Here is a 72089-nt window from a genome sequence, read left to right as displayed (position 1 = left end):
ACGTTCATCCCCAATACAATTTGAAACGACACTATGTTTCCATTCATAAGTTGTACAATGTTGGTGTTGACGGACCCAGGAGAGGTGTAAGACTTTGTGTTGTGCAGTCAGCGAGGGTACACAGGTGGGCCTTCGACTCCGAAAGCCCATATCGATGATGTTTCGTTGACTGGTTCGCACGCTGACACATATTGATAACCCGGCACTGAAACCTGCAGCAATTTGCGGAAAGGTTTCACTTGTGTTACGTTGAACGATTCTCATCAGTCATCGTTAGTCCCGTTCTTGCAAGATCTTTCTCCGACCGCAGCGATGTCGGAGATTTGTTGTTTTACCGAATTTCTTATATTCACGATACACTCATGAAATGTTCGTACGGGAAAATCCCACTTCATCGCTACCTCTGAGACCCCCGTTCGTGCGCCGACTATAACACCACGTTCAAACTCACTTAAATCTTGATAACCTGCCATTGTAGCAGCAATAAACGATCTAACAACTGCGCCAGACACTTTCCCTCAGGGAACCAACTACTGGTGACGTCCATTAGGACTTTCGCTAGGAGGGCACTGAGTATTTCTCTCAGTACTCCTCTTCGTAACTGACCAGAAATATAATAACTTTTTGCTTCATAGACATTGTCCAGAATTATCATACCTATGTTTCCTTCAACAAAAAGGTTACTTAACCTGTGCAGAATGGCTGTAATTGTTGTTTCAAACTAACTGATGATGTGTCCTGCCCATTAGGTAGGTCATCACTGTAAGTTCAGAATTCTATAGTTTTCCAGTTTTGCGCCACCCTTTCGTAGCTGTGTATGATGCACTTAACTTGATGTCATCTGTTGGCTGCCAGTTTCTTCTTCCTCTGGTCCTCTTCCCTGTCACGATTTTTTTTAGCACATCCTTTATTATGCAGTATTCTCATTCAGTGTCCTAGCCAATTTTTTCTTTTTCTTGTTTCCAGCATTCATCTATTCTTATTCACTATGTGTAACACAACAACATTTGTTAGTAATTTCTTGCATTCCACACCTTCCATTATTCTTCATATCCACATCTAAAATGTCTCTAAGAATTTCTACTCTCTCCACCACAGTCCATGTCTTGGCATATAGGATAACATTCTACATAAAACGCTTCAATAATATTTTCTTTGATTGTTTATTTAATTGACCACAAACGTATTTTCCTTCTGTAAAAGTATTTCTTTTGCACCAGCTACCTTTGTTTTTATTTTCTGATGACGTGTAACGTTACTGATCTTTTGCGTCCTAGGTATCTAAAGTTTAAACTTGCTCACCAACCTAACACAGATTTACACTTTTATCTTTCTTGATTGCCTTGTAAAAACTTCTGCCTTAATCTTCTTCTGATTTATACAGGGTGAAAAGTATTTAAACCGATAAACTCTGGGAGATTGTAGGGGACATCAAAACAAATATTTTTCCCTAATGCCATTTTTTCCTATGAGGCGTATTTAAACCGGTAGAGGAAGATTTCTCTGGAGGCAAATTAATTAAACTAACAAACACTTTTCCATTTTTTTATGACCAAGAGACAACACATTAACACAACCCAATTTCAATTACAGTAGATTTTCAAAAATGTCTCCATTGACACGTTAACAAAGGTTACACTGTCGGATCATGTTCTGTCTGACAGGGGCAAAAACATCAGGAGTGTCCTGAATTGTTCCCCTCACAATAAAGTGGGGATAGAGCGGGCCATGGTACAGGACCACCTCTGTCAAATCACGTGTCTGGGAACAGTCGGTCCAGGAATCGACGCACGCGCCGACTGAAATGTGCCGGCGCCCCGTCATGCTGCAACCACTTGCGTTGTCTTGTAGGGAGCGGCACGTTTTCCAGTAATTCTGGCAATGCTCTAGCGAGAAAATTCTAATAGTGCCTGCCATTTAATGGCCTAGGTAGCAGATACAGCCCATTAAACAGCTCCCAACAACACCGACCCGCACATTAACGAAGAACCACCCCTGATGAGCGCTAGTAACTGTGGCATGTGGGTTATCCTCACTACAAACATGCGAATTGTGCATGTTGAAGATTCCATCACGCCCGAACGTTGCTTCGTCGGTAAACAGCAAAGAGGATGGAAATGTAGGATGCCTTTCACACTGTTCCAGGTACCACTGCGAAAACTGTGCTCTGGATGGATAATCAACTGGTTCCAGGTTGTGGACACGCTGTAAGTGAAATGGACGCAACAATTGCTCTCGAAGGACTGTTCTTACACTCGTCTGATTCGTCCCCATTTTACGTGCAATTGCGCGAGTGCTGATTGAAGGATCCCGCTCCACATGCTGCAAGACAGCTTCCTCAAATTGCAGCGTTCTTACTGTACGACGGCGTCCCTGTTCAGGTAATCTGCTAAATGATCCAGTCTCACGCAGACATTGGTACACAGCAGCAAAGGTCGTATGATGCGGGATACAGCGATTAGGATATTGTTGCTGATAAACCCGCTGTACAGATCGTCCGTTGTGGTGCGCTACGTAGTACGCACTAACCACATCAGTGTACTCACTGCAAGTGTATCGCTCCATTAGTAAACAGAGACAATACACTACTACACTGGTGGACAGCAGTTTCCTACAACTGAAGATCGTAATACGGCCTCTACAACTGAAGAGCGTAATACGGCCTCCACCGGTTTAAATAATCCTCACAGGAAAAAATGATATTAGGGAAAAATATTTTTTTTCCCCTACTACCTCCCAAAGTTTGTCGGTTTAAATACTTTTCACCCTGTGGCTCTGAGCACAATGGGACTTAACTGCTGAGGTCATCAGTCCCCTAGAACTTAGAACTACTTAAACCTAACTAACCTAAGGACGTCACACACATCCATGCCCGAGGCAGGATTCGAACCTGTGCCGTAGCGGTCGCGCGGTTCCAGACTGTAGCGCCTAGAACCGCTCGGCAACCCCGGCCGGCTTTCACCCTGTGTTCATTCCATATTCCTCAAGCTCGTGTTCAGTTCTTTTAACTTATAAATAACTGCATATTCATTTTCACTGAGTATAGATTCATTTATCCTTCCTCCTATTGTCACACCACACTTTTATTGGAAGCAGTGTTCAACTAAATTATCTACATAGCTGTTAAACATGAAAGGTGAACGACAACAGCCTTGTCTAACCCTTCTCTCAGTTTTAAATCCTTTTACTCTTTGTGTTCTATATAAATTAATTATGAGTCCCCTTTCTTTCCAGTTATCCCGATCTTGTTTAAGACACTTCGAAGTTTAGTCCATCGAACTCTACCAAAGGTTTTTTTCCAAGTCAAGGAAAATTGCTCAACGTAACTGATCTAGGTAGAATTAATACCTGTACGCTTTTGGCATTTTAATTCCTTTCTGAAATTGTGCATGAACAGACTGTCACATTTGTCAATAAATGAAGATTACATTGCACCATCCACAGCCCTTTAGCACTGAGCAGCTAACTGGTGCCATAAACGTACAGTGTGTGCAGTACGTATAAGATAGAAGCATACCCAGAGAAGGATTTTCATCGTGTCAATCAGTTGTTGTATTTTCGATACATCTGGAATTTGTAAACATAGAATATTCATTTGTTACTTGTTTATGTGCTACTGACTCTAACTGTTGTAGAACACTGTTTTGTGATTAATTCACATATCTTCAAGTTTTCACGATGTTTTAGCGTTATTTAGCAAACATAATGCCCCGTAGACAGCGAATTTATCCTTTTTTTATGGAGTATTTCACGGTAGTATTCACAATATTGTCAGTCAAAATACATTTAAATTTACCATTCTTTTTTTGTTCTTAGTGAAAAGCTGGAAATAATATCATCCGCTGCTTATTTCTTTCGCTGTTAGGAATACATGTCGTTATGCAATATTTGGCTCATAAAGTTCTGTTATTATTTACTCCTGTACTTTCTGTTAAATGATTATTGATTCTATTAAGAGGAGTTAGAAGGGAAATTTTTTCGATATTTTCTGATTTTCCTCTTATTATTATAAAATTTGCAATTTTCCGAATAAAATGATACATATGTCACTTATAAACTCACACGGGAAGTATTTTATTTTATTTTTTAAATATAATCTACACCATGTTAAAATTTTTTCGTGCATTACTTCAAGATCTAATACAATCGGTAATTTTTTATATAGGAGGATGTGGTTTGTTGTGTTATAAAGGTTATGTCCAGAAGAGGATGGGCACCAGGTTGAGGAACTTGAAACAAAGTTTGAGAGACAAGAAACTTTCTTATGGTAAAACCAAAAGAGGCAGACTCACAGACAAAATAATTGATGAACTACAGCAGTATTATGTGATCGCCATTAGAAATAATACTGAGGATTTGTTGAAAATGAAGCGGGCAGTGTGGGCTACCTTCTTCCACAGACTATCACCTAATGAAAAACCAGTACACCACCTTTGCCCTTCTGGACATGATTCATGGTGCAATTAACGCAATGCCTAACACTCAAACAGTTCATACAGCTATAAACATTCCATTACATCAGCAGTTACAGATATCATAAAACCTATTTACAGGGACCTGAATTACTGAAGAAGTGCCGCATGGTCAGACTCAAAATCCCAGTGAGTCGTTCAATAAACTTATATGGACTCGCTTATCAAAAAATGTTTTTGTTGGAATTAAGACACTAAAGTAGGGGGGGGGGGGCAGTGACGCTGTTATTGCTTTTAATGATGGCAACATTGGTAGAGTGAAAGTGCTACATCATGTGGGAATTAACCCTGGAGCAAACTGCATCAGAGAACTTCGCATTTATAAAGCAGAGTATGGAGCATACCTGATCACTAAGAAGTCCAGAAAGAACAAAAGAATAAAAAACTTGGAAAGAGATCAAGAGGATGATATACAGTATGGAACAGGGTGCTTCTGAGTTACTAAAAATAAAAAATAAGCTTATATTAAGTGTGTTACAGTCTTTTGAAATTTTAGAAGCCGTTCCAGAAAATTTACATTTTCTGTTGCATTTTTCCCTAAATCTAACAAACCACTTCGAATAGAGTATTAAAATTTTCAGGGAGTAATAACATACATATCCTGAGTGTACTGAACTGAAAGAAGAACATAATCCGTATCCGTAGCAAATAGGGTTGATAGAAGAGATAGAGAAGATCCAACGGAGAGCAGCGCGCTTCGTTACAGGATCATTTAGGAATCGCGAAAGCTTTACAGAGATAATAAATAAACTCCAGTGGAAGACTCTGTAAGAGAGACGCTCAGTAACTCGGTACGGGCTTTTGTTGAAGTTTCGAGAACATACCTTCACCGAGGAGTCAAGCAGTATATTGCTCCCTCCTACGTATATCTCGCGAAGAGACCATGAGGATAAAGTCAGAGAGATTAGAGCCCACACAGAGGCATACCGACAATATTTCTTTCCACGAACAATACGAGACTGGAATAGAAGGGAGAACCGATAGAGGTACTCAAGATACTCTCCGCCACACACCATCAGGTGGCTTGCGGAATATGGGTGTAGATGTAGATGTTATCTATAATTAAAATTATTTAGGATAATGTTCAAAAAAGTACACAAAATTTTAACCATGTGACTAAAAAGTTGTATTTCCGAATGCAGTGGTTCAAATGGTTCAAATGGCTCTGAGCACTATGGGACTTAACATCTGAGGTCATCAGTCCCCTAGAACTTAGAACTACTTAAACCTAACTAACCTAAGGACTTCACACACATCCATGCCCGAGGCAGGATTCGAACCTGCGACCGTAGCGGTCGCGCGGTTCCAGACTGAAGCGCCTTTAACCGCGTGGCCACACTGGCCGGCGCGAATGCAGTGGCTGAAATGCAATTATTGTAGTTCAGTATACTCAGAGTATACAGTTTAATGTCCTGTAAAAGGTTCATTTCAATGTCTACAGTGGTTCTTGAAATACAGGAAGCCACGTCACCAAATTTAACATTGTCAGGGTAGGGCGTTCCAGCTCCCCTTAAGAGTTTGACCATTCTTTATATGACTACGTTATGACATGCAGTTTGAAGCGAATACAGTAGACGTAGTAACTTGCTTGCATGAAACTTAATGCGGAATGTTTATCCAATTTATGGATGTTAGCGTAGACACTGGCGAGCAGATTGATGCCGTATTCCTGGACTTCAGGAAGGCATTTGATACGGTTCCGCACTTACGTTTAGTGAAAAAAATACGAGCTTACGGAATATCGGACCAGGTTTGTGATTGGATTCAGGATTTCCTAGAAGAAAGAACACAATATGTCATTCTTAACGGTTCAAAATCTGCAGATGTAGAGGTAATTTCGGGAGTACCGCAGGGAAGCGTGATAGGACCTTTATTGTTTACAATATACATAAATGACTTAGTTGACAACATCGGTAGCTCCGTGAGGCTATTTGCAGATGACACGGTTGTCTACAAGAAAGTAGCAACATCAGAAGACTCGTATGTACTCCAGGAGGACCTGCAGAGGATTAATGCATGGTGCGACAGCTGGCAGCTTTCCCTAAACGTAGATAAATGTAATATAATGCGCATACATAGGGGCAGAAATCCATTCCAGTACGATTATGCCATAGGTGGTAAATCATTGGAAGCGGTAACGACCGTAAAATACTTAGGAGTTACTATCCGGAGCGATCTGAAGTGGAATGATCACATAAAACAAATAGTGGGAAAAGCAGGCGCCAGGTTGAGATTCATAGGAAGAATTCTAAGAAAATGTGACTCATCGACGAAAGAAGTAGCTTACAAAACGCTTGTTCGTCCGATTCTTGAGTATTGCTCATCAGTATGGGACCCTTACCAGGTTGGATTAATAGAAGAGATAGACATGATCCAGCGAAAAGCAGCGCGATTCGTCATGGGGACATTTAGTCAGCGCGAGAGCGTTACGGAGATGCTGAACAAGCTCCAGTGGCGGACACTTCAAAAAAGGCGTTACGCAATACGGAGAGGTTTATTATCGAAATTACGAGAGAGCACATTCCGGGAAGAGATGGGCAACATATTACTACCGCCCACATATATCTCGCGTAATGATCACAACGAAAAGATCCGAGAAATTAGAGCAAATACGGAGACTTACAAGCAGTCGTTCTTCCCACGCACAATTCGTGAATGGAACAGGGAAGGGGGGATCAGATAGTGGTACAATAAGTACCCTCCGCCACACACCGTAAGGTGGCTCGCGGAGTATAGATGTAGATGTAGATGTAGATGTATTCTGATGACTTTTGTATTTGCAATGGACCCTGTGACATTAATAACCTTCATGATTCAAGTCGAGTTTCTGCATCGACATTCTATGGATTCTGGAATCCGTCGCCATTCATGCTTCACTTTATGAAGACTTCAAACAAAATCAGTTTCAGCCAATAATTTTTATTATAAAACCTGTCTGTAATGGTTGTCAGATCTGTGTACTTCACTCAATATAGTTCCAAGCTTATATATATATATATATATATATATATATATATATATATATATATAGAAGGAAGATTAGGGCCAATGTCAATTCGCTGATGAGGTCATTACAGAAAGAGTGTAGGTTTGGGTTGGGGGAAGATAGAGAAGGAAACCGGCTGCGTCGTTCAGGGGAACAATCTTTGCATTGGTCTCAGGAAATTTAGGTAAATCATGGAACTAATGTGGTTATGCCGACTCCAGAACAAATCTATCTATGATGTCATCATCATCACTTCATAAGCCACACCCAGTTTCTGCGCCATCATCACACCCCTACCCTCTCCTAAATGGACCATTCAGTGAACTTTTAAGATTCGCAAGACACACCACTCGTCTCATCAGAGAGCTTTTATGAAAACGTATACACACAATCACAGTCCAGTATTTTAGCGATCAATCACTTTTCTTCAGTTTCCTCTTAAACCACAGCACTTGGCCAATCAAAGAACTTCTAAGTCTAAACGCACATCTTTTGCCCACCATGTGGGTTAACACGCCTTGAAAACCAAACAGCCAATCAAAGAACGATCTGAATTTTGCACCATGTTCAAAAGCATCTCAAAGACCTGAATAAAAATCTCTCGGTGTACATTCCGCGACAAATCAGGATAAAACTCCAAGCTCTCGACCACTACCTCCATGGTCGTCGTCAGGGCTAAAACTGACTGTCGTGAACTATTTTTTTTTCTTTATTGTGATTTCATTCCCCTGCCCCATATGGGCAGGGGAGGGCTGCCAGTGGCACAATCCGCCGCTCTTCAGCCGAGTGACACGACAACTAAAACAAGAATAAAATGATACATACATAAGGAGATAAGAAAGGGGAACATAATACAGAGTAAGGGGAGAAAATGGAGGTAAAAATACATTGACATGTAGACGTTCATGGGGGACAATTAAAAAAGTCACCAGAAAGTTAAAAAACGCAGTTGGCGATTCTTGAAACACAGAGAAGACACTGAATGCGCATGCACAGGTTAAAAGTTGGCCACAGTATTAAAAACACTCCGATACAACACACTTAAAACCCACTTGAAGCACACATGACAAAGAGTGAAACTACCAGGTGGGACCTGCCGAGGGAAAGGTCAGAGAGGATGGAAAAGGAGGGAAGAGCATGGGGCAGATGGGGAAGCAGCAGGATGAAGAGAGGGGGGCAATCGTGGATTCACGGAGAGGCAGGAGACACATGGGGCGGGAAAGGAAAAGGGAAGACAGGGCAGGAGGGAGTGCAGAGACACTGAAAGGAGGCACAAGAGATGGAGGGGGAGTAGGAGGGGAAAGCCGCTCAGAAGGAGGGAGGGGGAGGAGAGGGAGCCCTGAGGAGGAGGCAGGAAGAGGGGGTTAGAGTTGGTAGGAAGGGTGGATGTCAGGGCGAAGCTCATCATCCGGGAGGGGGAAATGGTGGAAGTTGTGTTAGGAAAGGAGATGGAGGGTGTGGAGATGGAGAGAGGGAGGGACACAACGGTAAAGGCGCGGCAAGTGGTTGGGGGTGGAGAGGAAGGGAGACACCAGGGGTTGAGGGAGATCAAGGTGGCGGACAATATATAGTGTGTGGATGTGTTCAAGGAAAAGGAGAAGGTGGGGGAAGGGGATGAGGTCGTAGAGGATGCGCGTGGGGGACGGAAGGCGGATGCGGAATGCAAGGCGGAGTACATGGCGTTCGAGGATTTGTAGGGCTTTATAGAACCGGGGAGGGGCGGAAATCCCTGCGACGCTGGCATAACAAAGGATGGGGCGGATCATGGATTTGTAGGTGTGGAGGATGGTGGAAGGATGCAGACCCCACGTCCGGCCGGACAGTAGTTTCAGGAGGCAGAGGCGGTTGTGAGCTTTGTTTTGGATGGTAAGGAGATGGGGAGACCAGGTGAGGTGGCGGTCAAGTGTGAGGCCAAGGTATTTGAGGGAAGGAGTGAGGTGGATAGGACGGCCATAAATGGTGAGGTAGAAATCATGGAGGCGGAAGGAGCAGGTGGTGTGGCCTATGATGATCGCCTGGATCTTGGAGTGATTAACACGGAGGAACCACTGGTTGCACCAAGCGGTGAATTGGTCAAGGTGGGTTTGGAGGGTACGTTGGGACCATTGAAGGGTAGGATAAAGGGCTAGGAAGGCGGTGTCATCAGCGAACTGGAGAAGATGAACAGGAGGGGGAGGTTTGGGCATATCAGCAGTGTACAGGAGGTAGAGGAGAGGGGAAAGGACAGAACCTTGGGGCACGCCGGCAGAGGGGTAGAAAGTACGGGAGTTGGAATTGTGGATAGTCACATAGGAGGGACGATGGGAGAGGAAGGAAGCAACGAGACAGACGAAGTTGATGGGGAGAGCATAGGTCTCGAGTTTGAAGAGGAGCCCGGGATGCCAGACACGGTCATAGGCGTTCTGGAGATCAAGGGAAACAAAGATAGCAGAGCGACGTGAGTCAAGTTGGAGGGAAAGAAGATTGGTAAGGTTAAGGAGCTGGTCGTCGGCAGAGAAGGAAGGCCGGAAGCCACATTGGGTAAGAGGATGGAGGCGGTGCTGGTTAAGGTGGCGGTGAATACGGCGAGAGAGGATGGCCTCAAAGACCTTACTGGTCATGGAGGTGAGGCAAATTGGACGATAGGAAGAGGTAGCAGAGGGGGGTTTGTTAGGTTTAGGGAACAGCAGGACACGGGAAGTCTTCCATAGGTCAGGGTAAAATCCAGTGGAGAGGAGGACATTGTACAGGGTAGCAAGGACAGACAGGAGGGATGGAGGGGATTCCTTGAGGTGATGGTAGGTGACACATTCATGACCAGGGGCGGTGTTGCGTTTGGAGTGGAGGACGAGTGTGATGTCTTGCATGGTGATGGGAGTGTTGATGGCTGAGGGGGGTAACCGATCCAAGTACTGGAAGCTAGGGGTGAGCGGGGGGACAGAGGTGTCAGTGTGGTCAAGGATGGTGGGAAAGAGGGAGTAATCAAAATGGGGATCGTCAGGAATGGAGAAGACCTCGGATAGGTGGTAAGCAAAATGGTTAGCCTTACTGAGGTTGTCAGGAAAGGGTCGATCGTCATGGAGGATGGGGTAATGTGGGGTGGGGTGGCTACCAGAAAGGCTGTGGAAGGCTGACCAGTACTTGGAGGAGTTGACAGGGAGGGTGGAGTTGAGGCGTGTGCATGTCTGGTGCCAGTCCCGGCGCTTCTTTGCTGTAAGGAGGTTGCGGATATGTCGCTGTAATTGCCGGTCGTGGGTGAGAGTATCTCGGTCACGAGTGCAGAGGAAGGAGCAGTAGAGCCTGCGGGATTCACGCAGAAGAAGGACGGCCTGTGGAGGAGGCATAGGGCGGTGAGGGTGGATGAGTTTGGTAGGGACATGAGCCTCCACAGCGTCAGTGATGGTCTTCTGAAGGAAGGAAGAGGCATGAGTGATGTCATCAGGGTGGTGAAAAGTGAGGGGGTGGCTTTCGACCTGTAAGGAAATGGATTTCCGGTAGGCATCCCAATTGGCATGGTGGTAATCATGGACAGACTTTGGAGGGGCAGCTGGGTGGGTGGCTGCAGCAGCAGGACGGGTAGAGGAGATGGTGAGAAGGACAGGGAGATGGTCACTACCGACGGGATCAAGGACATCAATGGCAATGCAACCAAGGAGGTTGGGGGAAGCAAGGATAACATCGGGGGTGGAATTACTTTCAGGATGGGTGTGCTGTGGGAGAGGAACAAGGTCACCACGGAGGGTGGCAAGGAACTGATGCCACTGCCGAAGGGTGGCAGGGTCACGGCTGTGGATGTTGAGGTCAGCGGCGATCACATAGGTGGAGGTACAGTCAACATGGGAAATGAAGTCAAAGGGGAGAGGAGCTGTGGGACGGATATAGATAGTGGCACAGGTGACAGTGAGGGAGGGAAAAAATAGGATGAGGAGAAGGTGTTCGGTTGGGTCATTGAGGAGGGGTTGTGGCGGGACAGGGAGATCCCAGAGGTGGCCTATAGCGACCCCACCTCAGGCTAGGGGAAGGGGATTGTCAGTGCGGTGAAGGAGATAAGGGGAGATGCAGACTACATGGTGGGGTTGGAGGAAGGTTTCATTAAGGATGAAGGAGTCAACCTGGTGCTGGGAGAGGGTATGCATGAAGAGGTATTTGTTTGCAGGGAGGGAGCGAATGTTGAGGTAGAGGAGACGATACTGTTGACGCACAATGAGGTTGGGGGTGGGAATGGTGTGGGAAGGGGAGAGAGGGGCTTAAACGAGGGTGTCTAGGCGGGGGTAAAGTGGGCCTTGTTGTGAGAGTATGTGGCGTAGGTGTTTAAGTGGAAAACTGAGCGGGCGGCAAGGGAAATCTGCTGGAGTGTGTGCGGGCGCTGGAAGGGGTGTATGTTCTGCAGGACGACGCTGAGGAACCAGATGAGGTCTTCTGCTGTAGGGGGAGGGCAGAGGGAATCGTTAGGGTGGATGGGTGGGACAATGGGGCGAACGGGGACAGTGAGTTCAGGGTTGGGGGGAGGGGGTTGGCTTTGCATTTGGAGGAATAGGTGGGGTGAGGTTCATTGCAGGTGTTGCAGGATGGGGGGGAGGCGAGGTTGGGACATTGTTTGAGGAAGTGGGAGGCTTTACAATGGCGGCAGGTGGGTGGGTTCTTGCAGTTTTGGGTGAGATGGTCATTGTACAGAAGACAATGCTGGCAGCAGTAGGATTGACGAGGGGAACGGGACGGGTCAACAGGGTGGCGGCGGTTGAAAATCAGGGCTCCCTGCGTGAGTAGGTGGTCAATGGAGGAGGCGGACTCTGTAAATATATGCATGAGGAAAGTAGGGCCAGAGGAGTTGTATATACGGTGGGCAGAGCAGACTTCCAGGGCGGGGTAGGCATTCAGTTCCGCCAACATCTTAGCCTCCGTGACCACGGGGCTGAGGTTTGTGATGACGGCAGTGAGGGTCGGTGGACGGCGATGCGGTTGGGGCTGACGAGGAGAGGAGGATGTAAGGAATGGGGTGAGGGATGCGTGGGGCGCTGGAAGGGGTGTATGTTCTGCAGGACGACGCTGAGGAACCAGATGAGGTCTTCTGCTGTAGGGGGAGGGCAGAGGGAATCGTTAGGGTGGATGGGTGGGACAATGGGGCGAACGGGGACAGTGAGTTCAGGGTTGGGGGGGGGGGCTTGGCTTTGCATTTGGAGGAATAGGTGGGGTGAGGTTCATTGCAGGTGTTGCAGGATGGGGGGGAGGCGAGGTTGGGACATTGTTTGAGGAAGTGGGAGGCTTTACAATGGCGGCAGGTGGGTGGGTTCTTGCAGTTTTGGGTGAGATGGTCATTGTACAGAAGACAATGCTGGCAGCAGTAGGATTGACGAGGGGAACGGGACGGGTCAACAGGGTGGCGGCGGTTGAAAATCAGGGCTCCCTGCGTGAGTAGGTGGTCAATGGAGGAGGCGGACTCTGTAAATATATGCATGAGGAAAGTAGGGCCAGAGGAGTTGTATATACGGTGGGCAGAGCAGACTTCCAGGGCGGGGTGGGCATTCAGTTCCGCCAACATCTTAGCCTCCGTGACCACAGGGCTGAGGTTTGTGATGACGGCAGTGAGGGTCGGTGGACGACGATGCGGTTGGGGCTGACGAGGAGAGGAGGATGTAAGGAATGGGGTGAGGGATGCGTGGGGCCCAAAGGTGATGCGGGGAAGCCGCCAGAGGAGATTAGTATGGAAGGATGGAGAGGGAGACTTGATGAGAACAGAGTCTCTGCAAGGGATAAGTTGGGTGATGGGTGCACTGGGGATGTACTTCCGGATTTCAAGGGTGAGGGTGCGGGCATCCAGGAATTTCGGATCAGGGTTGGCTAGGACAAAGGTATACAGGGAGGGGGCTGGAGAGGAGGGAGGTGGGGTGGTATCCATAGCGGGGTCAGCAGGAGGTGGGGTGGGCAGTGGCTTTTTGGATGAGGGAGTAGAGGAGATGTCGCCACTGGGCCGTTTGGAAGATTTTTTTGGCAAGTGTTGCCTGGGAGGAGGGATGGACTGGATGGATGGGGAGGTGGTGGGAGGCAGGGCCCTCCTGTGAGGCAGTAGCACCAGATGAGAGGGTAGGGCGCTCTGTGGCGGCGACTGTGGCGCGGCGGGCAGAGACTCGGGCAGGGGAAGCAGTGGTAGTGGCAGGGGGGAGAGGGGGAAAGTCGTCTCGGCGGGCGACAGGAGCGGGAGGGGGGTTGGGAGCACGGACAGGGGCAGGAGCAGGAGCAGCAGCAGGTGCAGTAGCAGGGGTAGGAGCAGGAGTGACGTACAGGTGGGGATACAGCAATGGAGAGGAGATAGATGGGGAGGAGACTGTGAGTAGGGGAGGTGCAGGAGACGGGTGAATCCCAGAGGGAGCACTCCATGACGTCACAGTGGGGGCAGGTGAAGGGGAGGTGTAGATGATGGTGGTAGTTGGGGCGTCCATGATTGCAGGCGGCAGCGAACACCGAGAGACGGCGGCAGCGGCGGCAGAAGCGGCGAGCACCGAGAGACGGCGGCAGAAGAAGCGGCGAGCACCAATAGACGGCGACAGCGGCGGCGGCAGAAGAAGAAGCGGCGAGCATCGAGAGACGGCGACCAGGCAGCGGGGGCGGCGGCGGCGGCGGCGGCAGGCACCAGTGACGGCGTGCAGACGGGCAACAACGCGACAGGCATGGTTGGGGCTCTTCCACGTCGAAGATACACCCTGAGAGTAGCCCAGGCAGTGCGATTCCTCGATGAGGAAGTGAGGGAATCCAACCCTCGAATGTGTCGAGAGCTATTTTTTTTCTTTATTGTATTTCAATTCCCCATCGGGGCGGGCTGGCAGCAGCATATGCGCTGCTCTTCAGCCGAAAGACATAGAACAAACAATAGAAGATATTTAAAAAGAACAAAGGAGAGAATATGATGAACATAGATATAAAAAAGGGGAACATCATGGAATGCAATAGACAAAAAACGGGGTGACCGTAAAATGGAGATAAAAAAAACTGTTAAAACTGTTTAAAAGTAGCACACACAAAAAGCCACACACTGCGACAATAAAGAGAACACAAGGCACAGTATGACTGGAGCATAAAAGGTATCGATGGATGGTGTAGCACATAACAAACACTGACGGCGAACCTCAAGGCAGTACACAATTAAAATCACACCTCTTGATGCACAGGAGAAACAGCACTAAACACAACACTGATGTGGCACACTGACGATGATCAAAACATAGGATCTGCCAGGCGCAAGGAGATGAGGGAGACTGGAAAAAGGGAGGGAGGGGAAGAGATGGGGGAGATGAGCGGGGGGCGCCCTGAAGTCGGCCAGGTAGGGAGGGATGTGGGAAGGAAAGAGGCAAGTATGGGGTGCAGGGTCTTAGGGGAGGGGGGGGAAGGAGGAAAATCCGCTCTGGGAGAAGGACAGAAGAGGAAAAAAGAGGGCCCTGGGGAGGGGGGAGGGAACAAGGCCAGGTTATAGTTGGGAGGAAGGGTAGATGTCACAGCGATGTTCGTCATCCGGGAGGGGGAGGCGTTGGAAATTGCCCTGATGAAGAAGATGGAGGGTGTGGAGGTGGAGAGAGGGAGAGATACAGCGATTGAGGCGCGGCAACAGGCGGGGGGTGGAGAGGAAGGAGGAAACCAGAGGGTGGGGGGATCAAGCCTGCGGACAATGTAAAGGATGCGGAGATGTTGGAGGAACAGGAGGAGGTGGGGGAAGGGGATCAGTTCATACAGGAGCCATGTGGGGGAAGGAAGGTGGATACGGAAGGCAAGGCGGAGCGCATAGTGTTCAAGGATTTGGAGGGCCTTTTAAAAGTGGGTGGGGGCAGAGATCCAGACAACGCTAGCATAACAGAGGATAGGACGGATGAGGGATTTGTAAGTGTGGAGGATGTTAGAAGGATGCAAACCCCATGTCTGGCGAGACAGGAGTTTCAGAAGGCGGAGGCGGGAATGGACTTTCTGCTGGACGGTCTGGAGATGAGGGGTCCAGGTGAGGTGTCGGTTGAGGGTGAGGCCAAGGTATTTCAGGGTGGGGGTGAGCTGGATGGGGCAACCATAAAGGGTGAGGTAGAAATCATGGAGGCGAAAGGAGCGAGCGGTGCAGCCTATGATGATTGCCTGGGTTTTGGAGGGGTTGAGACGGAGGAACCACTGGTTACACCAAGCAGTGAACTGGTGAAGGTGGGTTTGGAGGATACGTTGAGACCGTTGAAGGGTAGGATAGAGAGCGAGGAAGGCGGTGTCATCAGCATACTGGAGAAGGTGGACTGGTGGGGGTGGCTTGGGCATATCAGCTGTGTACAAGAGATAAAGGAGAGGGGAGAGGACAGAACCCTGGGGGACGCCAGCTGTCGGATAAAAGATACGGGAGTTGGTGTTGTGGAGGGTGACATAGGAAGGACGGTGTGAGATGAAGGAAGCGACCAGACGGACAAAATTGATAGGCAGGGCGTAGGTTTGGAGTTTAAAGAGGAGACCGGGATGCCATACACGGTCATAGGCATTTTGGAGGTCAAGGGAAACAAAAATGGCGGAGCGACAGGAGTTGAGCTGGAGGGACAGAAGGTGAACAAGGTTGAGGAGTTGGTCTTCAGCAGAGAAGGAGGGTCGGAAGCCACACTGGGTAAGGGGGAGGAGGTGGTGTTGAGCAAGGTGCTGATGGATACGGTGGGAGAGGATGGATTCAAGGACCTTACTGAAGATGGAGGTGAGGCAGATGGGACGATAGGAAGAGGTGGCAGAAGGGGGTTTGTTGAGTTTGAGGAATAAGAGGACACGGGAGGTCTTCCACAGGTCAGGGTAGAAGCCAGTAGAGAGGATGACATTATAGAGATGGGCGAGGATAATCAGAAAGGAATAGGGGCTTTCTCGAAGGTGACGGTAGGTGACACAGTCGTGACAAGGGGCCGTGTTGCGTTTGGACCCGAGGATAAGTTTACTGTCTTGTGCTGTGATGGGAGTGTTTATGTTGGAGGGGGGCAACTGCCCCAAGTACTGGAGACTAGGAGCAAGTGGAGCGACCGAGGTATCGGCATGTTCCATGATGGTGGGGAAAAGAGAATAATCAAAGTGGGGATCATTGGGGATGGAGAAGACCTCGGAAAGGTGGGAAGTGAAGTGGTTGGCCTTACTGAAGTTGTCAGGAAGGGGGCGATCGTTATGGAGAAGGGGGTAGTGGGGAGTGGAAAGGGAACCAGTAAGGCGATGGAAGGTGGACCAGTACTTGGAGGAGTTGATATGGAGGATGGCATTGAGCCGTGTGCAGGTCTGGCGCCAGTCTCGGCGTTTCGTTGCTGTAATAAGGTTCTGTACGTGTCGCTGTATTTGCCGGTGGCATTGGAGTGTATCCCTGTCACGAGTGCGCAGGAAGGAGCGATACAGGCGGCGGGATTCACAGAGGAGGAGGACAGCCCGTGGAGGGAGAGTAGGATGGTGTGGTTGGATGGTTTTAGTACGAACATGGGCCTCCACGCCGTCAGTAATTACCTTCTGAAGGAAGGACGAGGCGTGGATGATGTTGTCAGGATGGCGATAGGTAAAAGGGTGGCTTTCGACCTGGGTGGAGATGGAGTCCCGGTAGGCATCCCAGTTGGCACGGTGATAGTCATGGACGACCTTGGGAGGGGGTGCAGGGTGCGGACCTGGAGGGGGGCGGTGAGCAGACGTTATGGTGAGAAGGACAGGGAGGTGATCGCTACCTGTGGGGTCAAGGACGGCGACAACGATATGCCCAAGGAGGTTGGCGGAGGCAATGACAACATTGGGGGTGGTGTCACTTTCGGGTCGGGTATGTTGGGGAAGGGGAACAAGGTCACCTTGGATTGTGGAGAGGAACTGATGCCACCGCCAAAGGGCAGCAGGAGTGCGGCTATGGATGTTGAGGTCGGCAGCAATCACATAGGTGGAGAAGGTGCGGTCAATGTGTGAGATGAAGTCATAAGGAAGTGGAGCAGTGGAGCGGACATAGATGGTGGCACAGGTAATGGTGAGGGAGGGGAAGAAGACGCTAAGGATAAAGTGTTCAGTGGGGTCATTGAAGAGAGGTTGTGGCCGGACGGGGATATGCTTAAGGTGGCCAATCGCGACTCCACCGTGCGCACGAGGACGAGGAGCGTCAGTGCGGTGGAGGATATAGGGAGAGGTGCGGATAGAATGGTGGGGCTGGAGAAAGGTTTCGTTCATGAGGAAGGTGTCGACCTGGTGGTGGGAGAGGGTGTGCATGAGGAGGTATTTGTTGGAGGGGAAGGAGTGTATGTTCTCGAAGAGGATGCGATACTCGTGCCGTGCCATGGCGGGAAGGAGGGGGGGGGGGAAGAGAGGGAAGGGAAGAGACTTAAACTAGGGTGTCGAGGCGGGTGAAGGTGAAGTGGGCTTGGTTGTGGGAGTAGGTGGCGAAGGTGTTCAGGTGGAAAATGGAGTGAGCGGCAAGGGAGATTTGCTAGAAGGTGTGGGGGCACTGAAAAGGGTGAATGTTTTGGAGTACAACGGTAAGGAACCGGATGATGTCCTTGGCCGTGGGGGATGGACGGTCGGAATTGTTGGGATGGACAGGGGGATCGACGGAATGAACTGGGACTGTAAGCTCAGGGGTGGTTGGAGGGGGTTTAGCTTTACACTTGTGGGAGTAGGTGGGATGGGGGCCATTGCAGGTATTAAAGGAAGGAGGAGCAGTGAGGTTGGGGCAGTTCTTAAGAAAGTTGGAGGCCTTGCAATGGGGACAGGTGGTGGGGTTTTTGCAGTTGGGAGTCAGGTGGTCCTTGTACATCAGGCACCGCTGGCAACAGTAGGATTGGGGAGGGGATTTGGAGGATTCGTCAGGGTGGCGACGGTGGTATATCATGGCACCCTGGGTGAGGAGATGGTCAATGGATGGGGCGGACTCGGAGAACACCCGCATGAGGTAGGTGGGACCAGAGGCATTGTGGATACGGCGGGCAGAGTGGATTTTCAAGTCCGGGTGGGAGTTCAGTTCTGCCAACACTTCATCCTCTGTGATCACCGGGCTGAGCTTAGTGATCACAGCGGTGTAGGTGGGGGGGGGGCGACAGGGAGGCTGGGGCTGATGAGGAGTGGAAGCAGAAAGGAAGGGTGTCAGAGAGGCATGGGGGCCAAACATAACTCGTGGGAGTTTTCGCAGGAGGTCTGTGTGAAAGGATGGGGATGGGGACTTGATAAGGACTGAGTCCCTGCGGGGAATGAGTTGGGAAATGGGAGCACCAGGTACGTACTTTCGTATCTCCATGGTGAGGGTACGAGCGTCGAGGAACTTAGGATCGGGTGTTGACAGGACAAAGGTGTGGAGGGTGGGGGCCGAGGTATGGGTGGCAGGAGGAGGGATGGTGTCCATCGAGACGGCAGGGGGAGGGGGAGGTGGTGTTGACTTTTTGTGGGAAGTGGCGGGAGCAGAGTCGGTAATGACGCGCTTTTGGTGTTGTTTGGAGACTGGAGTCTGGGAGGAGGGGAGAGGAACGGGGAGGAGAGAGAGGTGGCAGTTGGCAGATCCCTGTGGCGTAGTGGAGGCACCGGGAGAAGCAGCCGGTTCAGTGGTGGCGATGGTGGCTCGGCGCGACGTGATGTGTGCGGGAGATGATGACAAAGTGACAGGGTGAGTGAGAGAGGGGAAGCCGACCACCTGAGGGGCGGCAGCAGAGGCGGCAACAGAAGCGTACGTGAGGGCGGGGGTAGTAGTGGGAGCTGTTGAGGGTGTGGAGGCTGGAGGAAGGGTGTAGAGGTGTGGGTATACAGCAGGGGAGGAGATAGGGGGATGGGTAAGTGAGGGAAGGGGAGGGGAGGTGTAAGGAGGGGGGCCAGTGGCGGCACTCCAGGAAGTGACTGTGGGGGAGGGGGAGGTGTAGATGACAGTGGAGGTGGGAGTACTCATTGCAGACGAACGGCGACTGACAGACGGACGGGCAGCAGGCGGCGGCGGCGGCGGCGGCGGCGATGGTCGGCGACGAACAGACGGACGGACAGCAGACAGCAGCGGCGGCGGCGGCGGCGGCGGCGGCAGCGGTTACGGCGACGGCGATGGACAGCGAGCGGCGGCGGCGATGGTCGGCGACGAACAGACGGACGGACAGCAGACAGCAGCGGCGGCGGCGGCGGCGGCGGCGGCAGCGGTTACGGCGACGGCGATGGACAGCGAGCAAGCAGGCGGACGGACGAACAGCTACAGCAGCAAGCGACGGTGGGCGGACAGGCAGACAGACAGACAGAATCTTCGAAGACGGAGATTCCACCCTGAGAGTAGCCCAGGCTTTGCAATCTGACGCTTTCGAAGGAGGGGATCCAACCCTCGAGATGTGTCGTGAACTAGCGCGGTTCCCACTTTTATATGCAAAGGATGGGTTCTGATTGGCTGGAATACGTCGGAGCAACAGCGATATGGCGCGTAGTGAAGTGGTGCCCTCTACTTCCATAGATTTAGTTTCGATCCCGCGTTGCTTGCAGCGCCATCTCTTGAATCAGGAGGTAAAGTGCGGGATGTTTTTCTCTGCGATTTTTCTTTACCCAGTGCACTCTTCCAAGCGTTGCTAAGTGCATAGCCGTTGTCTCTGTTAAAGTTACTATCGCTAAGTCTAATTTCGACTGCTTCCCGGATGACAGTCCCAGTAATTCGATGCGTGGGTTTCTTCAAATAAAATCTTATGCTTGTTAAGGAGGCTATGTTCAGCCACCGCTGATTTGGAAAACATGCAACCTGCCACATACTAGGCCGCTGCGCACTTCTTGTGGTAGGCAGAGGAAGCACTCGTTACTTTTGGGATTTGTGCTATTTTCTGTGAATTCAATGTTACATTTTTTATAATGCCAGAATGGTAGGCTGTGAGGGGAACATAGAGCATCTAAATCTACATCTACATGACTTCTCTGCAGTTCACACTCAATCCTTTATGTAGCTTAGGAACAGCAGAGACTCACAACACTTCTATGAGAAACACTGGATTATTCGATGGTTTTCTGATGGTCAGTATGTACTCTGATTTTTCTGTGAGGATATCTCAGATCCAGGGGCACAACTAAAGCGATACTCCTTAGCCATGAAATTTGACTAGAAGTCTCTTGTGAGGAACGGTGTCAGGTGCCTCCTGGAAAACTAGAAATATGGAATCAATTTGAGATCTCCTGTCAATAGCACTCATTACTTTGTGTGAATAAATAGCTAGTTGTGTTTCACAAGAAAGATATTTTCTGAATACATCCTGATTGTATGTGAATATGCCGTTACTTTCGTTGCAATTCATAATATCCGAACACAATATATATCTCAAAATCCTATTTCAAATCGACGTTAGTGATATGGTTCTGTAACTAAGCGGATTACTTCTGTTTCCTTTCTTGAGTATTGATTTGACCTGCGCAAAATTTCGGTCGTTTCGTGCGAATCTTTTGTCTTGTGAGCGGGTGTATAAGATTGCTAAGTATCAGGCCTTTGTATCAGCACAATCTGAAAGGAACCTCATTGGTATGGTATCGGGACCGAGATATTTGCTTTTATTAAGTGCTTTAAGATGCTTCACTATACCGAAAATAACTACTTCTAAGTTACTCATGCTGGTAGTTGAATCGATTCGGATTATGGAATATTTACATCGTTTTCTTTGGTGAAGGAATTTCAGAAAACTGTGTTTAATAACTCCGCTTTAGTACTGCTGTCGTCGGCTATACTAGCATTGGTACTGCGCAGTGAAGGAACTGATTGTGTCTAGCAGCTGGTGTACTTTTTCATGCGACCAGAATCTCTTCGGTTTTTCTTCAGATTTCGAGACAGAGTTTCTCTGTGTAAGGTATTAAAAGCATCTCGCAGTGAAGTCCGAGCTAAGTTTCGAGATTCGCTATGAATTACCTAGAAGGTAATGTTCTATTGACACACAATCAACACGGATTTAAAAAATATTGTTCTTGTGGAATACAACTAGCTATTTATCTGCACAAAGTAATGAGATGTGTTGACAGCGGATCTCAAACTGATTCCGTATTTCTAGTTTTCTAGAAGGCTTTTGACTCCGTTCCTCTCAAGAGACGTCTCAAATTTCGTACATATGCAATATCGCTTGATTTGTGCGGCTGGATCTAAGATTTTTCTGAGAAAGGTCACTGTACGTTCTTGTCGACGGAAAATCATCGAGTAGAACAAAAGTGATAGCCAGCGTCCCCAATGAAGTTTTGTAGGCCCTCTTCTGTTCCTAATCTACATAAACGATTTAGGAGACAATCTCAGCAGCCCACTTAGAGTGTTTGTGATGTTGTTATTTACCATCTAGGAAAGTTATCAAAGATCAAAAGCAATTGCAAAATCACTTAGACACAGTATCTGAACGGTACGAAAAGTGTCAGTTGTCTCTCGATAAGGAAAAGTGTGACGTCATTCACACAAGTACAAAAACAAATCCGTTAAATTTCGGTTTCACGATAAATGACACAAATTTAATGGCTGTCCATTACACTAAATACCTAGGAGTTATAATCACGAACAACTTAAATTGGAACGATAACACAGATAATTTCGTGGGCAAGGCAAACCAAGGACTACGTTTTAATGGCAGAACACTTAGAAGATGTGACAGGTCTGCTAAAGAGAGGACCTACACTACGTTTGTCGGTCTTCTGCTACAGTATTGCTGCGCAGTATGGGATCCTTACCGGACATGATTGCTAGAGGGCATTGAAAGATTTCAAAGAAGTTCAGCTCCTTTTGTGTTACTGCAAAATAGGGGAGAGTGTCACGGATATGATAAGCGAACTGGGATGGCAGTCACTAAAACAAATGTGTATTTCGTTGCGGCGAGATCTTTTCACGAAATTTCATTCACCAACTTTCTCTTCTGAATGTGAAAATATTTTAGTGTCGCCAACCTACACAGGGAAAAATGATTATCATGATAAAATAAGAGAAATAAGAGCTCGTGCAGAAAAATTTAAGTGTTCCTATTTCCCACACGCTCTTAGAGAGTGTAACAGTAGAGAAAATGTCTTAAGATGGTTCGAAGAACCCTATGCCAGGCACTTAAGTGTGAATTGCAGAGTAGTCATGTAGATGTAGATGTAGATGCTCCGTGTTCTCCTCACAGAATACCATTTTAAGGTTATTAAAAGTATAACATAAAATTGACTGCGCACAGTCGTGTCCCAACAGTGATGAGTGCTTCCTCTACATGCAACACGAAGTGGGCAGCGACCTGGCAAGTGACAGGCTTTATGAGACTGTTATCAGAGAGTAGGACTCTCTTATCGCCAGTATAGTCATACACTGCCATGTGGCAGCTAATTTCACTGTGACATTATAGTTATTGCTACAAAGCCAGTTAACGTAACCATTTCGTTTGTTTGTAGCTGAGAGGTGTTGAGGCAACATGTGTGGTGTAAACATCGCCAGTCTTGGAGATTTTGTGTTCTTTTAAATTTGGCGTGCTTTTTTCTTTGTTTCTGCAACAGTGTGCTGACCTGTTTTGTATAACGTGGAAGGTAAGTATCAATTTTTTATTAATTTACTTTGGTATGAATCTCTCAGTTGCCTCAATACTGTTTCTTTGTATTGAAGCCACATCTCATCTACACTTAGACAGTTAGTTGGGAAGGACTGGTGGTTGTCTCTTAGGATTGCGTCAAATGAATTTTTACCTGATTTTTGAAGTAGATGTATTTAGTGTTTACTTTGATGGATTTGGTTACTGCGGTGGTCAATCTACAACAATCTTGTGGTCAGTAATCCCTGTATCTGTCATGGTGCTCCCTATTTGCTCAGGATTATTTGTTGCTTTGAGGTCAAATATGTTTTTGCAACCATCAACACTTCGAGTGGGCTTCTGAACTAATTGCCCAAAATAATTTTCGGGGAAAACATTTAGTACAATTACTGACGATCTTTCTAAGCTGCCACCGGTTTTGAAAAAGTATTTTCTCCACCAAATCGAGCGGAGATTGAAGTCACCACCAGCTATAATCGTATGAGTGCGGTATCTATTTTCAATAAATCCGGTTTCTTTGAACTGCTTAGCAACTATATCATCTGACTAGGGGGGTCGGTAAACGGAACCAATTATTAGTTTAGTCCGGTTGTCAAGCATAACCTCTACTCATAATAACTCACAGGAACGATCTACTTTAACTACGAAATAAGCTACTTTCAAAAGCAACAAAGACGCCACCAGGAATTGTATTTAATCTATCATTTCTAAACGCTGTTAGGTTCCTTGTAAAAATTTTGGCTTAACTTATCTCTGGCTTTAGCCAACTGCTGTTACCTACACCGATTTGAGCTTCAGTGCTTTCTATTAGTGCTTGGAGCTCTGGTTGTTTCCCAACACAGCTACGACAATTTACAACTACAATACTGATTGTTGCTACGTCTGCCCCATCCTGTGTTCATCCTTCATCTTTTGAAAATGAAGCCTTTTCTGCCGGCCGGTGTGGCCCTGCGGTTAAAGGCGCTTCAGTCTGGAACCGCGTGGCCGCTACGGTCGCAGGTTCGAATCCTGCCTCGGGCATGGATGTGTGTGATGTCCTTAGGTTAGTTAGGTTTACTTAGTTCTAAGTTGTAGGGGACTGATGACCACAGATGTTAAGTCCCATAGTGCTCAGAGCCATTTGAACCATTTTTTGAAGCCTTTTCTGCACTTTCTCGAGAGCCTCTAACCTAGAAAACCGCCCAGACCATTTCACACAGCCCCCTCTACACGTGTAGCCACCTCCTGTGTTGAATGGACATCTGTCCTATTAGACAGGATCCGAAACCCCACCACCCTATGGCGCAAATCGAGAAATCTGCAACCTAAACGGTCACAGAATCGCCTGAGCTACAGATGGTGAGCACTGCCTTTATCTCGCTAGCAAGATTGGCAGTACTTACCACTTCAGCTAACCACCCGAAACCAGATAGAATTTCTTCTGATCCAAAGCGACACACATCGTTAGTACCGACATGGACCACCACCTGCGGTTCGCTGCCCCCTGTGTTCTTTATGGCATCCGGAAGCACTCCTCCACATGCGGAACTGACTCCTCTCGGTATGCACACAGAGTGCACATTGGAATTCTTCCCGTCGTTGGCCTCCACTAGGATCCTGAGAATCACCTCCGCTCTCGCTTCTTCCCATTTGCAGAATACTTAATGTTATTGCTTCCCAAATACTCGTGGTCTTTTTCCTCTATAGAATTATGTCACTTCGCCTTACGTGCTAGGATATTTAATCAACTTCATTGTGCCACCACTAATACTGTACATTCGTTTATCCGTGCTTCGCTATAATTTTGATACAGGTATTAACCACTCACCAAAGTAATTCACTCTGTGTGTTTTCCAGTTGTATGTGGAGTTGGTCAGTAGCGTTAGCTGTATTTTGAATGTACTGTATAAACTGCATTAGGTAACTGGACATGTATCTTGTTATTATTCTGTAATGTGTGATGTCTCTGAGGAATGATGTCAACAAGTTATTAGATTACTTAACCCTCTGTCCGCCCCCGGTAGCTGAGTGGTCGGGAGCACCTCCCTTACGCGCAGCTTTCTGGAAATTCTTGTGCCCGCGACCATAACACCACTAATCCCAGTCGGACACATCAAGCACCATCTGACGCACATTTCTGATTTCATCGTCGACTTCAGTTATGCTCACACACACTTACCGACCACGCAATCTGCTAGACCTAAAGATTTTTTCACCTCACTGCTTCGTTCTATATCCAGCAACAATATCGAACTCAGAAATCCGTCCAAGCGGTGGCACACGGTTTGGCGTCATATCCACCAGCCTTTTCTTCCCTCCAACGTCCGGGTTACATGGTACCAAGTCCCAAATGGAAAATTCGCCACAAATCAATGTCTTCACGCCATCGGACTAACGGACTCTCCACTTTGTTCCATTTGCCACCTCATGGATGACGATATTCATCGACTGACTTGTGCTGCCACCAGTGACGTCTGGAAACTTGGCCGACAGTTCGTTGCCTGTTACCTCCACGTTCCGCTGGACTCGATTGACCCATGGACTTTTATCCATCGTGAGGGTACTTATTTCCCCGCCACCAAAAATCGTGCGATTGTATGGGTCAAGGGATGGCCGATCACCTACATGTATAATGATGGCGGCAAATCATGCCTTGATTTCTGGCAGTACTTACAACCCGCCCACAGTGAAGTCGAACACCGACCACGCTACCGCGCCTTCTTCGCCAGTTACCTACATGCGATCTTTACGTCACCCCCGCTCAGTTGGATGGTGCCACACGCCGACAGCACTCCCGCCCCCCCCCCCCCCCCCTTTTCCCCCTACTGACATCTGAGACTCTCCGCGATACTTTCTATATTGTAACCCACAGCCGAGCAGGCGCATGGACACGCGCCTCCTTTCTTTTATGCACTATACCAGAACGCTCTGGTTTATCCCCCACTCCACTGTCTATTGCTTCATACCTCTTAGCTTACATCAGTATCATTATTCTTTTTCCCTATACCTTTTTAATAAAAAAAAATTGCTCGCCTTGTACGAGTGTAATGTCTCGTGTTATTTCCGCCGGAAGGATGGCATTTCTGTTGTATTTGAGCTTGTACCAATAAAGATATTTTGTTCATGTACCCTGTTCCTGGTAAAAAAGTAATAATAAAATTTAAAAAAAGTGGTCAGCGTGACAGAATGTCAATCCTAAGAGTCCCGGTTCGATTCCCCGCTGGGTCGGAGATTTTCTCCTCTCAGGGACTTGGTGTTGTGTTGTCCTACTCATCATCATTTCATCCCAATCGACGCGCAAGTCGCCGAAGTGGCGTCAAATCGAAAGACTTGCACCCGGCGAACGGTCTATCCGACGGGAGGCCCTACTCTCATGACATTTGCATTTATTTACTTAACCCTTTCACACTCACCGGCTACAATTGTGTACATCAAATTTAACTGTGTCGCAGCCTCGACAGAAATATTTTTCCGCAATGGAATTTGAAGTACACATTTGTGAACGTTCAGTCTTTTTGTCATGCACAAGTGCTGCCAACTTTTGGGCATCACTGTGAAAATACCAACAAGTCAGTGTAGCAGTGCGCAGCAGCTCGTGACGTCCAGGATACACGTCTGTCGCTGGTTCCCTATATTCCACTTTAAAATTGAATTTGCTATTGTTATGTTGCATGGTAGTTACCGAATAATCATATTATGTATTACAATAGAGAATATTTCATAAGTAATTATTTCAGTCCATGAAATGAAGCCAAAAGTACAAAGTATATTTTGAAAATGGGTACATATTTTTGTATAATTCTTGCATCTAGAATCATTAAAAAATCATGTAAGAGCGTTACCACACGAAGAAAAATTTTCCTTCCTGCAGAAAAGATCGAGGTCTGAAAGGGTTAAATCTGTGGAAATGGTTTTAACTGCAAATCAAAACGTTGAAAACCGACTGCAAGGTTAACACATGTAAGGAAGCCATTTACAGTGTTTGAAACTCTGGAGCATTTAAAAGGCGTTAGTTGTTTATGCGTTAACATAACAATTTGAATATAAAATGAGGCATTTTGTTTGATGCTAATTCGTAACTGAATGTAAAATGGGGATAATCTGTAGTAGCTGATGCCCACACTCAATTTACAACCTAATACACTTTCAGTTATCACTGTCCTGCCTGCTTAGCATATTATTTTGTTTCAGTTTTCCAACTGTAACCTGACATGCTGATATACAAACCTGGCTACCAATTTCGAGATATATTAGCTTTCCCCTCCATGAAAATTTTCAGGTAAGGAGACTTCTTTATCACCAGAGATGATGATTTAAATAACAGACATTATTGTATTAATTTGAGTAACTATATTTGTATTTAGAAGAAAGTCATCATCCTCTTTATATGAGCGGTTCTGTATTGTGGAATAAATTGAGTCGTTATAAGCAGATATCCATCCACATATCTAGTTAAAAACTCTTACGAAGAAAAGGAAACAAAGAATTCGTAAAATGGTTGAGCTAAAAATGGCTCTGAGCACTATGGGACTTAACTCCTGTCATCAGTCCCCTAGAACTTAGAACTACGTAAACCTAACTAACCTAAGGACAGGATTCGAACCTGCGACCGTAGCGCTCGCGCGGTTCCAGACTGTAGCGCCTAGAACCGCTCGGCCACAACACCCGGCCAAAATGGTTGGGTTTTGATAAAACACATAATTTCTGAATTACTTTGTAAGAGAGGGCTTATTTGGAAGGGCATTCCCGCATGCAGATGGGATGTTATCCCGAACAAAAACTCGTAACGAAAATTAAAGAATGCTGGCTTCTCTTACCCAAGAAGTCTCTCGAAGCATCTCACGTCGCCTCAGTCCAGCTACTGTTGGCCTTACAAGGTCTTCATACTTATGTGTGATATCCAGTGCCGAGCTAAATAATACCTTATCTCTCTTGTTGATCCAGAACCTATTCCACTCAATTCTAAAGATGTGTGGATAAAATCTTTCTTAGATACGTGTGCAAGTGTATCCTCTGGCAGGTGCGCGCGACAGTGCGTGTGTGTGTCTTTTTTATTCGTGAATCAACTACATCATAAAAAATACAGCAACTTAAAAAAAGACAAGCACATAATTAAAAAAACAGAAAATATGTAAATTTGTATGAAAACATAGTAGTAAAATACAAAAATACATAATTAAAAGTGTAAAACAGATCATAATTTGCTCATCCAAAATTCGGTATAAACTGCAGCTGTCTCGATATAATTTCAGAAGTCCTCTTGAGTACACTCTTTGGGTACATCCACTAACGGGGATTGTAGAACGTTTCCCATTGTGTTTCACCATATTCACACTTCGCAGTGTCTGTGCAGCCCCAGCTCTTCGTATGTTGTTTTGATCAGCCAGTGCCTATACGAAGTCGGTTCAACGTTTTCCAGTGTCGCCAGTCTAGGTGGAACCCTGGGGTAGAGCTTCCCCTGTGATAAGGGCTTCTGGATATTCTTCTTGCCATAATGATTTTATGGAAGTTTCAGTTGGTTGTGCTGAGTTTATAAAACTTCGCTTAGATTGCAGCCTTCTGGGAATTGGTTTATGATTGTGTAACGGGTAACGCTGGTCAATCTTCGTTTGTTCCTTTATTTCCAGCTCAGAAGGAATCTTCTGACATTTGATGGTGCAATACGCGATAGTGAATATAAATGGCCCATTCTAATAGGTCTCTGGTAGCCAGTTAGCTTATTGCAGGTGTCGTTTAGGACGGTATCCATTTTTATAGTGTGATGAGACCTTTCCCAAATTGGACATCCATACTCCGCAATCGAAAAGTAGGGGGCGCATGCTGTGGAACGGAGTATGTTCGCTTTGGCGCCCCACTTTGCAGGTATGTATTTGTTCAGTTCGCCGTTATATGCTTTTGTTCGAGCTTTTGTTTTCTCAATATGTTTGTTATACGAGGGTGAGTCAAATGAAAAACTTAAATTTTTAATAACGAATCGAAATTTCGCGCCGTTATCCTGTAAATTGGTAACCGTGCTACAAGCAGCGTGCAGAATGGCCTGTAGGTGGCAGCATAGTGCATGTGCACACGTACCGTCGCAGTATCAATATAAAGATGGCCGCCCCACTAGCGACTTGTCCTCCACACCTATAAATCCCTCATCTGCCCCATCCTTTGTTACGCCCATCCGGCCTGGATCTCTGCCCCCCCCCCCCCTACCTTTTATAAATCCCTCCAAATCCTTGAACGCCATGCTCTCCGCCTCGCCTATCGCATCCGTCTCCCCTCCCCCACGTGGATCCTGTATGTTCTCATCCCCTTCCCCCACCTCCTCCTCTTCCTTGAAAGGATACGGATCCTGTACACCTCCCACAAACTCGATCCTCCTCATCCGCTTGTCTCACCAATCCTCTCCCACCCCCGCCCGCTGCCGCGCCTGTATTCCCACGTCCCACCCGGTCTCCATCTCTCCACCCTCCTTACCCTCTCCCAAGGTGGCTTCCGCCAGCTCCCCCTCCCTGATGATGTTCTCCTCCCATCCATCTACCCCTCCTATCAACTTTGATCCTCCCCCCCCCCCCACTTCCTGTGTCCCTTCCTTTCGGCACCCTCATTCCCTTCTCTTCCCTTCCCTTCTCTTTCCTTTTCCCCCGTTCCCTCCCTCCTCCCCTCTTCCCCCGGGCTACCCCTCCCGCTTCCTCCCTTCCCCTATCTCCCCTGCCCTTGGCATCTGCTCTCCCCTCTCCCTCTCCCACCCTCCCTCCTCCTCTCTTGGCATGTCCCCGCACTCGTACACGGTTAGTGAACATTCGCGCGCCGGAGATCAACGCCTCGTGTCCTGTGTGTGTTGTCGTTTTGTGCTTCAGTGGTTCAGTGTTATTCGTTTTTATGCACCTGCGTTCACGTGTGACAATATTCGTCTCTGTCCAAGTGTCTGAACAAATTTTATCTTGGACTCTACGCCGGTGAACGGCTCCATGTATTTTAAAAAGTGTTTGTCTCCGTTTCTATGTCCACCATATTTTTTTCTCTCGATGTCTTCATTTGTATCTTGTGTGTTCTCTGAGGCCAAAGAGCGGCGTAGCATGCTGCTGCTGGCCTGCCTGTTAACAGGTTTGGAAATAACAATAAAGAAAAAAAAATTTCGACTTGCACCAGGGAAGAGCAGCGTTCTGTTATTCGGTTTTTGCGTAGTAAAGGTGTGGAACCTATTGAAAATCATCGGCGAATGAAGGTTAAGTACGGTGATGCATGTTTGTCACAGCAGCAAGTCTACAAAAGGAGTAGGAAGTTCGCAAATGGTGTGACTTCAGTGGAAGATGCTCCTCGTCCAGGTCTGGTAAAGAATTGTGACTCCACAGAACATTGCAGCAGTTGAAGCCATAGTGAACGAAAACCGCCGAGTGACACTGAATGACATTGAAGCATGTTTACAGATTAGTCATGGGTCAGCACACCACATTGTGCATGATGTGCTCCAGTTTCACAAAGTGTCTGCAAGATGGGTGTCAAGGCAGCTGACTGCTGAAATGAGAGAACGACGTGTTGATGCTTGCGAAGAACTTCTTCGGCGCTTTGAAAGAGAAGGTGATGGCTTCCTTGTAATAATCGTTACTGGGGACGAAACCTGGATTACTTCCACCGACCGGAAACGAAAGAGCGAGCAAGGGATGGAGTCATTCCTCATCACCAAAACTAAAGAAGTTTCGAACAGAACCATCAGCAAGGAAGGTTTTGCTGACTGTCTTTTGGGACGAAAAAGGCGTCATTTTGGAACATTACATGCCTAGAGGGACCACTGTCACCAGTGCATCATACATAGTAGATCTCCTAAAAGATCATCTGCGGCCTGCAGTCAAATCAAAGCGACGTGGATTGCTGTCAGCAGGTGTCCTTTTGCAACATGACAAAAAATGGTTCAAATGGCTCTGAGCACTATGGGACTCAACTGCTGAGGTCATTAGTCCCCTAGAACTTAGAACTAGTTAAACCTAACTAACCTAAGGACATCACAAACATCCATGCCCGAGGCAGGATTCGAATCTGCGACCGTAGCGGTCTTGCGGTTCCAGACTGCAGCGCCTTTTAACCGCACGGCCACTTCGGCCGGCGCAACATGACAATGCAAGGTCCCACACTGCCCGTACAACAGTTGCAACAATCACAAACCTGCATTTTGAGTGTCTTCCTCACTCACCATACTCACCAGACCTTGCCCAAAGTGATTTCCATATGTTTGGACCACTCAAAGACGCAATGGGAGGAAAGTAGTTCCGTTCTGATGAAGAGGTACGCCACGCGGTGCAAGAGTGGTTGCGTGGACTACCAAAAGAATTTTTTTCTAAGGGAATTTATGCACTTTGTAAGCGCTGGAGCACTTGCAACTGAGCGTGGGGGAGATTATATTGAAAAGTGATACAACTTTGTACCATTTCTGCACAATAAATAATATTTAGAAAAGTATTTAAGGTTTTCATTTGACTCACCCTCGTATGTTAAGGTTCTGTCGAGAGATAGGATGGATGGGGGTTGTTGTTCAAGCACGTACCGTTCCAGATGATCATAAGCCCATTTCGTGACTCCCGGTTGTTAAGATGAAAAAGACACTCCTGCGTTTTACTAGGGTTTTGTTTTAGGTGATAGCGTCCTTAGCAGTTTTTGATCGTTGTGAGGTCTACGCTCAGACCATTTTCAATTTCATTAAAAGATTTTGTTTGGTAGGAAATTGCCCTATCATCTGCGTAAATAAAAGACTTGATGTTTTCGCTGATGAGTTGGTCATTAATATATATGCTAAACAGCAGTGGCAACAGCACATTATCTTCTGATTTCTGCATCTGGCTCTCTTTTTTGGAACTAGACGAAGAATCTTGTATTAAACAACAGTGTTGGAAGAGTCTGTGCTTATCTTGTCAGTGTTGGTTACCCGATGTACTTTAGAGATGCGAATTCTGAGGTCTACTGTGCTGTATGCTGCTGTTAGGTCAATGAACACTACTCCTCTTGGAATCCCCCTCTCAAAACCGTCTTCAGTAAGTTGAGTTAGGTTGACAGTCTGACTTGTGCATGATTTCCCTGGGCGGAAACCTGCCTGTTCTTCAATTAGACAGTTGTCAAAACATCCACCTATTCTGTTCGTTATTATTCGTAAGTTTCAGCAGTGAACACAGTAAGGATATTGGTCGATAATTCTTGGGGTTAACTGGGACCTTCCCAGACTTAAGAACTGGGATGACCTTTGTGCGCCTTCACATTCTGGGAATTTTCACAGTACTCCAGTAGTAATTGAAAAGGCTTAGTAATCACTTTTTTGGCATTTTCGGACAGATTTTTAATTATCTCATTCCTAATGCCGACAATTTCAGCAGATTTTCCTGTTTTGAAATTGCTTATGGCTTCTTTTAATTCTTCCACTGAAAAATTTACATCCAATATGTTACATTTATTTGGCTTGTTTACTTTCAAGCTAGACCTAGCTGTTTAATTTTTTCGGTCAGGTTTGCCATGTACTAAAACCTGGCTCACTATTTGATTAGGTGTTTCATTTTCGTACGAAATCTTATGGTGGGGTCATTTCACAGTTTTTTAAAAAATCCTCATGCTGTGCTACTACTGTATTTTATTATGCCCATGCCCTCAACAGTCTTCATCCAGGTCTGGCCCCTTTGGTCGCTTAACGCTGCATGTAATTCCTCCTCAGACTCGATTGTTTCTTTGGCGAGGAAATTCTTGTCACAGCGATTCGCGCCCCCTCGTGTGTGTATGTGTTTATGTGTATGTGTGTGTGTGTGTGTGTGTGTGTGTGTATGTGTGTGTGTGTGTGTGTGTGTGTGTGTGTGTGTATGTGTGTTATAACATGAGTGACACATATCGCTATGTGATATTCATTTTTACGGTCAGCATAATTTTCCTTTCTTAGTTGTGTCAACTATGAACAGTGTGTTGGGAGAATGAAGCTGTGCATTCGGTTGGCGGGCACGGAACGGGGTGAGGGCCCTATTGTGGTGATAGTGTTGGCCATCGATAAATGTGACCGCTTCAACCACGATCCCCTTGTGAGTGGCCTAACTTGGCTTCCGTCTGAACTTCCCACACTGCCACTTCTTGTGTGTTGGCGAGCGACGCCGACGGGATGGTGGTCGGCACCTGCTCCCCCATACCATGGAGATGCGTGATTACGATAATCAACCTGCTCTGGGCTGGAGTATTGAAGACCGATGCCCTGGCTCCAGCGCAACGTTGCAATGGCGCCTCTCTTTTTCTCTCCAAAACGTTGCGCAGCCAATGAGTTTCCATAGGTTCGTCCAGCGCAGGGCGCGGACGAACCGACCAATCAAAAACAACTTGGTTTCAGTCCAATACAAATTTCATGAAGGTTAAATGTGCTTCGTGTACACAACTGGGGGGGGGGGGGGAACGTTTGCTATTTTTTCCCCAATTTGTCGAAAATTTGGCAGCATTTGTCGGCTACCACGTTGGCAATGAAGTAGATTCACTGTATCATCCTATGATTTTTTTGTTTTTTTTTTTGTTTTTTTTTGAGAGATTGAGAGCTGAGCAGGATGAAATAATTTTTCGGTGTGTCGCGGACAGAGGTTCGAGTGGCGCAGACGCTGATAGCGAGAGATGGAAGCTCCTGGGCATATGTGGCTGTTTGCTGCAACCTACTGTCTTGGATCAGAGCTGAGTTTATGCAGTCCATGGTAGCGCGACCTGAAATCCGAGCAGCTCGTCTTTCATATGTCTGAATGTTGAGTCTAAGGTGCTGACTTAACTCCAGTAGGAATTTAATTTCCTTAAGCTTGCGTTAGTGAGCTGCACAGATAAGGACTTAATGGAACTGTTACTTCCGTACCGTCTTCCACCCACAGGGGTTCTTCACGGTGATGGTTAAAGTAATTCGAAGGCTAAGTGATTTATTTCTTTCATTGACACAGTTTGTTTAATATTTGCTCAATTAACAAAAAATCAGTCTGTGAAAAGCAGATCAATTGAATCTTTCATTGTCAACGTTAGTGTGATACTTACTTCGTTTAAGAGAAAAGTCAGATTCTGCTAAGAGAAGAGTTATGGTAATTAACCTCTCTTTCATAAAAAACAACACTTAAAAAGCTGTTGAAGACTTAACTTCGTGACTCGTCTTGTCCAAATTCAGAATAAATAAAAATTTTGTTAAAAGCATAACCCCCGGGTTCCCGGGTTCGATTCCCGGCGGGGTCAGAGATTTTCTCTGCCTCGTGATGACTGGGTGTTGTGTGATGTCCTTAGGTTAGTTAGGTTTAAGTAGTTCTAAGTTCTAGGGGACTGATGACCATAGATGTTAAGTCCCATAGTGCTCAGGGCTATTTGAACCATTTTGAAAAGCATAAGTGACTTTCATTACAAGATCCTTAACTTGTCCCATAGTTTTCAACTTTGATAGAGAGAATCTCGTGTACTATGCGGTGTTGTCGTTGGTCTGCAGTGGGTAGATTTAACGTTAGGACATCGTTATTTCACTAGGTGCAGCAGAGGTAGCTTGAGCACACTAGCTCTGCAAAGTATTTAGAGTTTTAATTTGACTCGCCCTTCGGTGTGCGTGTATGTGTGTGTGTGTGTGTGTGTGTGTGTGTGTGTGTGTGTGTGTGTGTTATTAAAAGCTCTATGATTAGTCGACTGGCTCAAGACAGAGGAGGAGCATGACATGTCATAAAAAGTGGGTGTGGCTTGTCAAGTTCAAATGGTTCAAATGGCTCTGAGCACTATGCGACTTAACTTCTGAGGTCATCAGTCACCTAGAACTTAGAACTAATTAAACCTAACTAACCTAAGGACATCACACACATCCATGCCTGAGGCAGGATTCGAACCTGCGACCGTAGCGGTCGCTCGGCTCCAGACTGTAGCGCCTAGAACCGCACGGCCACTCCGGCCGGTGCTTGTCAAGTCACCATGATGACGTCATAGATAGGGGGCGTGGCTTGAGAATCATACTAGGTGATGTTTGCACCACAATGAATGTTCTCCAATCGGCATAGCCGTACTTCTTACGGAAATTCGAATTCGAATGAGCGTCCTCTCGAATGTGAGTTGAATCTATTGCCACTCCGCTACGTCACTCTGTACAGGTACGATGGCGTGATCTTTCTTACCATGAAATCTTACTCGCAGTCAAAATCCTGTTTCGTAATGACCGTGAGATTTAGTTAGGTGCAATCTGTTTGTGACAGCAATGCCAAAATTTTGTCGTGTATTTGTTTTAAATTTTTTTCTTTCACCGATTCTTATGTTCTGGGGCAGCGTGCGCTCTGTATCAGCCTCCGTTGTGTTTTATGTGAAGCACTATTTTTGTCCATATCCTCTGCCTTCAACCACAATTCATTCCACATTCCTTGGATTGCGTTAGTTATAGTGCATAGTGTTTCTGTATCGTGTATAGGCACAGGGTGAGCTTTTCTTACGTGCAGCTTTTGCTTACTAGAATGACCTGGGAAATATGTAAATCTGGACACTCTTTACTGAGTGTAAACTTAGTCAAGGGTTTCACCTGTAGAGTAGAGATGATCTTGAGCTGTATTTTGAGATACCACTCATTATGACGTAAATACCCGAGCATGTGGCAGTTACATGTAATGACTTAAATTGTCCAGTATCGACTGGAGAAGCTATTCACACGTTATTGGCGCTAAGGACAAACAGTGTTACGAATACTGAATACAGTGTCGGACAGCTGTCTCGAACAACAAGCCACACAGTCACCACGTGTAGAACATATTTTAGGCCTTCTGGCTACAGCCAAGCTTGATCTTTTCGAGAATGTTGACTTGGACAGAGGGATTAGCTGTATGATGCAATTATAGGAACGATGGTCTCTAAAGGTAAAAACGTCATCACTAAAACTCGGCGAGCATTTGTGTTTTGCTCGGATTAATGAAGATATTAACAACATACTTAAAATACACTTTAAAAACAGTTATTTGAGAACCGACAAACGCAGAGCAATTGAGCCTAAAGCTGATAAACATTATACGCCACGGTCTTAATAAATGCACGAAATATAAAGAACAGTAAAATAAAGACAGTAAAGACCCACCTTGGTATAATGGTACCATGCGGATAGTTTTGCGAAGACGGAGACTACTATTACTTCGCTGTAAAATAGACTTCAGGGAAACTGATAGCAAAAACTTAGTGGCAAGTGATGTATCCACAATAAAAAGGTTATGCATAAAGCCTACAATAATTTTAAAAGCCAGATCCTAGCAAAACCCTAACAAGATCTGGCCACATGTTAAGTCCATTCAGTTCCTCGTGAATCAGTCTGGTATTCAAACTGAAAACAGCCGACAGAAAACAGAGACATTAAATTCCGAATTTGAAAATTCCTCACTTCAAAATTTATTTAGGGACGAGAACACTACCGTATCAGGTTTTCACTGTAGCACAGGTTAAAAAAATGAGAGATAGTAGTATACGCATCCATGTGTCACGTCTCGTTTTCTCTCGGCTCGATGGTGATGGTTGTCCCAGTCGAGATGGCATGGAACGGCGTCCGTCGATCACGACAACGCCAATCTGTAACTATTATAAAAACAAACTCCTCGCGCGCTTTGATTATTTTACAGATATTGTCTCTCAAAACTGATATCAACGTCTCGATGGAGCGGCACACCGGAGTGTGTCCGCCACCCTTGCTTGTAATTAAAGCAATGGTATTCCATGCCTATCGATCTTCTCTACTTATAAATATAGCGGCTGCACCACTCGATAACGCGATCTGAAATAATAACCAAAAGTCCTTTAGGTGTTCGCGACAGACTTTTCAGTTTACGCGAACTTGATAACTGTAGCTCTTATGCCCGGTTTGAGAATGGGTACTCACACGTTGAAAATATAATGTCTTGAATCATCAAACCATCACCCAAGCCGAGGCCACATTATGATTTTGCGAGGATATTGAGTTGTTAATTATTATTCCGTTCGTCAAGGTGTCGCTACGTCGCGTGTTCAACAAGTACACTACGTAATTCCAGAGATAATATGTTGTTATTGTTGTTGTGGTCTTCAGTCCGGAGACTGGTTTGATGCAGCTCTCCATGCTACTCTATCCTGTGCAAGCTTCTTCATCTCCCAGTACTTACTGCAACCTACATCTTCTGAATCTGCTTAGTGTATTCATGTCTTGGTCTCCCTCTACAATTTTTACCCTCCACGCTGCCCTCCAATGCTAAATTCATCATCCCTTGATGCCTCAGAACATGTCCTACCAACAGGTCGCTTCTTCTTGTCAAGTTGTGCCACAAACTCCGCTTCTCCCCAATTCTATTCAATACCTCCTCATTAGTTATGTGATCTAATCATCTAATCTTCAGCATTCTTCTGTAGCACCACATTTCGAAAGCTTCTATTCTCTTCTTATCCAAACTATTTATCGTCCATGTTTCACTTCTGTACATGGCTACACTCCATACAAATACTTTCAGAAACGACTTCCTGACACTTAAATTTATACTCGATGTTAACAAATTTCTCTTCTTCAGAAACGCTTTCCTTGCCATCGCAAGTCTACTTTTTATATCCTCTATACTTCGACCATCATCAGTTATTTTGTTCCCCAAATATCAAAACTCCTTTACTACTTTGAGTTCAAATGGCTCTGAGCACTATGCGACTTAACTTCTGAGGTCATCAGTCGCCTAGAACTTAGAACTAATTAAACCTAACTAACCTAAGGACATCACACACATCCATGCCCGAGGCAGGATTCGAACCTGCGACCGTAGCGGTCGCTCGGTTCCAGACTGTAGCGCCTAGAACCGCACGGCCACTGCAGCCAGCCTACTTTAAGTGTATCATTTCCTAATCTGATTCCCTCAGCATTATCCGACTTAATTCGACTACATTCCATTATCCTCGTTTTGCTTTTGTTGATGTTCATCTTATATCGTCCTTTCAAGACACTGTCCATTCCGTTCAACTGCTCGTCCAAGTCCTTTGCTGTCCCTGACAGAATTACAATGTCATCGGCGAACCTCAAAGTTTTTATTTCTTCTCCATGGATTTTAATACCTACTCCGAATTTTTTCTTTCATTTCCTTTACTGCTTGCTCAATTTACAGATTGAATAACATCGGGGAGAGGCTACAACCCTGTCTCACTCCCTTCTCAGCCACTGCTTCCCTTTCATGCCCCTCAACTCTTATAACTGCCATCTGGTTTCTGTACAAATTGTAAATAGCCTTTCGCTCCCTGTATTTTACCCCTGCCACCTTTAGAATTTGAAAGAGAGTATTCGAGTCAACATTGTCAAAGGCTTTCTCTAAGTCTACAAATGCTAGAAACATAAGTTTGCCTTTCCTTAATCTTTCTTCTAAGATAAGTCGTAAAGTCAGTATTGCCTCACGTGTTCCAACATTTCTACGGAATCCAAACTTATCTTCCCCGAGGTCGGCTTCTACCAGTTCTTCCATTCGTCTGTAAAGAATTCGCATTAGTATTTTGCAGCTGTGACTTATTGAACTGGTAGTTCGGTAATTTTCACATCTGTCAACACCTGCTTTCTTTGGGATTGGAATTATTATATTCTTCTTGACGTCTGAGGGTATTTCGCCTGTCTCATACATCTTGCTCACCAGATGGTAGAGTTTTGTCAGGACTGGCTCTGCCAAGGCCGTCAGTAATTCTAATGGAATGTTGTCTACTCGCGGGGCCTTGTTTCGACTCAGGTCTTTCAGTACTCTGTCAAACTCTTCATGCAGTATTGTATCTCCCATTTCATCTTCATCTACATACCCTTGAGCAATGTTCAGAATGCGTCGTATTTCTGTGTAAACTTATTGCTGTTTACAGTCAAATTGTCACCAAATCACTTTTCACTTTTGTGTTATCCAAAGAATCATTTAATTCCACAAATACACTTTAAATGTCCATTAAATGATGTAGGTGACATGAAGAGTTAAAGTTGAACTAAAGTTTATTGTTCTTCGTAGTTATTTGTCCCTACACTGAGCACACACACCGATATATCATTCAGGGGATTGCGTCTGTTAACATCAGCAATTCTAACATTGACGACGGTTTCTGACAACACAGCACAATTGTAAGTTCTTCGTGATTGCGTTTATCTGTTGCCTACTCAAGTCTAATAATTGAGTTTATGTCGGCGCTCAGTCTGCTTCTGTGTCCTTTGATGTTCGTGACTATTAAGTATCACGAAGGCTAAGTCCCATCACCAATCAGTAATCGCACGACCTATTTTTCTGTCACATATATCAACTATCCCGTTATCTGTCAAAACGATAAAGATGATTTTACTTCAGTCCGACTTCTGACTAATACTTCCAGTCTATACGGTAAAACTTTTAAACTTCAGATCGGTTTTAAAACAATCTAGTGGCGCTTAACATGCGTACTACTATTGCAAGAGTACAAGAGAGAAATGAATTTAACATCTCCATTGCCGAGTTACATTGTAGTCACTGCGAACTTACAGCTCGATGCGGCTACAACTCACTTCTAGGATAAATGTTATCTTTGGTCAATTTATGGTCTGGCCTTTAACCTTCATAAATAATAATTTTTTTGAATTCTTTCTTTAAAGTTTCTGTTTTGTATCATATGATATTCTTTCATTCATACAGTATTTATGATAAGCATTAGCATTTAACCGCAGGAATCAATGTGGGATGTACGACGAACGAATCCATTAGGACAGTGCAGCGAACTTTGGCGTTAAGGTATTAGAAGGCAGGAGACGACTGCCGCACGTCAAAACCGCGCGTCAGCGGCGTGGTTGCCATGGAAACGGCGTCTGCGGCACGGCGGCGGGCTCTGCGTCGCGGTTTGACCATGTCGAACCACTTCCTTTGCCACGTGCCGCGCTCCAGGTGCACGCCGCCAATCACAGAACGCGCTGAGTGTGACGTCAGGTACGGAACGCCGGGCCACACGAACTTTCGCCGAACCGCTGGCGCGGACGCGGCGGCAGCTATGAAATACTTATCATCCGATTCCAAGGAAACTATTGGGTAGAAAAATTTGATTCTTGGGCATGTTACAGCCTGATACCTTCTCTCGATAAAGGACCGAATTTCTTTTCGTTATTCGTCGTGGTTACTTGCTGTATCGCATTTACGTAAACCTTTACACGAAATTTTAATGAGTGTGCAGAGGTAAAAACGCCTTACGTGGACTTTGCGTACAGTTCATTTTAGGTAATACATTATTGCGTATGAAATTTAGTCAACATATCGAAATTGTTTTTAGAGCTGAGAGCAGAACGATAGCTATCACCGTTCTCGAGATATTGAATGATATGTCGGCGGATCGGGTGTGTGGTGACCACGCGCAGGTGCTCGCGACGGGACCGATACTTCGTCCTGCTTGTCGTAAACCATGTGGTTGTATCAACTGCAAATTTCGAAAACGGTTCAAGAAATCGAAAAGTGTTTTTTTGCGAACGATAACTTGTAAAAAGTCATGTGTTTCGTCGCATGATAAATATCCTAAATCGCAGGAGAGCTTCTGTAAAGTTTGGAAGGTAGGAGACGAGGTACTGGCAGAAGTAAAGCTATGAGTACCGGCCGTGAGTCGTGCTTCGGTAGCTCAGTTGGTAGAGCACTTGCCCACAAAAGGCAAAAGTACCGAGTTCGAGTCTCGGTCGGGCACACAGTTTTAATCTGCCAGGAAGTTTCATACTAAATCTGTTTATCTACCGAGATATGAAAGAAACTACAGTTTTTTCGGAAGGGGTAGATGATTTTTTTAAATGGCGTTTAATAGCATGTGGAATGAGAAGTTAAACCGAGATTAATTTACTGGTATCTCATAAGATGTAATTTGCTAAGTATCTACAGCTATTGATCATTTCCTTTGGAAGGAACAAACGTTTTTTTCTTTATCCAGTGTACTTTATTGGTTCAAGACGCGTTTCGCTTTTTACTTTAAGGCATCTTCGGTGGAATCTAGAATGATTCAGTTTTGTTTTGATATGCGATACTTGCAGATTATAAAACAGTTCACATCTTTTTTTACGTGAATAACTGATTACTTACAGTGAATCGAGTTTTTGGCGGACATCTGCGTTTCCCCTCACCTGGTCACATGCTGGGGGTTGAACTAAAACTTAGATTATGGAACATAAGCACATTTTCATTTTCTTTTTTTTCATCTTTTCACTAGCTGTAGACATTTTACCAAAAACTCTGATTTGAAGTCGTAACTACAGTGTGTTCACCTCATGTCCTTTCCTGTTTGGTTTGTTTATGTACACGTTGCCAACCTAAAGAATTATATGCTGAAAACTAATGTTTGTTTATTTCTGTTCTCCTTATATCTGTATGTGTGTGTGGCTAGCCAGTGATAGTTATAGAAAGTTGAAAGTGAATGCAGTAGTTGTCAGACAGTGGTTGAAAGATTTGGTGTTAAGCTGATTTCAGTTTTGGTTTAAATGTTTTGTGGAGGAGTGCATGGAAGAGTAAATTCACTGCTTACATTAATAGATAAAATAGTAGAATAGCATTTCAACAGATGATTATTATCAGAATACTATCACCCAACCCCTTTGTCCTCACTCTTTGATGCCTCATAATATGTCCTGTGAACTTACCCCTCTTGTAGTCAAAGTTGTGCCATAATTTCCTCTTCCTCTTCTATTTAATTCCGTACCTCTTCTTTCCCGCGTTCGATTCCTGGAGGGGTCAGGGATTTTCACCTGCCTCGAGATGACTGGGTGTTGTTGTGTCGTCTTCATCATCATTCATCGCCATTACGGTCGGAGGAAGGCAATGGCAAACCACCTCCACTAGGAACTTGCCTAGTACGGCGGTGCAGGTCTCCCGCATCGTTCCCCTACGCTCTGTCAAGGAGTATGGGACTTCATCATCATCATCATCATCATCACCTCTTCTTTAGTTACACGATCCTCATATCTAATCTTCAGCATTCTTATTGATCACCACATTTTGAAAGCGTCCATTGTCCTCTTGACAGAACTGTTCATCGCCCACGTTTCACTTACATACAAGGCTGCACTCCACACAAATATCGCACTCCACACAAATACCTTGTTAAATAGTACCCAGTCATTAGAAATTATATTCGATGTGAACAAATTTTCTTTTTCAGAACGCTTTTGTTGCTATTCACAGTCTTCATTTTATATCCTCTCTACTTCTGCCTTCTCAATTACTGCTTCCCTTTCAAGTCATTGAAGTCGTAGAAATGCAGTTTGGTTTCTGTGCAAGTTGTAGATAATCTTGTGGCCCTGTGTTTTATCGATGACATCTCCAGAGTTTCAAAGAATGTTTTAATTAAGATTGCCAAAACCTTTCTCTAAACATGCAAATGCTATAAACACAGTTTTGCAGTTCTTCAGTGTGTCTACTCAGCTAAGTGGTAGGATCAGTATTGCCTTGCGTGTTCAGACATCTCACAGGAATCTAACATTGTGCTTATGTTAGTTTGTACAACCCCTCCCCCTCTCGTCTCTACATATTCCTTCCACTTTCTAGCCTTCTCTCATTTGCTTAGTTCTGGCTTTGCCAAATGAGTTCTTGACATTTGCTTCTCCTTTGAGCAAAGTTTTCTTTGTTCTTTCTTATTTTCATTCGCCTATGTTTTCCAAGAGCAAAATCGCATTGCAATTTTGGACTTTCTGATAACGTCATGTTTAGACATTTCTATTTCCGTTGGCCCACTTTATTTGCTACATTTTTATATTTTTCCCTCTTGTCAAATTTAATATATCACGTTTTATCTAAAGATTTCTACTGTTCCTTCTTCCCGTTCACATACTCTGCTGCATTCACCACTTCTTCTCTCACAGATATCCACTCGTATTCTAGTGGATCCCATTCTCTGTTTCTGTCAGTCGTTGCATTACGGTAACTTTAAGGTTATCGAAAAACTGTGGGTCTTGACTTATTCAAGTTCCATTTCCTTAATTTGATACCGTTTACTGTCTCTTTAGTTTTAAACCACAACTCGTAACCAATAAATTATTGTAGGTTTGCGTCTGCACCAGGAAATGTCTTATAATTTAAAATTTTGTTTCGAAAACTTTGTTCCAAAAATATATTACTCTTTCGTGATTCTTAAGCAAGGTGCTGGCGATGATTACATTATGCTACGTGGGAAATTCTATCAGGTGGCTTCCACTTTCATCACTTCCCCCAAACCTTTGTGTTCTTACTGTTTTCGTGTTCCTGCTACTGTATCACATTTTTAATTTTTGTCTCGCTTAACTATCTGGATAATCTCTTTTATCGTACATTGTTTCCATGTGTTAGGAGATAGTGAACAATCATGAACGGTAGTCATGAAATCTGTTCATGTTGAAATGAGAAAACATGAATAATGAAACATGTGAAAGAGTACATTGTACAGAAAATGAAAAATTGGTATGTCTTCACCCAACTTCATCTTTCCTTCATGTAGGTGTAAGATATATTTATTCAAACGCACCAGTCGTTTCGGTGGGTCCAGCCCCGTACCTCAGGAAAAGGAGAAACGCGTCTTGAATCAGTAAAGTACACTGGATAAAGAAAAAAAAATTTGTTACTTACCAAAGGAAATAATCAATAGCTGTAGATATTTATTAAATTACATCTTATGACAACCCAGCAAATTAGTTTCGGTTTAACTTCTCATTCCACATGCTATTAAATGCTTTTTAAAAAAATTTATCTATCGCTTCTGAAAAACTGTAGTTACTTTCATATCTCGGTAGATAAACAGATTAAGGATATTTATCATGCGACGAAATACATGACTTTTTACAAGTTATCGTTTGCAAAAAAACACGTTTCGATTTCTTGAACCATTTACGAAATTTGTGGTTGATACAACCACATGGTTTACGACGAGCAGGACGAAGTACCAGTCGCGTCGTGAGCAACCCGCGCGCGGTCACGGCACAGCCCGTCCGCCGACAGATCATTCAGTATCTCGAGAACGGTGATAGCTATTGATCTGCTCTCAGCTTTAAAAACAATTTCGATATGTTGACTAAATTTCATACGCAATAATGTATTATCAAAAATGAACTGTACGCAAAGTCCACGCAATGCGTATTTACCTCTGCACACTCATAAAATTTCGTGTAAAGGTTTATGTCAATGTGATATAGGAAGTAACCACGACGAATAACGAAAAGAAATTCGGTCCTTCATCGAGAGAAGATATCAGTCTGTAACACGCCCAAGAATGAATTTTTTCTGCCGAATAGTTTCCTTGGAATCGGATGATAAGTATTTCATATCTGCCGCCAGCGGTTCGGCGGCAGTTCGTGTGGCCCGGCCGGTTCCCACTAGGGCTGCCGCGCGTCAAAACCGCGCGTCAGCGGCGTGGTTGCCATGGAAACGGCGTCTGTGGCACGGCGCGGCGGGCTATGCTTCGCGGTTTGACTATGTCGAACCGCTTCCGCTGCCACGTGCCGCGCTCCAGGTGCGCGCCGCCAATCAAGAACGCACTGAGCGTGACGTCAGGTACGGAACCCCCGGCCACACGAACTTCCGCCGAAGCGCTAGCGCGGACGCGGCGGCAGCTATGAAATACGTATCATCCGATTCCAAGGAAACTATTCTCTTGATAAAGGACCGAATTTCTTTTCGTTATTCTTCGTGATTACTTGCTGTATCGCATTGACGTAGACCTTTACACAAAATTTTAATGAGTGTGCAGAGGTAAAAACGCCTTGCGTGGACTTTGCGTACAGTTCATTTTAGGTAATACATTATTGCGTTTGAAATTTAGTTAACATATCGAAATTGTTTTTAAAGCTGAGAGCAGGATGATAGCTGTCACCGTTCTCGAGATATTGAATGATATGTCGGCAGACTGGCTATGCGGTGACCGCGCGCAGATCGTTCGCGACGCGAGCGATACTTCGTCCTGCTCGTCGTAAACCATGTGGTTGTATCAACCGCAAATTTCGTAAACGCTTCAAGAAATCGAAAAGTGTTTTTTTGCAAACGATAACTTATAAAAAGTCATGTATTTCGTCGCATGATAAATATCCTAAATCTTCAGCATGTGGAATGAGAAGTTAAACCGAGATTAATTTACTGGTATGTCATAAGATGTAATTTGCTAAGTATCTACAACTATTGATCATTTCCTTTGGAAGTAACAAACGTTTTTTTCTTTATCCAATGTACTTTATTGGTTTAAGATGCGTTTCGGCTTTTACTTTAAGGCATCTTTGGTGGAATCTAGAATGATTCAGTTTTGTTTTGATATGTGATACTTGCAGATTATAAAACAGTTCACATCTTTTTTTACGTGAATAACTGATTACTTACAGTGAATCGAGTTTTTGGCGGACATCTGCGTTTCCCCTCACCTGGTCACATGCTGGAGGTTGAACTGAAACTTATATTATGGAACGTAAGCACATTTTCTTGCCGCCCGGAGTGGCCGTGCGGTTCTAGGCGCTACAGTCTGGAACCGAGCAACCGCTATGGTCACAGTTTCGAATCCTGCCTTGGGCATGGATGTGTGTGATGTCCTTAGGTTTAATTAGTTCTAAGTTCTAGGCGACTGATGACCTCAGAAGTTAAGTCGCATAGTGCTCAAAGCCATTTGAACCACATTTTCATGTTCGCTCCTTTTTCTTCTGTCAATAGCTGTAGACATTTTACCGAAAACACTGATTTGAAGTCGTAACTACAGTGTGTTCATCTCATGTCCCTACCTGTTTGGTTTGTTTATGTACATGTTGCCACCCTAAGGAATTATATGCTGAAAACTAATGTTTGTTTATTTCTGTTCTCCTTATATCTGTATGTGTGTGTGGCCAGCCAGTGATAGTTATAGAGAGTTGAAAGTGAATGCAGTAGTTGTCAGACAGTGGTTGAAAGATTTGGTGTTCAGCTGATTTCAGTTTCGGTTTAAATGTTTTGTGGAGGAGTGCATGGAAGAGTAAATTCACTTCTTACATTAATAGATAAATAGTAGAATAGCACTTCAACAGATGATTATTATCAGATTACTATCACGCAACCCCTTTGTCCTCACTCTTTGATGCCTCATAATATGTCCTGTGAACTTACCCCTCTTGTAGTCAAAGCTGTGCTGTAATTTCCTCTTCCTCCTCTATTTAATTCTGTACCTCTTCTTTAGTTACACGATCCTCATATCTAATCTTCAGCATTCTTATTGATCACCACGTTTTGAAAGCGTCCATTGTCTTTTTGAGAGAAGTGTTCATTGCCCACGTTTCACTTACATACAAAGCTGCACTCCACACAAATACTGCACTCGACACAAATACCTTTGTAAAATAGTACCCAATCATTAGAATTTATATTCGATATGAACAAATTTTCTTTTTCAGAACGCTTTTGTTGCTATTCACAGTCTTCATTTTATATCCTCTCTACTTCTGCCTTCTCAATTACTGCTTCCCTTTCAAGTCATTGAAGTCTTAGAAATGCAGTTTGGTTTATGTACAAATTGTAAATAATCTTATGGCCCTGTATTTTATCGATTACATCTCCAGAGCTTCAAAGAATGTTTTAATTAAGATTGTCAAAACCTTTCTCTAAACATGCAAATGCTGTAAACACAGTTTCGCAGTTCTTCAGTCTGTCTACTTAGGTAAGTGGTAGGACCAGTATTGCCTTGCGTGTTGAGACATATCACAGGAATCTAACATTGTGCTTATGTTAGTTTGTACAACCCCTCCAACCTTCCTCACTACATATTCCTTCATGTTTAGTCATTTCTGTTTCCCATGGTCTACTTTATTTGCTGCATTTTTATATTTTTCCCTCTTGTCAAATTTAATATATCACGTTTTATCTAACGATTTCTACTGTACCTTCTTCCCGTTCACATACTCTGCTGCATTCACCACTTCTTCTCTCAAAAATATCCATTCGTATTCTAGCGGATTCCTTCCTTTGTTTCAGTCAGTCGTTGCATTACGGTAACTTTAAGATTATCGAAAAACTGTGGGTCTTGACTTATTCAAGTTCCATTTCCTTAATTTGCTACCGTTTACTGTTTCTTTAGTTGTAAACTGCAGCTCATAACCAATAAATTATTGTAGGTTAGCGTCTGCATCGGGAAATGTCTTATAATTTAAATCTGGTTTCGAAAACTTTGTTCCATATATGTATTATTCTTTCATGATTCTTAAGCAAGGTGCTGGCGATGATTACATTATGTTGTGTGGGAAATTCTATCAGGTGGCTTCCACTTTCATCACTTCCCCCAAACCTTTGTGTTCTTACTGTTTTCGTGTACCTGCTACCGTATTACATTTTAAATTTTTGTCTCGCTTAACTATCTGAATAATCTCTTTTGTCGTACATTGTTTCAATGTGTTAGGAGATAGTGAACAATCATGAACGGTAGTCATGCAATCTGTTTATGGTGAAATGAGAAAACATGAATAATGAAATATGTGAAAGAGTACATTGTACAGAAAATGAAAAATTGGTATGTCTTCACCCAACTTCGTCTTTCCTTCATGTAGGTGTAAGATATAGTTATTCAAACGCACCGGTCGTTTCAGTGGTTCCCACCCCGCACCTCAGTAGCTGTCCATTGGCTACCGCTAGCGTCTGCCGCTTCCAGATGGGAACGCCAATTCCGCGAGCCCCCGTGTCAAAGCGGAAAACGCTTGCCGCTGCCGTTGCCGCACGACGCGCTGCCGCGCTCTAGTGGGAAGCGGCCTATTAACAGCGCGACATCGTCTGCAGCGCCTCTCCTGGGCTCGTGACCATATCGGTTGGACTAATGACGACTGGGAAAGTGGCCTGGTCGGATGAGTCCAGATTTCAGTAGGTAAGAGCTGATCGTAGGATCAGAGTGTGGCGCAGAGCCCACAATAGCCATGGGCCCGAGTTGTCCAAAAGGCACTGTGCAAGCTGGTGGTTGTTCCTTAATGATGTGGGCTGTGTTTACATGGAGTTAACCGGGTCCTTATGACTGGAAATGGTTATTTTCAACTACTTGGAAATCATTTGCAGCCATTCATGGATTTCATTTGCCCAAACTGCGAAGGAATTTTTATGGATAACAACACACCATGTCACAGGGCCACCACTACTCGCGTTTGGCATCGACAGCAATTGAGATATACTTACCAAACAAATTAATAAGTTACGCAACTGATCCTCTGCAGTGTACAAAACAGGTCAGGACTCTGTTGCAGAAGCAAGGAATAAAGGATGGCAGGTTTTAAAGAACGCAGCCTCCAGGTTTGGGATGTTTCTTAGAAGTTTGAAATTTAGTGTGGCATTCAGTGCGAGACGATTTTCATAGTTTCTATGACGAAACTGTGTCTCGAAATGCTGCAAAAAATGAGAAGAGGCTCTGTTCGTATTGTAAAGTACACCACTGGATCAAAAAAATGTTCAAATGTGTGTGAAATCATATGGGACTTAACTGCTAAGGTCATCAGTCCCTAAGCTTACACACTACTTAACCTAAATTATCCTACAGACGAACACACACACTCATGCCCGAGGGAGGACTCGAACCTCCGCCGAGACACCATTGGTAAGGCATAATACATTTCTTGCGTCATAGTAATGGTAAAGTTATCGATCGCAGGGCCACTAAAGCTGATTTGCTGAACACTGTTTTCGGAAATTGTTTCACCAAAAAAGACGAAGTAAATGCTCTGTTGTTTGAATCAACAACAGCCGGCAGCATGAGTAACTTAGACGTAGATATGCTCGGTGTAGCGAATCAACTAAAATCATTCAATAGAAGCAAGTCTTTCGGTCCATATTGGATACCAATCAGGTTACTTTCAGAGTATGCTATTGTAATAGCCCCACAATTAGCAGTCATATACAACCGTACATTTGACGGAAGATCGGTACCTAAAGACGCTAGTTGTAAAGATCACACCAAATCACAAGAAAGGAAATAGTAGTAATCCACTAAATTACAGACCCATATCGCTGACGTCGAGCTGCAGTAGGGTTTTGGAACATAGAATGTATTCCAACATCATGAATTACCTTGAAAGAAAAAAGAACGATATATTGACACACTGTCAGCATGGATTTACAAAATGTCGTTCTTGTGTAACACAAATGGCTCATTATTCACACGAAGTAATGAGCACTAACAACAAAGGGATCTTAAATTTATTCCACATTTCTGGATTTCCGAAATGTTTTAGACACAATCCCTCACAAGCTGGCTCTAATCAAACCTATGCAGTATCGCCGCAGTTGGGCGACTAGTCTCATAATTTCCTCTCAGGAAGGTCATATTTCCTTGTAACTGACGGGAAGCCTTCTGGTGAAACCGAAGTGATATATGGCGTTTGCAAAGATGATGCTTTCGCTTTGTGTATGCCAGCAACCACACTGTTTTTGAAGTTTTCTTGTGGGCTGTTACTTCGTCAAAACACCAAATTTCTCAGGCAATTGCAAGAGTCATGCGCCACAAGGCAATGGATACTTTTTTTACGAAAAAGCTGTGAAGTTTGAACCGCCACGCCGACTTGAATATTTAATTAGTTATTTGTAATCGAAATATATTATTTCATACTATATGTAATCGAAATATATTATTTCATGCCTAGAGAAGTATGTGTCTCGTTCCCCGAGATTATCTGGTGAAGAATGATGAGTCTTTATCTGATTTTACAACTCAGCCTAAAATAACTAGGTAAAATTTCAGTCAAATAGAGAAGTATTATTTAATTCTCATACTTACAGGACTTTTCATAGACGCATACAGAAATCTGATTGAGAGTATTTTTGCCCTTGCAAAAGAATCCACCAGCTGGGAACCATGCTCGCGATACTGAATGAATGGGGTCATTTAATATGGTTTCACACAAGTTGGCAGTACGTCTGCTTCCAGCGTGAGCATAGGATCCACTGAAAGCCACGGCGTGACCTTCCAAAGCAGTACAGAGCTTCCAACTTGCTAGAAAACTGTAAGATGTCATTCATGTATGAATATGCCTTGCAGTAGCGGATATTGCATATTTGTTGGATCTCGCTAGATGTTTCATTTGGTTTTGGTTCATACTGCTTCAACCAGTTTGGATACTTATACGTATTCACTTGGTTTACACGAGATTTAACGGCAGCTACATAAACATTAATGTTTTGTTTATGCAGCTATCACTTTTATTATTGACTCTGGCCTCTAGACGAATATAGAATTAAATTTCTGTTTTTGTGACAAGCGGATTCTTATTAGAGGTTCAAATGGTTCTGAGCACTATGCGACTTAACTTCTGAGGTCATCAGTCGCCTAGAACTTAGAACTAATTAAGCCTAACTAACCTAAGGACATCACACACATCCATGCCCGAGGCAGGATTCGAACCTGCGACCGTAGCGATCGCCCACTTCCAGACTGTAGCGCCTAGAAACGCACGGCCACTCCGGCCGGCCTCTTATTAGAGGTAATAATGCTCTTAAAGTCATGATGTCTCTACTAGTCAATTCAGTTTATCCTTCACTACTCTGTTTGGCACACTGAAATTTCTTTTGGATTCTCTATCTTTTAAAGCTACCCCTAGTAGATTTGCTATTATTGTCAAGGATACGCCACCCAAGTATTCAGCCACAGTTTCCTGTCGCTGGGAGTCTGTTAATTCTAGTCTCAGTATGTTTTTATATCAACACAACGGTGCAACGATTATATGCATACTGGGGCTTAAAGTACTTACAAATGCGTTATAGTCATGAGAGATATAAAGACAACGTTAGTGCACTACAGATAATTGGGAAAACAGGCTGAAATATTTACTTCGTCCAATCCCGGTACATTATATGATTAATGAACTATGATCAGCTGCGTAATAACGTTGCGCCTTGTTACGCCTTCCGGACAGCACAGCAGACATCCGGCGTGATCTGTTGTCATCAGATTTTGGTATTAGGCTTGTGTGACGGTCTACATGGCATGCAGTCGATCTTTAATATCGATATAGAGGATTACGACGTATCGAGCGACCGGATATGACGTGCCACACCTGCTTAATACGATAGAGTTTGTAATCCACTTAGGATGATGAAAGTCCCCGAGTTGTTTTTCGAACCATTCCTGTACAGTACACGCGCCACTACAGGGAAGGAAAGGTAAATTATAATTTCCTGTCGCCATCAAGTTCAGAAGAGATGGACGTTAGCTCGGACACTGTTAAGGGTAGGAGAGGCGGGGAATGACTCACGGCGGCGGTGGGGGAAGGAGGGGGGTTGCCGATGACCTTTTTTAAGGAATCCTCCCGGTATTCGGCAGAAGGCCTGAGTGATTCAGGAAAACCACAGAAAATAGAAAATGTAAACTGGCCGGAACTGAACTTCACGCCTTCTGATTGAGAGTTCAGTGTGTTGACTACTTTCGCCGTCGGGATAACTAAACGGTCTCAGTGGCCTTCATTCTGTATTTGCTGTTTTCATGGGACAGAAATGGTTACGAAAATGTGTAGCATCATTTGAACCTTAACATGTACCTTTTCTACAGCAATACTGTAGTATTTTCACCCATTAAACATGGACTGAGGAGAGCACAAAAGTGCACCAACTTTCCGAAACGGACATATTAGCCGCCTGGCATATTGAGAAGAATTCTTCCGCAGTTGTTCTCTCCTTTGCCAAATAGCTCACGAAAAACTGTTTTATCATTGTTTACCATAATCTTAAAGTGCGGGTCTTGTACAAATATCGGCAGTTACTGTTTCCCAAATTATGAAGTGAACAGCTTCCACTTATCACATTACAAGAATCGCCGTTTCTTGTTCTGTTTACACCCATTGTTTTCATATAAAAGACCATAGTGCAACCTACATTGTCAATTACTACTCGGGGCGAGGTCGCTGGAACGGAATTTTTAATTCGCAATTCGTACCCACTCCTCTTCCTAAGGGTTTGAATTTTGAAATGCTCCTCGTCGAAAGCTGCGTACTGTATGTAGCGAACATTCACTCCTGATTTCATGTTTCCAGGAACAATGGTTTACGCCGGGCGGCGAGTTACAAAATCGGAGACATACTGCATAAGGAAAAAAAAAAAAAAAACGCTTGCTGCATGGGATATTAAGGCCCAAACCACATTTTCTCCCCAAATATCGTGCTTCTGTGACGTCTGGCTTAGGTTGGGCATTTACGTGTTCACATAACTTTGTTCCCCAATTCATCCCCTTAGAGGTTGAATTTTGAGAAATCGTTTCTTAATTGGCGTCTACATCGTACAATGACTGTCCCATCCAAATATCATGTATCTAGAGCTAACGGTTGAGTTGTGCCTTTTCAGTTTGTTCTTTCATGTATAAGTAGTGACGGAAAGGAAACTTTTACAACATGAACACATTGATCGAACGCTGACTGATACTCCCGCTTTATAACTCCAAACCGCTTTTTTATTGCTGCTGTGTACTATTTACTTACCGTTCCAGTCGCATTGCCAAAATCTGCGTTTTGTGCCATGTGGTCGTAGGACAGATGTAGCTCTTTCTTTACACTTTTGAAAACTCGACATATATTCCTTTCCAGATGTAACACAGATATTGGCAAGAATAACTAATGAGACCACTGGCTTTAATATAAAAGGTGAAACGCTTCGGGAACACAAACAAATATTACGAGAGCGTGCTGAAAAGTATTGCCTCAGAACTTTTTATGTAAACGCCTTACGTATTTTTAATAAAATAAACGTTATTAGCATTCTACGTTTCTAGACTTCATGTCTACATATTTGCAGCCCCTTGCCGCTAGATGGTTTCGAATTGTAGAGTGAAACATGGCGGTGTGTAACGTAGCTAACTCGGTGCATCAGAAACAACGTGCTGTAATCCAGTTTCGGATTCGAAGAGTTGATCCACACATGGAGCTCCTCTCTTTCAGCATGACGGTGCCAGGCCACACACAAGCGCTGCAACATCTGCAACAATCCGACGTCATGGATTTCACTGTCATCGATTATCTTCCATTCAGTTTCGACTTTGCCCCACCCAGTTTTTATGTCTCCAAAACTTGAAGAATACCTCCGAGGACTTCACTTTGATAGTGCTGAAGCGGTGCAAGCAGAAGTGAGGTTGTCTCTCCGCCGCTGGCCGCTGTAGTCGAGCGGTTCTAGGCGCTTCAGTCCGGAACCGCTCTGCTGCTACGGTCGCAGGTTCGAATCCTGCCTCGGGCATGGATGTGTGTGATGTTCTTAGGTTAGTTAGGTTAAAGTAGTTCTAAGTCTATACGACTGGTGACCTCAGATGTTAAGTCCCATAGTGCTTAGAGCCATTTGAACCATTTGAGCCATTTGAATCGTCTCTCCGTCAACAAAGACAAACATTCTGCAGTGACCGTATCAACAAACTGATACTTCTTTGGGAGATTATATTGAGAAATAAATATGTATAAATGAAGAATAAGGATGTAGAATGTTAATAAAGTTTGTTTCATTTAAAAAGCTTTAAGAGTTCCCGCTTAGAAAATTCGGAGGCATTACTTTTCACCACACTCTCGTATATTGCAGGAAGAAAAAAATTTTTTGAAGGTATAAAACGAATATTTATATACTTGTTGCGGAAAATGGACATACAGATGAAGAGTGGAGTGAAGACATCATGGAACTGGGTGTGCCCAACGTTACTGGAACTTTACATGTTGAGGTCACAACAAAGCATGCCAAGAGGATGTGCGCGTGCAGGTCATCACCAGCCGTTGGACTTTGAGAAAGGTGGAATTACGTCATGCCGACATGTCGCCTGGACTATGTGCAGTGGCTGCAGAACGAGTGGTGAAGGGTTGGACTTGGGACAACTGTGTGGAAACATGAGTGGGCATAGGAACTTCCACAAGGACTACGCTATGAGAAGACCATTTATTATTTCACCGTCTTCGACATACCGACAGATCGCAGAAACTGAAATCGATGCAGAGGTTATGGGCGTAACGTCACCAAGAAGCGTCAGGAAGAGATTACTGGAAAGAGCGCTCAGGTCTCGAACTGCTATGCGTCAGGGTGAGCCATATTCAACGGGGACAGTAACTGGCATCTTGCTGTGATTATTGCTCCTGTTTACGGCGGTCAGATCGACGAGAACCCAGCTGTGGAAGGCCTTCTGAGAGGTCGCAGGAAACACCGATTCTTGAGATCCACACATCTCCAACTCCTGGAATCACAGGAGCTATTGGTATCACAACATTATTGCTTTCGTAGGTATTTGAAGAGAGGCTGATTGTGCAGCGACGTCGACTATCGACACTCAAAGCAAGAGGTCTACCACCTCCAAGACACAGAAACCATCGCACCGTCCACAGTTGGGCCAATCAGAGTGGGCCTCGTAGTTTCTGTGAGCCACCGCAGCGCGGCGTAGTCATAACAATGGTCGCAGCAGACAAGCAGGTTTAGTGTACTGGGAATCACACTGTCATTCTGAATCCGTCACTACAGTGTGCCTCAGTCAGATACCTTCGTTGAATCAGCTCAGAGTTCTGCTATCAGGCTGACGAGTGGAAAAGTTCTTGTTGTGCAACGACATACAGTTCTTAGCAATGTTCACTGTACTACTGCACGTTACAGTATTATCTACGCACTGAATCTGAACAGTATACCTACTGTATTTATAGTGCACGCAATACGCTGTGGCCGCTAAATGCTGGTGAAGCATGAGGAGAGTGGTGATGGTGGGGGGTCCCTCAGAGCGCTGTAGGGGAAATTCTGAGTGCTGGAGGGGAAGTGCCATTGTAAACTGAAACCTATACTCACATGTTTGGTAAATATCAAGGGGGCCCTTCCATGCCCACACCTGCATGATGACCAATCAAAAAGTTTTGTCACCTCTTCTTTGGTTAGTATCTAAAAAGAATTCCGCCGAAAATGCAGTGATTTGTTTTCGCCTGGTTTGTTAACCATTTGTAACTTTCAGAGAAGTGATGAGGGTGAAATTTTTCGCGAAATCTACACATTTCCTTGTAGCTTGGTTAAAATTTGCTTCTTGTGCCAAAAATCAGCGGATTTTACACTCTCTCACCTCACTAACATGTGCAGATGCAACTGCGAGAGAATTATGAAACAGTAGTTTAATAAGTTTATTATGGGGACCACACCCTGCCTATCTAACCCATGTTAATTTAGGCAAGTATTTGACTCACTTCTGAAAAACTATTTGATGCAGGACCTTAATATTTTTACTGTCTATTACATGATGCTAATAGAGTCAACTGTACTAAAATCTACTTTATCAATTTTATAGTTTTTAAGAAATACGTTTTTAAATTTATTAACAAAAAATATTAAGTTTTTTTCTGCAGAAAATATTTTTTTGTGAACTTCCTAATGGGGGAATATTAATGAATGTAGTACCAGAGGTGGTTTTTTATGTTACGCAGAGTCTCTGAAAATTTCATTCATTTATGTATGTTAGTTTTTGATGTAATGGGGCAATGTACTGAAAATTTTAGTTTGCGGGAAATTGACTTTAAAGAAAAAACTTTAGAAATTTGTTACTTACAGTTAATGAAAACTGTCCTGCTGCATATGATGGCCCTTCTTTGGCCTCTAGTAGGTCTTACAGCTTCTTTTTCACCTTCCTAGATGTTTGTATTGTTTTCTTGGCCATATTAGATGCAGACCTGTCTGCATCAGCTATCCTCATTATATCGCAATGTTGCAGCTCAGTAACCATATTTTCACCAGGATTAATTCCCAGCTTTTTCAGTACCCAACATTTCCAATATTACCACAATTGAATGTAAACACAGCATTATGAACTCCTAGTTTCATTGTATGCATGCCTACAAATACAGTTTTAGTAAGGCGGTTCCAAATTATGCTGTTGAAACATTCATTAGGCTTCTGTGTCTGCCCATGCAGACATTTCCTTAGAACGCCAGGATGAGCCAAGTCTATGAAAATAGGTTTAATTCCTGTAATAACAGCAGCAGGTAGAGAATGCTGGTGAGAATAAGATTCTGCAGTTGCTTGAGCCCTATTGTATTTGCACCATGAATTTTCTCCTGATGGACACAATCCATGATATGGCTTATCATCAGTAGAGGACTTATGAAAGAATATGGCCCAAACATCTCTCTTCATTGCCTCCAGATTTTCTTTATTTCTCCTAATTGCCTGCCCATAGTATACCTGGAAGTTTTCTATAACAACTACTCACAATCACACTTGAACAAAACTAACCGAGTGTTTGCAAGCATGTTGTTTACAAACAGCAGAAACAAAAGAATACCGACCGTTTCATTCCAAGGATAGCCAACACATACGGGAGTAAAAAAAATCCCTATCGTGCGATGTAGGGGATATAAAGATCTAAAATATATTCAGAAATGTGGGTGACAGAAAAGTGGGCGTGGCACATAAACACACATGGTAGGAAAATGCTCTTTAAACACTCAAAAAAATTTTTTTTCAGCAAAATCCTTTTCAGAGTACTTAAATAATCCCTTAATCTATCGAGATATGATGAAAACCGGAAATCGATTTTTTTCGACCTGAACCACGGTGTGGTTCCCTTAAGTGAGGAACTGAGCAAAATTAAGGTCAGTATCTTATGAAAAAACACATCCTCAGTACAAAATAAACGTGTAACAACATCACTTATGGTCTTCCAAAACTCATAACATTTCTCGTTTCACCAGCTATTGATGGCCCTTAAAAACTACATTTTTTCGTCGGAAAAGTCTGTAGTCAATGGAATAACGCGCTAGATAATAAAGTTTTGCATAACAATCATATGGCAAAATACTCTCCTCTTTGTGTGCTATCATTTCCAAAATTTCATTTCGATATCTCAAACCGTTTGTGTACCATGAGGAATGTTGTGGATATTGCACTCCGGCTTTATTGCTGCCGCCTTGCGATCACAAATGAGTGAGCTGTCTGAGATAAATTTTCTCGGGATTGGGTGAAAGATAGAGACCTCCAACCAAGTCTAAACAAAAGTTCAATATGTTAACTAAATTGTATATGCAACAGCATATAATGTAATATGCACCAGACACAAATTCATAGTGACCTCTATTTTTCGCTGCAAACTTTTTCGAATTCTGGGTAGTGTCTTACTTCCACGCAAATATCGCAATAACTATACGATTAACGAAATGATGGGGCATCATAACGAACCTGACATATAAAGCTACAAGTAAAGCAAAAATGATTTTTTTTTTACCGAATAGTTTCTGTAAAACGTTTGAGAAAGATTGCAGGACGTGCACGTCTATTCTGTCTTCGCCGACTGCCCGGAAGGTGGCAAACGCTTGTCGGCCTCCCCTTCTGAACAAACTGGTCACTGTGCATCACCCACAGTATCCTGCGCGACCTATATCTGCAGCAGCGTGGTGGACTTCTCATGTCACCGTTACCTCGCAGCACAGTTATTATTCGGCTGCTATAATCCGCTCATCATAAGAATAAACCTGATGTAAACATTGCACTATGTATTCTTCCGCGCTTGCTGGAACCTCATTGTATTTCCGTTTCACGGGGGACTGCAGCTAAGCTGTCTCGAGTACTCTCAAGTACGATAAGAAGGGTACGTTTTGTGCTGTGCGTTACGCCCACATCGACTTAGAGATAATATGGGACAACAGCTTTACCGGCGCATTTAACTTGGACAGCACTGGCCGGTCAGATGGTACAGCTAGCCTGCAGTGACGTGGCCAGCTGCAGTTCACGCGTAAAAACAGAAGAGCAAAGGAGCAATACAGATTCGAACGTCATTTAATTTTTAAGGGGAATGAAATAATACACCGCAAATCTCCCACAACACGCTCCTTAGACGACTAGACGAAAACCGCAACACGTTATCCTTTTTAGCTAACGTACTATTGTAATTAAAAACAAGACAGATGAAAATTCCTAACTTAACCACAGGGTAAATTTTTCTGCATAAGCTGTGTGTAACGTAAGAGAATATTGAAGGATTTCACTGTATAGTTAACTATTGAAGCCACTGAAGGGATTACCTACAGTCAGTCGTAATCTCTTAGCTGCTTCCTTATCCGAATCCGAGAAATACATTTCAGTTTTGGAAGTATCACCTGCTACGTTGATAACGAGCCTATCAACAACAGAAACCACGAAGCGAACCAAACGAAGCATTTTCTCTTCCTCTTTCATGACGAGCCGTTCTACATCCCGTTAGCGTTCGGCAGTGACGTGTGAAAAAGCTGCGTGCGTTAGTTCCAGTACATCTAGCAGCTTTAACAGTCTTGTTACTTCTTGGGCAAAATCCCACGGCTTGGCTCCAGATCAGTTTTGCTGGGTTCATATTGTAATGGTACAGTAGCAAATGTAAAAATGCAGCATTTGTATGATGTGCTCGAAGCTGTGAAAATGATTGTTTTTCATGTTTCTACGATATCTATCTACATCTGTGGTATAAAACGATGGACATAGTACAAATGAAGACGGTTTGTTTCTTCATATTTGCCTTAAGAGATTAAATTGTTATGTTTTCTTAATTTAAACAACTATTATGAACAGCCTTTCATAAAACATCGATAATTAAGAATCTGTATTTGAAATGGAAACAGAAAATTCGCGTGCAATATGTAATTATAAACAAGAAGACGTGCATTATTCATAAAAAATGATGATGAGTTTTATAATCACGAAATGTAGGTATTTCAAATTGAACGAGAAAAAATGATACTATGGAGATTTCAATCAATTCACGAACAACCGGATTTAGTTTCGCATACTATTACGCTATCGACGGTGTGCATAATGTGGGTTAGTTTATCAACTGCATTATATACACCTCTGGGAAAACATCAACGCCAATTACCTCCGTAAATTTATGAAAAACATAAAGAGCAGCCTATTTCTCGGCACTTTTTAACCGTGTTCCACGCGCATGTTTCACTATGGAACAGAAAGCAGCCTCAGCCATTTTCATACTGCGCATTAACAGCGCGACAATCAGAGCACAACGCTGCAGAGGCTGTGATTGTACACGATTTTTGAAATAAAAACTACGTAGCCAAAGCGTGATTAAGAGAGACGTTGACGCCTGTTAATACTTTTAAATATCTTAAAGTTTCATTTAACGTAACTTAATAAGAAGATATCTAATACATAAGTAGGACCTACTTCCAAGAGCGTAACAACACCAGTGTACGTGTGCTACGGCTTCTGACCAATCATCGCGTTTGTGTTTGTTTACATCAGGTTTATTCTAATGATAAACGGATAATAAATGCTTGCCAGTCCATTTTTGTCATGTTGCAAACCTCTCTTGAGGTTTTTTCCTTGTTTGAGATTTAATTTTTTTAATCTCCCTTATGCAAAGCATTATTAATTTCTTTTTAATGATACAGATATGTTTCGACATCAGTGTACCATCTTCTCTGGATCAAATTTATTTCTGTAGAGATTAATACAAAGTTTATAACCGTTTGGTTATTGTTGGCCTAAATTTTATAACATGTTCATATAGTCTGTTTTCTTTTGATTGCTCACCTGAAAATTGCATTTTTACACATCAGTTTTTGCGCTCTTTTTGTCATTTCTACAGTAGTCTATCTGCAAAGTAGTTATGAAAAAAAAATGTGCATTTGAGAAGTACTTTTTCATGGGTTGTGGCTATTTGTGTTAGTGTACTTACATTTTCCGTCATGATGTGCATCTTTGGAGGGTATCTCTTTCTACTGCTATTGCGTATACTATTTTCGTACCGTTCCTTTTAATATACTTTCGCTCTCACCTTTACTTCACATGTGTTTCCTACAAAATGTGATTTCGACAGACACTTCTGTCTCCAACTCATTGAGACGCACATGTTGTTGTCGCTACTCACTTATTCATCGTTTGCATTACATTTAGCGTAGTGCTAATCCCGAATGTTTCGTGAGAATTATCGTGGTGTCTTTGCTGGGGGAGATATGTGATGTGATGTGATGTGTGTGTGTGTGTGTTTGTGTGTGTGTGTGTGTGTAAAATGACAGAGAGAGAGGAAGAGAGAGATATGGAAAAGAGGAATTTTTTTTGGGGGGCGGGGGATGCACAATGAATTGTGGAAAGACTTGTTCGCAACTTAATTTACTGATGCTTTTCAATATATCATTATCAGACATAGAATGAAATACAAAAACAAATCTCACCAAAGTGGGCACGTAAGATACTAAAAATATAGCTCTCATATATGTGGAGCCAGCTGCCAAACTCATGGATTTGAGTTTGCACCTGGAATCGACATACGAGTCGTGTTTTTTTAAATGAAGTACTGTTCCGAAATAAAAATAAAACAAGTAGACATTTGCTAAAAATCTTGTATTTATATGAAAACCTGTACTTTAAATATATTTTTGTACATAATTCCTACCAACATTAAGGCACTTACCATATAGTACAATTGGCTTTTTAATATCATCCTCGTAGAAATCTGCAGCCTGAACATAACATTCGACAGTTTAAACGTTCTGTAACAATTACATAAAGAACACTTCTTGACACTTGAGGAAAGTCATCACCTCACGTCGAAATCGTAAAGTGTCTGTTCTCTCTCACTTTTTTTATCAACTTTCTGCACCAAATGCTCAGTAATGACTGAAGGTCGCCCACTAGGTTCCCCATCATGCACATTTGTATTGCCATCTTTAAAAGCCTTACGATTTCGATGCTATGTGATGAATTTCTTCAAGTGTCAAGAAGTGTGCTTTATGCAATTGTTACAGAACGTTTAAATTATCGAAATTTATTCTCATGCAGCAGATTTCTAAGAGGGTGGTACTCAAAAGCTGGTTCTACGATACGATTAGTGCCTTAGTTGTGGAAGGAATTACGTAGAAAAGTAGATTAAAGTACAGGCTTTCATGTAAAATTAAAATTGCTAAGAAAAGTCCACTTGTTTTATTTTTATTTGAAAACGCTATTTACTTAAAAACCATACCTCGTATATGAGAGCTATATTTTCATAAACTTATGTGCTCACCTTGGTGTCATTTGATTTTATTCTTCATTCTACTCCTGATGACGATGTATTGAAACGCTCAATAAATTAATTTGCGACCAAGACATTTCACAATTCACTGTGTGCTGTTTGCAAAGAGTTAGATAAATACCGCACTGGTTCTTCGTGGTGTAACGCATTCCATTTCCGTCAGTGTAGATTCTGAGTTCAGCATATTTTGTTGCATCTTTTGCCAGCTCTTTTGCAATCATTATTATTGTTTTTCTAAAGACAGTACCCATATTAGCATTTCATAATACATTTCTGCGAGGGCAGTTTGAGCATGTCGCAGTGGGGGAGAGTTGTACAGTATCGGCCGGCTTAAGTGTTTTGGCTCTACTGTTTAACTTCTGTGGTCAGCAGGAATATTAATATATTATTCTCTTACCTCAAGACATGTTATACGAGTAGCACAAAGTAATGACGTTTACTTGTTACTTATAGTACTTCATTACACGCTAATTAAAAAGAGCTACAATTATAAGTCTTATAGAAAGTGTCTTGCAGTATCGGCCATTGTCTTTCTGTGCGTTTGTTAGCGGTACACAGTATTGATATTTATTGCATAATAATAGAACCCACAACCGCGGGTACTTATTGTTACTATTTCACCTTATAACACTAGCCTGCCGTGACATTAGCTAATGTTAGCCTCTGAAAGGATTTTGGAATTTTGACCGCGTGTTTGTCTAACAGATAAGGGTATCGGACTGTAATTTTGAATATATTGCAATTAATAGAAAAAGCTAAACAGGCTTTAACTTTGGGGGTTAATGAAAGTAGTAAAATTCATATACGAATGAAAAAAAAACGAAGATCGCCAGACAATTAGGCACATTGATTTGGAAATGTAAGTTTCAGAAAATTGAATATTAATTGTTGAAGCGACTTTCATTAAGGTTTCCCTCTGAATAGCACATAGGATACAAACTGACACAGCGCACTCTGAGCTGTATGTAGAAACAGCCACCAATAATGCACATAGTAGTAATCATAGAAAGCAAAATTGTACCAAAATCACACTAATAAGAGTTACACTCAAGATTGTTGCTTGGATCAGAATTGAAATGTTCCTGCAAGGAGTGCAGAACTAAAATTGGCCAGGAGTGGCTTCTGACTTAACTGACATATAAATACCACAAATAAAGATAAATAGTATCATAAATACACTGTTTACATCCTTCTGCTTATATTTGTTTCCCTTAGTAGCAGATATATTCCAATAATTTTTCTAATATGAGAAGAAAATGGTGGGGACCCATAAAGTGATATTGCATCACTAGTCAAACTCCATGATTATTTCAGTAGCAAAAATTAATTCAACTAAAGTTAATTCAAATGATTCAAATGGCTCTGAGCACTATGGGGCCAAACATCTGAGGTCGTCAGTCCCCTAGAACTTAGAACTACTTAAACCTAACTAACTTAAGGACATCACACACATCCATGCTCGAGGCAGGATTCGAACCTGCGACCGTAGCAGTCGCGCGGTTCTGGATTGAGAGCCTAGAACCGCTCGGCCACCCCAGCCGGCTAAAGTTAATTCTCAGCTTCACTTGGAATAGCTTATTTTTTACTTTTAAAGGCAATCGTTCAACACTGAGCTCAATTAACTTAAAAAATTGTTCATGGTAGTAATCATGGCTAAATTATGCTTAAAATAAGTTTAACTTATATGCCTTTTTCATCACCTGTGTAGCAGGTATTTTAGGCAGTAACATTTATACAATCTGGCATTAAATTTTTGCAAAACGATACTTTGCAATAAACTGAGAGTACTTTGCACATTTCACAAACATAAATAAGCCACTAGTTCATTTGAAACAGGATACTCGGTTTTATAAACACTTAGGAGAGGACCCTGCATAGGTTCATGATCAGGATAGAAGATATACACTCCTGGAAATTGAAATAAGAACACCGAGAATTCATTGTCCCAGGAAGGGGAAACTTTATTGACACATTCCTTGGGTCAGATACATCACACTGACAGAACCACAGGCACATAGACACAGGCAACAGAGCATGCACAATGTCGGCACTAGTACAGTATATATCCACCTTTCGCAGCAATGCAGGCTGCTATTCTCCCATGGAGACGATCGTAGAGATGCTGGATGTAGTCCTGTGGAACGGCTTGCCATGCCATTTCCACCTGGCGCCTCAGTTGGACCAGCGTTCGTGGTGGACGTGCAGACCGCGTGAGAGGACGCTTCATCCAGTCCCAAACATGCTCAATGGGGGACAGATCCGGAGATCTTGCTGGCCAGGGTAGTTGACTTACACCTTCTAGAGCACGTTGGGTGGCACGGGATACATGCGGACGTGCATTGTCCTGTTGGAACAGCAAGTTCCCTTGCCGGTCTAGGAATGGTAGAACGATGGGTTCGATGACGGTTTGGATGTACCGTGCACTATTCAGTGTCCCCTCGACGATCACCAGTGTTGTACGGCCAGTGTAGGAGATCGCTCCCCACACCATGATACCGGGTGTTGGCCCTGTGTGCCTCGGTCGTATGCAGTCCTGATTGTGGCGCTCACCTGCACGGCGCCAAACACGCATACGACCATCATTGGCACCAAGGCAGAAGCGACTCTCATCGCTGAAGACGACACGTCTCCATTCGTCCCTCCATTCACGCCTGTCGCGACACCACTGGAGGCGGGCTTCACGATGTTGGGGCGTGAGCGGAAGACGGCCTAACGGTGTGCGGGACCGTAGCCCAGCTTCATGGAGACGGTTGCGAATGGTCCTCGCCGATACCCCAGGAGCAACAGTGTCCCTAATTTGCTGGGAAGTGGCGGTGCGGTCCCCTACGGCACTGCGTAGGATCCTACGGTCTTGGCGTGCATCCGTGCGTCGCTGCGGCCCGGTCCCAGGTCGACGGGCACGTGCACCTTCCGCCGACCACTGGCGACAACATCGATGTACTGTGGAGACCTCACGCCCCACGTGTTGAGCAATTCGGCAGTACGTCCACCCGGCCTCCCGCATGCCCACTATACGCCCTCGCTCAAAGTCCGTCAACTGCACGTACGGTTCACGTCCACGCTGTCGCGGCATGCTACCAGTGTTAAAGACTGCGATGGAGCTCCGTATGCCACGGCAAACTGGCTGACACTGACGGCGGCGGTGCACAAATGCTGCGCAGCTAGCGCCATTCGACGGCCAACACCGCGGTTCCTGGTGTGTCCGCTGTGCCGTGCGTGTGATCATTGCTTGTACAGCCCTCTGGCAGTGTCCGGAGCAAGTATGGTGGGTCTGACACACCGGTGTCAATGTGTTCCTTTTTCCATTTCCAGGAGTGTAGTTACAAACACAAATTTATGGCATTGGGATTACTATTAAAATCACTCACACAATTAACTGGTCCATGCTCTAACACATAGCATGGTGAAGCAGTGACGAAGCTGTTTTAGCAAGCGACGTGGCGGTTAACTGTACTCGCACCTCTTGATGTTTGAATGCTCTATAAAATTTCTTCTTGGCGATGGTTACTCAACTTAATAGAGACATTCCTTATCGTCGAGAGTACCAAGCAACAACGAAATCCGCATCCAAGGCAAAATTCCATGCAATGCTGCCCCAGATTGCCTCCCTTGTCACCATCGATGTGTACCATGCAACGGCTAATCATTGACTGTGTACCGTTCACACCAAGGAGCGGCCCAGTTCGACCGCCAAAACCACCTTTTACATCAATCCATGCCACTCCCATTGTGGAGGGACTTCACTACATCTTTTACATTTTACAATACAAGTGCCCTATGCATGAACCATCTTCCAATACACATTGTTTATCTTATAAACTTACACATATTATAAAATTTCATTATTTTAAACAATAATTTATCTTTTTCCATATATACGTTACAAACTTTAAATTTCCAGTCACAGATCAATGACCTTAACTAACAAAGAATAAACACTTCGTAATTGTAGATACACAGTTACATAATATAAACCTGCTTCTAATCGATATAAGTTCAAATGGTTTAAATGGCTCTGAGCACTATGGGACTTAACTTGTGAGGTCATCAGTCCCCTAGAACTTAGAACTACTTAAACCTAACTAACCTAAGGACATCACACACATCCATACCCGAGGCAGGATTCGAGCCTGCGACCGTAGCGGTCACGCTGTTCCAGACAGTAGCGCCTAGAACCGCTCGACCACTTCGGTCGGCCGATATAAGTGTTACAACCTCAGTTCACCAATGTTTAGCTCACTGTTTTACAGAGATCGCAAATAAAATATTCTGCCCATCCACACATCAAACATGTTCTCAGCCTCTACATTTGATAAACATAATGGGTGGCCGGTACTGCACGACAAACACGAAGTAGGATCTAGTCATATTGTACGTACTTTTATAGAAATTAACATAAATGTTTTGTTAGATTTCACTCCTTACATAACATAGCTAAGCAAAATGTAGTAACCAAATTAATCACTCACCTTAAAAATGGTTACCGCAGGCCTCAAAATATCTTCCATTCGCTAAGAGATACAGCAACCACCATCAAGCACTCAGATCGGAGAAATCACTGAAGAGAGGAAGAAGACATCCGACTCCAGCGCATATGGATACACAAGATTACTTCTGCATACTGTACACGTCTGCTACTTAGAGGGAGAAAGGGAAATCAGAGTAGCGGCCGGTACTGTACAACTCTCCTCTAAGCTTAACAAGGCCTAATAGGTAGCGTGAGCTTTGGCGGCTCATTATTTATTTATTTATGCATTTATTTTAGCTGGCAAGATTAGGGCCTTCAGGCCTTCTCTTACACCTAACCAGGCATACTCAGATTCAACAAATTTCAGTTTCTACAGAACATTAAGGACATATAACATGTTGTACAGTATTAATGTTAAAGAAAAAAATTGAGATTATAAAAGTAGTACAATGATAATTATAACAATCAAAAAATAATTATAACAATCAAGAATAATAATAATAATAGTAATGACTATGTATATGAAAGTAAACATATTTTTCTTTTATGAATGTCAGTCCTATTGCTAGTTGGGAATTTTCTCGTTACATACTTGCAGCTTGTGAGTTATTCTCATCAAGCAGAGACATAAGACGATAGAATGGGGTGAAAGAGATATAGAAGAGGTAGCTAGGTTAGAGGAAGAGAAATAGAATGGTAAAATTCGAAGCTATGATGGAGAGGAGAAAGAAAAAGATGAGAGGGGCACAACAATGGTGGCTATACCGTCCCTAATATGTAGGTCTTGAGTTCCCTCTTGAATGTTGAGTGGTTCTGGATAAGACGCAGATCACAGGGGAGCGCGTTCCGTAGTCGTATGGCTGAGATGGAGAATGACACGGAGAAAGATTTTGTGTTATGTTCGGTGGCAGGAGGAACAAGACTTCTGGTCAGGTGACTACAGGGTTATAAACACAAAATCAAATAGGGGTAATGGAGGAGTGGGTTTAATAATGAATAGGAAAATAGGAATGCGGGTAAGCTACTACAAACAGCACAGTGAACGCATTATTGTGGCCAAGATAGATACGAAGCCCACACCTACTACAGTAGTACAAGTTTATATGCCAACTAGCTCTGCAGATGACGAAGAAATTGAAGAAATATATGATGAAATAAAAGAAATTATTCAGATTGTGAAGGGAGACGAAAATTTAATAGTCATGGGTGACTGGAATTCGAGTGTAGGAAAAGGGAGAGAAGGAAACATAGTAGGTGAATATGGATTGGGGGACAGAAATGAAAGAGGAAGCCGCCTGGTAGAATTTTGCACAGAGCACAACATAATCATAACTAACACTTGGTTTAAGAATCATGAAAGAAGGTTGTATACATGGAAGAACCCTGGAGATACTAAAAGGTATCAGATAGATTATATAATGGTAAGACAGAGATTTAGGAACCAGGTTTTAAATTGTAAGACATTTCCAGGGGCAGATGTGGACTCTGACCACAATCTATTGGTTATGACCTGTAGATTAAAACTGAAGAAACTGCAAAAAGGTGGGAATTTAAGGAGATGGGACCTGGATAAACTGAAAGAACCAGAGGTTGTACAGAGATTCAGGGAGAGCATAAGGGAGCAATTGACAGGAATGGGGGAAATAAATACAGTAGAAGAAGAATGGGTAGCTTTGAGGGATGAAGTAGTGAAGGCAGCAGAGGATCAAGTAGGTAAAAAGACGAGGGCTAGTAGAAATCCTTGGGTAACAGAAGAAATATTGAATTTAATTGATGAAAGGAGAAAATATAAAAATGCAGTAAGTGAAACAGGCAAAAAGGAATACAAACGTCTCAAAAATGAGATCGACAGGAAGTGCAAAATGGCTAAACAGGGATGGCTAGAGGACAAATGTAAGGATGTAGAGGCCTATCTCACTAGGGGTAAGATAGATACCGCCTACAGGAAAATTAAAGAGACCTTTGGAGATAAGAGAACGACTTGTATGAATATCAAGAGCTCAGATGGAAACCCAGTTCTAAGCAAAGAAGGGAAAGCAGAAAGGTGGAAGGAGTATATAGAGGGTCTATACAAGGGCGATGTACTTGAGGACAATATTATGGAAATGGAAGAGGATGTAGATGAAGATGAAATGGGAGATACGATACTGCGTGAAGAGTTTGACAGAGCACTGAAAGACCTGAGTCGAAACAAGGCCCCCGGAGTAGACAATATTCCATTGGAACTACTGACGGCCGTGGGAGAGCCAGTCCTGACAAAACTCTACCATCTGGTGAGCAAGATGTATGAAACAGGCGAAATACCCTCAGACTTCAAGAAGAATATAATAATTCCAATCCCGAAGAAAGCAGGTGTTGACAGATGTGAAAATTACCGAACTATCAGCTTAATAAGTCACAGCTGCAAAATACTAACACGAATTCTTTACAGACGAATGGAAAAACTAGTAGAAGCCAACCTCGGGGAAGATCAGTTTGGATTCCGTAGAAACACTGGAACACGTGAGGCAATACTGACCTTACGACTTATCTTAGAAGAAAGATTAAGGAAAGGCAAACCTACGATTCTAGCATTTGTAGACTTAGAGAAAGCTTTTGACAATGTTGACTGGAATACTCTCTTTCAAATTCTGAAGGTGGCAGGGGTAAAATACAGGGAGCGAAAGGCTATTTACAATTTGTACAGAAACCAGATGGCAGTTATAAGAGTCGAGGGACATGAAAGGGAAGCAGTGGTTGGGAAGGGAGTAAGACAGGGTTGTAGCCTCTCCCCGATGTTGTTCAATCTGTATATTGAGCAAGCAGTAAAGGAAACAAAAGAAAAATTCGGGGTAGGTATTAAAATTCATGGAGAAGAAATAAAAACTTTGAGGTTCGCCGATGACATTGTAATTCTGTCAGAGACAGCAAAGGACTTGGAAGAGCAGTTGAATGGAATGGACAGTGTCTTGAAAGGAGGATATAAGATGAACATCAACAAAAGCAAAACAAGGATAATGGAATGTAGTCTAATTAAGTCGGGTGATGCTGAGGGAATTAGATTAGGAAATGAGGCACTTAAAGTAGTAAAGGAGTTTTGCTATTTGGGGAGCAAAATAACTGATGATGGTCGAAGTAGAGAGGATATAAAATGTAGGCTGGCAATGGCAAGGAAAGCGTTTCTGAAGAAGAGAAATTTGTTAACATCCAGTATTGATTTAAGTGTCAGGAAGTCATTTCTGAAAGTATTCGTATGGAGTGTAGCCATGTATGGAAGTGAAACATGGACGATAAATAATTTGGACAAGAAGAGAATAGAAGCTTTCGAAATGTGGTGCTACAGAAGAATGCTGAAGATTAGATGGGTAGATCACATAACTAATGAGGAAGTATTGAATAGGATTGGGGAGAAGAGAAGTTTGTGGCACAACTTGACCAGAAGAAGGGATCGGTTGGTAGGACATGTTCTGAGGCATCAAGGGATCACCAATTTAGTATTGGAGGGCAGCGTGGAGGGTAAAAATCGTAGAGGGAGACCAAGAGATGAATACACTAAGCAGATTCAGAAGGATGTAGGTTGCAGTAGGTACTGGGAGATGAAAAAGCTTGCACAGGATAGAGTAGCATGGAGAGCTGCATCAAACCAGTCTCAGGACTGAAGACCACAACAACAACAAAGGTACAGCCAAGATGCTAGACGTATCCGATCTGGTATTGCGGTTGTGGAATGATGATAGGTGTTTAATGTGAGAAGATAAGTATTGGGGGCACCAGTGGCTAAGAAATCGATGAAGTAAGCACATCGTGTGGAGATCGCGTGCCTTATGTGGGCGTATCCAACCTAGCTGCGAGTATGAAGGACTGGTATGATCATACAACCGTATATTGCATACGTATCTAACGCAAGCATTCATCACTAGCTCGAGGCATCTCGAATTTTCACTATATGTGCTGTGTTGAACTACATCACAGTAGGCATTACAAGATAATCATTTGATATCTTCTTCCCCTTTCTGGCTGTATCTGTGTTGCATGGTAAGTATTTGCATAACACTGCAAATGTATTTTTTTTCTTTATTGTTATTTTTAAACCTGTTTACAGGCAGGCCTGCAGCGGCATACTACGCCGCTCTTTGGCCACAGAGAAATACAAAAGATACAAACGGATACAACTAGAGAAAAATATGGTGGACATATAAACGGAGACAAACACTTTTTAAAATACATGGAGCCGTTCACGGGCGTAGAATCCAAGATAAAATTTGTTCTGTAAGTAGGCTGTTTATGTTTTCTTATTGGCAACGTTACGTAGCGCTCTGTATGAAAATCACTGGCTGTGCTGTGTGCAGTCTGTGGCTAGTTTTCATTGTTGTCTGCCATTGTAGTGTTGGGCAGCTGGATGTGAACAGCGAATAGCGTTGCGCAGTTGGAGGTGAGCCGCCAGCAGTGGTGGATGTGGGGAGAGAAATGGCGGAGATTTGAAATTTGTAAGACTGGATGTCATGAACTGCTATGTATATAATGATTTTTCAACACTATTAAGGTAAATACATTGTTTGTTCTCTATTAAAATCTTTCATTTGCTAACTATGCCTATCAGTAGTTAGTGCCTTCCGTAGTTTGAATCTTTTATTTAGCTGGCAGTAGTGGCTCTCGCTGTATAGCAGTAGTTTGAGTAACGAAGATTTTTGTGAGGTAAGTGATTTGTGAAAGGTATAGGTTAATGTTAGTCAGGGCCATTCTTTTGTAGGGATTATTGAAAGTCAGATTGCGTTGCGCTAAAAATATTGTGTGTCCGTTTAAGGACAGTCATGTATAATTGTTGAAAGGGGACGTTTCATATGTCGACCCTTAGCCGAGGATACCTCACTGGAATCTTCTGATTTTTTCTTGTAGTTTGTGCAATTAGTGCAGCCTTTGTTTATTGCTAACGCGTAGTTGTAGAGAGAATTTCCTTTGTAGTTGTAGTTTTTCATTCTTGTACAGTAAAACAGTTGTGGCATGCATGTAGATTTGCACCAAGTATTTCGCAGCTGCGCTTGCAATTAACGAGATATTATTTTCAATGTTATGTTAATGTGTTTTCTTATTTTGCTCTTCAAATTGCGCTTTTCTGTGTTGTCGTGTGAAATACTGTGACAATAATGGCGTGTGGAAAACGTAATACTAGGCTCCAAAGTAAACTGAGAAATGACAGTGAAGACGAAAGCAGTGTGTCAGCGCCAGCGTGTAATGAATTAACTAATGTTCAAGCTAGTGATTTGGTACTTGTGCATGGGGAAATGGAGCGGGCGGCAAATAATGGCGTAGACAGTGAAACAATTGGTGAACAGGGAAGCATTATCGATTGATCGGTCGGCAATAGCTCGCCTCAGGAATCCGAAATGACAGGACAGAATCTCGCAAATACTGTAGATTCAGGTTTTGGGTCCTCACTGTTTTCTCAAATAAGTCAAGACACATTTTCTGCTTGTCAAAATGTGAATGTTGCCGGTGCAAATTCACTGCCGAAAAGCACTGAGGAACATGTTTCAGACACCAGTGCACTGTTATTACAATTAATACAACAAATGGGACAAACACAGTAAAAGCTTCAAAAGTTAGACACAATGGAACAAAATCTTCGAAAGTTAGACACAGTGGAACAAAATCAGAGACAAACACAGCAAAAGCTTCAAAAGTTAGACACCACGCTTGAACAAACACGTGAAGATTTAACTACTGAGTTACATAACATTGAATCGAAATGTCAAAAAGTTTGTAATGACGTAAAAACACAAATTTGTGAGCATTTTCAACCTATTTTTTCGCGGCATGAAAATGCATTACAGAATCACGAAGCAGCCATAAAAGAACTGCAAACTATTGTTCATGAAAATCATGAGACCTTGCAAGCTAAAATTGACTCAGTTGCATCTACCGATTCGGTTACGCAACTTGCAAAAACTCAGGAAAACTTAAAGGACACAGTAGATACTCTGAAAATTGGTTCAGAAAGACACATGGAGGAAATTAGTTAATTTTCAGAGAAGTAGTTGAACTTTCGGATCAGCTAAATAATTTATCTACGATGGTAGATGATAGTCTGAATGACACAAAACCGGTAGTCTTTAATGACACAGAAGAGTGCGAACAAATTAGGAAATTCAAACAAAATCAGAATCAAATTAATACGCAACACCAAAGAGAAATCCGGGAAGTACAAGATCAGCTGACACAGGTAATACAAGAATTATGTATTTCAGAGGACACTCGCGCCCCAGTACGGGAAGAGGGACATAGGAATACGGAACAGCCACAAAATAATAACACAGCGCATTTTGGAAATTATGAAAGAAATTGGCAAGGTGCACCGAGTTTTGAAATGGAACCGCCGAAATGACGTAACAATGACCGATATGCGACTCGCCGACATGATGATTTTGACTATAAGCTGTTCATTACTGCATGTAAATTTAAAACATTTAAGAATTCTGGCAACGACATTCATCCACAAGCGTGGCTCCATCAATTCCCTCATTGTTTTCCTCCCAACTGGTCATTAGAGCACAGATTAGAATTTATGTGTGGCTACTTAGAGAATGAACCAGCTGTAAGAATGCGATCGGTCATTCACGATTGTCACAGTGAAGGAGAATTTTATCATGCCTTCCTCTCAGCATATTGGTCTCAAGCTACACAAGACCGAGTAAAACATAGCATCATAATGATGAGACATTTCAAACAATCTGAATTTTCCAGTCTTGTGAAATATTTTGAAGACATGTTGCACAGGAATCAGTACCTGTCAAACCCATACAGCCCCTCAGAACTCATCCGCATTTGCTTAATCATATTACCCGAACATTTACGACATATTACTTTGGCAGGACGTTGCAAAGACGACATTGAAGCTTTTCAGGGACTCTTACAAGAATTAGAAATTGACA

Source organism: Schistocerca serialis, chromosome 3 (genome assembly GCF_023864345.2).
Source record: "Schistocerca serialis cubense isolate TAMUIC-IGC-003099 chromosome 3, iqSchSeri2.2, whole genome shotgun sequence".
NCBI lineage: Eukaryota > Metazoa > Arthropoda > Insecta > Orthoptera > Acrididae > Schistocerca > Schistocerca serialis.
This window is presented reverse-complemented; position numbering follows the sequence as displayed.